This window comes from Sinohyriopsis cumingii, chromosome 17 (assembly GCF_028554795.1).
Source record: "Sinohyriopsis cumingii isolate HCF-2022 chromosome 17, ASM2855479v2, whole genome shotgun sequence".
Taxonomy (NCBI): domain Eukaryota; kingdom Metazoa; phylum Mollusca; class Bivalvia; order Unionida; family Unionidae; genus Sinohyriopsis; species Sinohyriopsis cumingii.
The window spans coordinates 34,323,224-34,395,312 of NC_142977.1; the positions used below are offsets into that span (position 1 = coordinate 34,323,224).

A 72,089-nucleotide genomic window follows, 5' to 3' on the forward strand; every position below is an offset into this window, starting at 1 on the left:
TTTGTAAGATCATAGCAGCAGAGGGGGCGATGACATCGACGCGGTCGTCGATGTGCTTACCGGACGCTGACGACGCTGGGGATCGGCGCGCAAAGGTGTTAATTAAACCAAATGACGACGCGACGATCCCCCAACGACGTCGTCGTTTTTTTTTTACCAGGCGCTGACGACACTAGATCGTTGAGTGCAGAAAGTAATAATTAAGCAAAATAACGATTGGACAAAATGTCCGATTCGCCCCCTCTGCTGCTACTTTCCGTACATAAAATAATTGTCTAACCTCTGCAAGATATATCAATATATTTGTATCCAGGATATGCCAAGAACATCTTCTCATATTGAATTAACGTTGTAAATTTAATTAAAATGGACATGCAATCAAATGATCTTATACAGTTCGAATCCCCATCATCAACTTGACTAAATGATTAATGCATTTTCTGAACTATCCATGCAAAACGATTCTTATAATATCAGAATAAACGATGGTTTCAATTGAATAAAGCAGTACTTTGTGAATAATAATAACGACCAATGGAGGATTGTGCTAGCATTATCTAAAACGGTGATATCAGTTACAAGAGAATAACGTGTGATTTATTTTATGGTTGAATGGACACATGACTTTTCAATACAATAGCTAGAGTAAAATATGACTTAAAGGATGCAAAGCATGCATCGTCCATTTAAGTAAAGCAATAATTCTTGAGGTAAAGTAGCAAGCAAGTCGTGTTTATTGATATCATTCTTCTACCCATTTATAAGTTTGTTCTGTTTAACACCGTTTTCCGATTCCCGAAAAAGTACTCTTTCCAGTGAAATGGTGAGAATTTTGGACAGCATACATTCAGAATGTCAGCGTTGTTTTCGTCCGCAAGCACTTTTCGAATGTATAATTTTGATAATTTCTCAAAACATTAACAAAGTGAGAAGTGAAAGATGTATAATTCGTACGTTCAAGTGTTTAAACTGATGTAATTCTCAGCGTTACGTAAAATTACGGAATTATTCCGAGTCACTAAAGACGACGAGCCTCTTCATTCCTGTAGTCTGAGAAAGATTCACCTACACAAATATTTGCCGCTGTGTTAGTAATGAAACCCCAGTTTGGTTTGATACGTAAACAAGATGACAGATTATGATACCTCCTCGAGACAATCAGGGTAGAAAATATAATGATTAAGTTTTGTCTCCAGTTTATTGATATCACTGAAGGTGTTCATTTTAAAATCAGAATTGGGAGATGGGTCTTACTTTATTAGACACGTTTCTATTTTGCATATTAAATTACGTATCCAATGATTTAATCATCGTATTCAAATAATTACAACGAAGAAAGTTTTAATTCTATGCCGAGATGATGTTTCACCCCTTCTGTATTTCTTACAAAAAATAGAATAATAATAGCTTCCCTTTACTGGCAAAGTGCAAACACACATTTCGCTCTCCAAGAAATTTCACAATATAGTCAGATTTTAGAACATTCATTTGAAGTCATGTCCCAATATCCATGTTTGGTGAGGAACTTTGTGCAAAAATCTGTAAGCAAAATGATATGATATTAAAGTTGTGTACATACATATATCTGTCATAAAATATGGATCCATGCAATAGTCATTACCGGTCTGGAACATTTTATGAACTTCAACATGTACAACAGAGACACGTTTTAATGAGAGGAAAGTCGCAAATGACATAAAGTGTTCCAAATGAGAAACGTTACTTTAAATGACGTTGACTTATTGGTGGCTTGGTTGGTTGCCAGTATAGCACCGCCTGTGTAAGTGATTACAAATAGTCTGATGGGGGATGGTCAGACGCTTGAAAACATCGGGATTAGTAGCTACATTTCTTGCACAAATCTCACCTGTGTGTTTCTTCTCTCCGTGAAGTGAGTCCTTACATCTGGGTGAAAGATGTGTTGCTTTATAATCAGAAAGCTTAATACAAGTTTGTTCAGTATCTTGGTTCCGAGAAGGGTTTCTGCCTTGCGATTCGTCGAAAATGTTCGTTTCTTCTAAATTGTTATCTTTTGTACAAGACAAACATGAAACACTTCTATCATTTCTTGCTGCTGTTTTCACAAACAGTCGCCGTGAAATCCCCGATAACGTGCTCAGTCGTTTCCTTACTTTAGCTAACAATATATCCTCTCTGTCATGGAAATCGGCCACCTTACCGACACGAAGTAAGGCCCGCATGCGTCTGTTTTCAACGTCTTTACTCTCAAGTTGATCAAAATTGACCAGTATGATTTGTTTCATCGAGTTAGATGTGAATTCCTTCCATAAAACCTCGAATTCGTAATCAAAATATGTATCAGCGTTGCTGTCCTCATCACCATCGATTGTTTGATTGATGGAAAGTATAACGATGAATGTGTTGCTGTCATTAATTGCTTGAATGGTGCATTTCTCTCGTGCTATACCTGGTGCTATACCTGGCTCAAAATCCATCCATGGAATGGTTGTTTTAAACCCTTCTGTCTTTAAATAAGGGTTCAAATCTCGCACAGTCCATTCGAAAACTTCTATGCTACATTCATGAAAACAAATAAAAATTGTATCCATATCCTCAGGACATTTTACAAATTTTCTCCTTCGTAAATAACATATACACCGTCTATATAATATGAATACTTCGTAGTAAAACATGTAGAGAGAAAAGGCGGCTGCGAGTAGTAGAACCAATAGCCCAATACAAATCCATGCTCCTGTTGGTATTTTTGAGAGCTCAGTTTCACATGTTGTTAGGACCGTACTCATGCTGTCAACAGGGATTCTTGAATTCTCATATAAACAAAATAATGTTCTGTTTTTGTTGAGTAACTTGTACTTTTGCCAGTTCTCTGCCCAAAGAAATTCACAAGAGCATTTCAGATAATCATCACCAATATGTAGATGGTTTGGGTTCAGCTGCCGAAATTCGTTAGGTAAAGATTCCATTGTGTTATCCGGAATGATGAGGCTGATGTCTGATTTCATAGAATTTAGAGCATTGCCATCTACGTACTTAATGATATTCCCAGTCATGTCAAGAAATGCTATGTGATTTAAATAACTTCTTTTTTCCAATGTACTAATAGAGTTGTAGCCCAATAGAAGATCAATTGCTGTATTTCCCCAGTAGCCAACGGGAAGCGAGTGGGGCATCTCAGTCATCGTCAAATTGGAGCAGTCCACAATAACCCTTTTCCTCATTTGCTGATCATGGCAGCGACATTTCGAAGGACAATATATGACAAGGTCACATATTAGTTTGTCAAATTGTTTCGACTCATAAATGTCCAGCAAGTATATGCCATTCAAGTCTTCTGGAGAAGAGCAAACGATTTTGTCCATATCTGAGATAAACATTCTCAATGCACCATCTGGTATTTGCACAAAATAAGGAATGAGAGCGCAGTCACATGTAATCTTATGTCTCCCAACAAAAAATCCTTGCAACGTAACTCCTTTAAAGAAATCAGAATAGTCTCCTAAACCGACAGCTGTCAGATTTGGTACAGATGTCAGCGAATTGTTTATCATCATTACATATCCAGGACCATGCATCTTATTTATATCAAAGGTAAACCCATTCTTGTTGACAATGTAATGGATGGGATTATTGTTAAGGTTTAGCTCGCACAAAGGGCCTTCTGGAAGAAGAATCGTGATATCTAGTTCAGTGATGAAATTGTTTGACACATCGAAGTTGAATATATTTAGTTCAGCTCTCAAAAGTGTATTTGCGTCAATGTCTTTTATCTTATTATTGGAAAGTTGTACAGTTCGAAGGTTGGACAGTCCCAGAAAGGTTTTATTTGAAATGTGTGTTATAAAATTAAAGTTTAAAATTAATTCGCTAATGTTTGATAAAAAGGATATGTTGCCTATTTCTGAAATACGATTTCTTGTGAAGTCCACATGCTTTAGGTTTTTGAAGTCCATGAGATTTTTCGGAAACGATGTCATGACTCCATTTACATGTCGAATCCTTGAATAGTCAGATGCATTAGTTTTGCGATCTTGTATGAGGATGCTTTGTCCGTCAGTGCCAATGTATTCTAGGTGTAGATCGCTGATAGTTTCGTGACACAATGGATGATCTAGTTCACTGCAACTGCGCGCCTCACAGCAACAACATTGCTCTGGTGAACGGTTTTTATCGGTTTCACATGACAAAGGACAAAACAGATTCATTGTTGTCCCATTCCGTGGAATCCAGGGCACATACACAGTGTTGTCACTCCATTGTACAATCACTAACAGAAAAGCAAGGAGAAATATGTGAAACTTCGTTGTTGATATTAAAAAGAGAGTTCTCATTTCGTCTGGCATTCTCGTGAGTATTATGAATCTCCTTGTGTTATTCGTCCTATGTTCTTGTTGTTACATGCAATTGATTTGAAAAGGATTGAATACTATTTGATCAGATCTTTTAAAAGTTGAAGCATGCAATAAAAGTTCATATATTCTTTTGCTTCCTGACGTTTTATTTCGAACGTCCGATTGATTAATCGCGTGCTTGCAGTGAGGCTTTTTTCGTTGCTCTAGTGAATTATATTGACCCTTCATAAATCTTAAATCTTAGGGAAAGCGGAACCTATGCAAGTATTCCTGTTTCAGTTTATTACATTTCATTATTGCTTTTTGTGCAAACACATCGAGTATGCATGTAAAATGCTCTTGACGTTATCACATGATCATTAATCATTGTGCATTTCGTTAACACGGTTCCAAATAATGACTGTCAGCTAGGATAACTAAACAGTGGTTGAAAGCGATTGGCTCCAATACTATCTAATCAAAGCAGCTGTTGAAAAGAAAGTGACTGGCTCAAAGATTTTCTTATCTTTAGACGGAATGTTTGGTCACGATTTAAAGTTATTTGTCTATCTCTTGAACTGTCACTTTGAAAATGTACCATTCAACAAGATTGACGAGTCACAAGAATAAGTATTGAGAACGATTGTTGCAGTATAACGCATATGAAGGCCATGTATGGATTTTGTACAAAAGCCATCTCTTCGTAAAGCTAAATGATTCCAGAGTTATCCTCTGCATACATGCTGTTTTTATCAAAAAGTCGTTAACTCAAAATTATAGTGCTGATCAAAGGAATATGTCAGTATGTAATCAGATACATTAGCCTTGGCAAAGGCTTGTATATAAGACTTAAAAGATAATTTATTGAACGCATGCGAGGCAATTTGCTTGTTCAAGCCATTATAGCACAACACAAGACGTAAGATTTTGAAAGTTCCACCAGTTGAAAAGGGTTTGTTTTGCAAGAATACATTGTTATTTATATATTTGTTTGTATATCCTGATTTTATCTAATTTGTTGTAATTTGTATTCATTGCTCTAAACTGTGGTGCTTATCTATAGCTGGATTTTGTACGTGTTTAGAGTCTATTCTAAGATATTAAGGATCGCAAAATTGTACAGGATCCATAAATAGATGATTACGCATGTGTTGACAGTTATTAATAATATAATGATTAGTAAATATGTTTACGAGATTCGGCATTTCCCCATTAGACGGAGCGGCGGGGTAGGTGGAGTAAATTAAAATATCAAGCTAACGTGTTCACCGTTTACTCTTGTGTTTATTGTTTGCCTTGCTTGTATCTTTTATAATTCACTTTTACAAGGACCGAAAGAGAGTAGAAAGCGCTTAGGCAAGTTAACAAAGATAGTTTTGCACAGCTGAGTGTGATTTATTATAAATATCATAATCAATCCCTGGCACATACGATAACTTGATGGATCCAGTGCACATACATGGATTTTTATTTTCTTTGTATCCTTAACGTTTAGCATTATGTAGACAGAGATTCTGAAAGCTTTATTTTTCTCAGAACGTTCGCTTGACATTTAAGCAATAAATGAAATGAAACTATTATAGACAGATTATATTGCAAATTGTTACAAATGCAACATAGAAATATATGTCTGCCACTGATCATCAATCGTTCTTTCTTAATACAAAATGAATTTTTGACCCAAAATAACACGTCATCCACCGTTTACAGAAACGAAATATCGTTGCGCAGAATTCCTGGACGCATATAATTGGCCGACACGGTGGTATGCGCGTGAGTGTGAGGGTTACTCCTTATTACCAGAATAGCTTCAGCCTAGTAAGAGTGATCAGATTATATGTTTTTCTTTGAATAACATCATACATTATGGAATTCATCTTCAAAAGAAAGACACTAAAAGAAGTCAACAGTCTTGGTAAGTGAGGTTTTAAATGTAACACTAAACAGGGAAAATATCTGAGTTGTTTGTTGAGCAGGAAGATTCCATACAAAGTACATAATGAGACTAATGCAAGGGTACAAAATCAAAAATTAATCTATCATTGATTAATAAATAAAGAAAATCTTCTAATACAAAATGTTAGAGCTATCTAGTTAGGAAATGAAAATTTGGACACGTGGAAGTGAAAGGGATTTGGATGATAACTATAGCATGTGACGTAATTTACTCGCTGTTACTTTATATATATATATATATATATATATATATATATATATATATATATATATATATTTTTTTTTTCAGACATACATATTGAGCAAAAGCTTATCCCTCTAACCCGAAGCATTTTAATAGGCCAGTTTCATAATAATTGCTGCCATGCACATGTAATCAATACGAGCGAGAGAGCGAGAGAGAGAGAGAGAGAGAGAGAGAGAGAGAGAGCAAATGGACACATATTGTAAAATTATATGAAGTGCTTTTCATCATTTTGTGACATATTAGCATTTTTATTAAATTTTAGTTGTGTACGAATATGTTGGCAAGATATATCACAGAACAATTAGATAAATTGCAATTTTTTGACATAGCCTTGACTTTATTCAGCCCGTATGTAGCTTCATACGACACTACTAAGTGATTAAAATAAAAATGCCCGTTGTAACATAAAAATGCGTTGCTTCATGTGTACAGGCGACTTTACACCAATAACTTTATTTTTTTTACATTTAATGCTTTCGAGTCTAGCTGGTATAGATCCTTTCATTTGCGGAAAAGAGAATTTAGCGTCTAGGTGGGTTAAGTAATTTTTTCATTATTTGGAAAATTTCTGTTTTCGAATCTAATTGATGTAGTAACATTTTAATTGTGATTTCCAATGTTTTCGATTATACTAGTTTATGGCTTTATACCTTCCAGTCTGACTAGTGTTAATTATCAATGCTTTTAATTCAAGGTTGGCTGTGCTAGTCATTTTTAATATTGAGTTTGATCGTTCTTGCGAGTTTATTCGCGGTGGTAATATAATTCTTTTTTTACCACCTCTCGTCTTACTTTTAATACCTCAAGTGTTTGAAATATTGATTTTTATTGCTCTCTTATGCGGTGTGTAAAACCGCATGAAGAACAAAATACATATTGATTTGTCATTTTATAGTATCCTTTTGAGAGATTTTAATAACACCTATGAGTGGCCTTGTCTTTTTCTTTTAACACATGTTCTTATTCTTGAGTAATATTTTCGAGTCCAACCTGTCTAGTGAGATTTTAATTTTGTTTGAAATGTTCTCGTACGAGGCAATTATAGAACAAGAATATCTTTGTAATTTGTTTGGTGGAAAATGTGCTTTGTGCTCATTTTAAGGAAGTAGGCGCTTTATATAGGCAATTATACAACGTTGTGTTTAAGGTAAATTTAAATGGTGTGTGTGTGTGTGTGCGTGTGTGTGTGCGTGCGTGTGTATGTGTGTGATAATCTGATTAAGTTAGGGATATTTTGAGGTGTAAATTACCAGTTTGGCTTGAGGAAGTGGGCTTCCTCATAGTGACGTAGGTACCATGCTATATATCACTAACAGGATGTTCCTGGTGTATAAATTCCTTATGTCACTCACGGAATGTGCATGGTGTAAACATTCCTTCTGTCACTCACACATTGTACATGGTGTATAAAGTCCTTCTGTCATTCACAGACTGTGCATGGTGTATAAATTCCATGTCACTCACAGGCTGTGCATGGTGTATAAATTCCTTATGTCACTCACGGACTGTGCATGGTTTATAAATTCCTTCTGTCACTCACAGGCTGCGCATGGTGTATAAATTCCATGTCACTCACAGGCTGTGCATGGTGTATAAATTCCTTATGTCACTCATGGAATGTGCATGGTGTATAAATTCCATGTCACTCACAGGCTGTGCACGGTGTAAACATTCCTTCTGTCACTCACACATTGTGCATGGTGTATAAATTCCTTCTGTCATTCACAGGCTGTGCATGGTTTATAAATTTATTCTGTCACTCACAGGCTGTGCATGGTTTATAAATTCCTTCTGTCACTCAAAGGCTGTGCATGGTGTATAAATTTCATGTCACTCACAGGCTGTGCATGGTGTATAAATTCCTTATGTCACTCACGGACTGTGCATGGTGTAAACATTCCTTCTGTCATTCACACATTGTGCATGGTGTATAAATTCCTTCTGTCATTCACGTAGTGTATATGGTGCATAAATTCCTTCCGTCGCTCACGGACTATGCATGGTGTAGAAATTCCTTCTGTTACTCAAGGGCTTTGCTGGATGGTATACTATTTAAGAAGTGGCATTATGTGTTTAAACAATTTCGTTCGAAAAACTGATCAGCTATACTTTACTCCTGGGCAATTCCGTACTCCGTACGCGTAGCTACACCTGTGAACATTTTGTTGAAAGTGGTTCAATCCAAAAATCTCTCCGTCAGTTTCAACTCTAATCATCTTTAGGACCACTTGTTTTTGTTATATATTTATATTAGGAATTACAGTACAGTATAACGGTTACTTTTAGAAAAGCTGTTCACTCAAACACAGTTGTTCATAGTATTGACACTTTGATGTGCGAAGAGACTGCACACATTGTTGATAATTTTGATAATAATTGGGTTAATCGCCACAAACGCTGCTTATCGATGTAACCGTTCTATTGGAAAGACATCTTTTGCTGTGAAAATTAAGTCTTCGAAGTAATAATGACAAATGTCTTTTGGGGTATGTCTCACTCAATGTCGGATGTTGTACCCCCACCCCCGCCATCACCACTTATCAAGTAAAAATAAAATTCTGAAAGATGCGCCTATGGAAAACAATGGATGAACTGCGCGTTACATCCCACTTAGCAGACGTGGAGCCTGAAGGCTTGTACAAACTTACGTCCCAAAAGATGAATAAGCAAAATGATTCGTCCAGCAGTTTTCAAAGGAAAACCGCCAAGAAAGCTGTCAAAATAATGAATAGCTTTTAATTAACCGCCATCCATATTATATTGCATTCAAGATCAGTTAGTACGCGCCCACTTTAGGGTGTTTTGCGGTGTGGATTTAGTTTGAGTTTGTTGGGCTAAGCCAGCTTTAGGGTGTTTTGCGCTGTGGATCTAGTTAGAGTTCGTCGGGCTAATCCCGATTTAGGGTGTTTTGCGCTGTGGATTTAGTTAGAGTTTGTTGGGCTAAGCCAGCTTTAAGGTGTTTTGCGCTGTGGATTTAGAGTTTGTTGGGCTAAGCCCGCTTTAGGGTGTTTTGCGCTGTGGATTTAGTTAGAGTTTGTTGGGCTAAGCCCGCTTTAGGGTGTTTTGCGCTGTGGATTTAGTTAGAGTCTGTTGGGCTAAGCCTGCTTTAAGTTTTTATTTCCACTCTGGGTTTAGTTAGAAGTTGTTAGGCTAAGCCTGCTTTAAGTTATTTTGCGCTGTGGATTAAATTAGCATTTGTTGAGCTAAGTCCACTTTAAGGTATTTTACACTCTGGGCTTAGTTAGTGTTGGCTGGGCAATGTGAGTAAAGTTTCTTGTCTAAGGACAAAATGTAAGAGCCAACCCTACCCGCTCTCTGAACCAAAACTGATCACGCTAGCGTTCCGACTTACTCTGAACATGCCCAGCACCACCAAAGGTCCTTGTTCAGGGACACACTGACCATGCCAAGCATCACCAAAGGACATTGTTCTAGGACACACTGAACATGCCCAGCACCACCAAAGAGCTTTGTGCGAGGACACACTGAACATGCCAAGCATCTCCCAATTTCATTGACACTAAATATCCCTTTCAGACCCACCAGAATACAACAAAAGTTTACAGTGGGCCATCAAGCCTCAAAGTATCAGAATTTCTGTTGAAGAGAAGACCTAGACCGCCGATGTGACCCTGCTGTGAACTCACGTGCTTCTGTGCCACAAACCAGTAAACCAAGCTAAACGTGTGTACTTTTCAATTAGGCAAATTAAACCAAAAGCAATTATGCAAAGTTTTTGAGGAAATAAATGCATCATATATCCATCTGTATTCGGCAATTCTGCATACGGTCTCCTGTCCCTCTCCTCACTCTCTTTTCTCTCAGTACTTTCAGGATTCCGTAAATTTTTCAGTTGATCTTTGCTGATAATCAGATCATGTTTTCTATATGCTACTTTCGTGCTGTTGAGACTATGTGCTCCACTCGTTTCGACCCAGACGTTAATTGCTCTCTTTTGTTATTTCTTCCCTCCTTCCCTTTGTTATTTTTACGGCTTTACATCTTTTTCCCGATCATGTATTAATTTAACATAATGAAATTCACTTTTAAATGCAATCTGGCTTAATGCGGTGTATTTTAAAGTGCCTGTCCACAACTAATTCTGTCTCTCACCATATATCTCCATGCTTTTAACTGAATATACGGTTTGCTTTTAGGAACATGTTGCAAAGATATACAGAATCTATCTTGGGGTATGGAAGCCTCGTGGGGAGACAAATAATGTAACCCCTTTACTGGGATTTTTTTGTCTCGGTCAAAACCCCAACGTAGATTATTTTTCTCACTCAATATGTTCAGTTAAAGTAAAAACAATTCTTCACTAGTGTAATATAGTTCACGTGCAAATGTTTACATGTGGCTCATTAATACAAATATGTTAATGAGGGTTGTGGTGTGACCATTGCATCCGAAGTACACAGTATATATGCGTGAGCAAAGAAATATAACAACATAAAACGTAACATAGTTATGAGGTATTATCACATGTAATATATGTATCATATATAAAATTGATAATAAATAATTAATATTTATTACAAGAAACTGTTTCATTTTCATCAGTTCCAATTTTGAAAAGTTATATTGTAAATAATGAAACGATACTGGATACTCAGCTGTACTGTAGTTATACTTAGTACAAGCTGTAACGAAGAGTATCATGTTGCTTTAGATTATTCAAGGGTAATTAGTGATCTGTGTCACTATCGTATATAATTCTCCTTTTCTTTGGATGGGCTTGAAACTGTGACATACTTGTGGTGTCCTTCATATTGATTGTAAATTACTCCCGTGTATGAAAGACCCTCCAAATACGGACTCTAGCGGATAACCATGTTCTGAACTTCAAGTTCACGGATTCTTTGAAAAATTATTTTTCTGTCTTGGAAACATGGCAAGTGCTACAGTGAAATTTGCTTATGGATTAATGTGTTCACGGATAAATGATTCATTCAAGCTGGTAAGTGCATTATTTGCCATTCAATAGTGTACGTATATTTTTGATTCAACTTGGGCACAATGGAGATGCTTAACAGAATTAGAATAAAGCATGTTTGACATAACATATGTCTGGCTGTTACTAAGTTTTCCGTAGTTGTTAAGAGAGCTGGGAGGCTTTGAAGTATATAGGTATATAGTCTATGTGCATAGATCAGTGTTTTCTGTCATAGTTCACTTCACACAGGGGCCCCCGAGTGGCGGAGTGGTCTAAAGCGCTCTCCGTTACGGATTACTGCCATCTCACCTCTGTCTGCGTGGGTTCGAGTCTAGGATTCGGCTAATGTGGGTATGTGAGAAAGCTTGCCAGTAGCTTCTCGGGGGTCGGTAATTCTTTCCGGGGCTTTCCCGGGTTCTTCCTCCACCATTAATACTGGCCGCCATGCATAGCCTATCATGTGCTGAAAAATGGCGTTAAACCCCACAACAACAACAACTCTTCACACAGCATTGAGAATTGTATCTTATCTGTAGCACAGAAAAATTTTCAGGTCAGCGGCATTAAATGTAGCTAACAGTATATAATTTGTTTCACACGAAGTATTTAAAACTAGTTAGGTAGCTTTACTACATTTAATGAGGCTGACATAAACATGTACTGAGCTAGGCCTGCATATAGGACAAAACTGACCATGCTGTGTGGAACAAACTAGCATGATACCAAAAAGCTCGACATCCTATTCGTGCGTGTCTTTGTCTCTCTTGAAATGTTTTTGTATGGTGTGTTCTCAAAGATGGATTGATGTAAAGTTACTATGTTTTTGTTATATATTTGTTATTGTTGATGATGTTTGATTTTAGAACAACTACGTCAGGCACAACAGAATACAACAACGGTTTCTTTTTTTAAAAAGCAGTTCTAAGCGCGTGGACACCTTGACTGAGACGACTGGTCTGAGATGACTAGACTGGGATAAGAAAAGTAAGGTTAGCAAAACAGCTAGATTTCTCTGTTGCATGGGTGAGAAATTAATATACATGCAGTTAAGAACATCTGTGACAACAATGGGATGCTAATGTCAATATGTCTTTCAGACATGCTTGCGACGAGAACGAAATCTGAATGTGATTGTTCAAAAACTAGTTCAATGTCTTTCCAAGAGTTAGTACAATATAGCACTGTCTCTCAACAACCAAATACAGATTTCAAAACTACTGTACTTTCTTTAATGCTGAAAGCAGAATGAATAAATTGTACTGAAAAACTTGCCATGCTGTGTAGAGGTGACTGGAGATCTCTTCGAAGCGTGGAGGATAAAAAACGGACAGTACTAACTGAGTTCCCATTAGTAAATCTATGCAAAGACCATCATATTAAAAATTAAAAAAAATTGAAATTTGTGAGTGCTCATGGTCAAACCTTTATTTATCAGCATTGATGCATCCTGGATGACAGCTTCTTTGCAGAGAAATAGATATGAGCCGCAGCATTTGCTGAACCTACATGTGTTTGAAACATGTGCTTTCAATTCCGCACCAAAGAGTCAGGGGCTAATTTCAGTAATGAGTGTTGCAAACTCAAGACTCTTAAGGGACTGAAATTCCATCAATAAAACAATGTCTCTATTTTGTCGGTTACAACTAGGATATGCTCTTAAAAGATTCTTTTTACTAAAATATAACTTTCTTTGTCAATTAATCCAGGCCAGTCAAACCAGTATATACTCTGTTTTATCTAGACCCATTTCCAGACTGGGTCCCATTTTTCCATAACATTAACATCGTGTGTCCTACATGTTACAAAGGTTTCTGCACAAATTCCCTTGTATGATTTCCTATTTTAGTTCTCATTCTGAAGATTCATGTTGATACCTGGTCAATAGAATAAGTTTTATACACACTTAGTAAATGTCAGTTATGCAAGTCTTGTCAACAAGCGATGCAATATCATGTAAGCCTCGCATTCCGTTTTTCTAAACTGTTTTGAGATGACCCCCTGTTTGTAATGCGTAAACTCTCTGCTTGATGTAACACTCCTGCCAATGTTACTAAATTGACCCATGCAGTAAGTGTACTTGTGCAGATTGGTATGTATATATTGATGTCTGCAGTGAAGTCAGGTTAATAAGTTTTAATTCTAGAGTATCACCTATTTTAGGATAATAAAACAATTAATTTTGAAAACTATCACAAAATTATATATTTTAAAAAATCATATGTTAATGATGGTCCGCAAACTTAAGAGTAAAATAAATCAAACTTATCAGCATTTGTATATTTAAAAAAAACCGCAAGACTAATCAATAGCTTAGAAACTGATATTTTATTATCACTCTGGTAAGTGGCAGCAAGATTGATCTTGTCACATAAATTTACGACCGCTCCGGTGGCCTAGTGGTTAGAGCGTCCGCCTCGGAAGCGGGAGGTCGTGGCTTCGAGACCCGGCCGAGTCATACCAGAGACTTACAAAAATGGTAGTAACAGCTGCCTCGAGTGGCGCTCAGCATTAAGAGATTAGCGTTAGGACTGGTAGGCCTTGTGTCAGGAGAATGTGAATAGGTGGGACATCATGCTACGTGCATGTGGCATTATGCCCCAGTGCTAAGCATCACTATAAACTGCCACACAGCAGACATCGTAGCGATGTGACTGAAAAATTGTTAAAGCTACGTTAAAAATTCTAATCACACACACACACACACACACACACACACATACACATGTACCCTCATTATGCATGAGGGTCAAAGGGAGAGTAAAGGTGCATGAACCTGAAAGAACATTGCTTACAGGTTCCACAGACTAACTACGATATATGTACAAGGATAACAATACAGAAAACTTGAATTAAAAACTTAGCTGAGGGATTGGGCGTTATGTACTTTTTCCAAGGACACGCATAAGCAGACGGCCCGGCATACCAAGGCTTTATCAAACCTATGATGCTTGAATTTCGAGTCCAATGACCTACCAAGCTTTCGTCAATCTCGTATAAATTACTTGTGTCCTCTAAGGTGGTAGGGTCCAGTTTTGTAAACTGGCCCCTGGCAAACTTCTTAACTTAAGGCTATGGTGTGACTTTTTCAGCTAGTATTGTTTACTATTTAAATATATGGATATATTTGTGTACTAGTTGTTTCGGACTTGTGTTGTTATTGCAATTGGTGTCATGCATGTACACGTTCCATAGTTACTCTGCAGTATGTTGATAGTGAAATACCAATAGGTGCCTAGGAAGAAGAGCTAGCCTCCCATAGTAGCTAACACATGGGTTTGGGACAAGTAGAATATCTAAAAAAACGGCTTGGATGACAACTATTTTCTGTTCCATCAGCATGTTTAGTACACATTGATTTGCAGAATTGTCATCTAGGAAAAGGGCTTGTGTTTGCACTGTGAGCATCACATGCTGTCAAAAATGACGTTCGGATATAAAAATTGCAGGTAGAAAGTTTGGATTCGGGTGCATAAACATCTTCTGCTTTGAACTGCCATTGACTTCTTTGGTCAAGTGGATAATATTCTTATGATTTGTTTTAATATAGGTATCTAAAAATATGGACCTTTTTGACCTCACTTGTGTATTTGATTTTATTAATGATTTTTTATAATATGTCACTGATTGCGGCATTAAATTCGGTCATAAAAACATTTTACATTATGGATAGGGATCATCTAAATGAAACTATTGAAAACTAACTTACTGATCGGCCTTATATCGAGGTTCGTGCACGACGCACTAGATTGTGTCGATTTCAAAACTGTATAATTGGTTAAATTTATTTTCAAAATTTTTGTTAATACAGGTAAAAAGGAATCAAAGCTGGATTCCATATGTCGGCCGACTTTGTAAAATAAAAAACGGCACACTTAAAAGATTCCAAACGAACCAAAGTTGGCTTCCTTATGTCGGCCGACTTCATAAAAAGAATTGGCACACTTAAAAGAACCCAAAGTCATTTTCAGGGGTTGGCTTGTTTTGTAAGAAAATAACCTTTGTGTTAGATATCCTGTCGGTAAGTTTAAGCAAGGAGTTTATAGCTCGCTGCCAGTTTTATTTATTCATCACCCGGGCTTCTATTTGTGTGTGTAGGTGTGTGTGTGTGTCATTTGGAATTTTAACGTATCTATAACATTTTTTCAGTCATATCGCTGCGATGTCTGCAGTGTAGCAGTTTATAGTGATGTCTAGCACTGGGGCATCATGCCGCCGACATGTAGCATGATGCCCCACCCTGTCACATTATTCTGACACCAGGCCGACCAGTTCTAACACTAACCTCTTAATGCTGAGCCACTAGTGAGGCAGCTGTTAGTACCATTTTTGTAAGTCTTTGGTATGACTCGGCAGGTGTTCGAACCCTCGATTAAACGCTTCCGAGACGGACGCCTTAACCACTAGGCTACCGGAGCGGTCGGCTTCTATTTGTTTGCCATATGTAGTCATAATTGATATTTGCAGGGTAAATAGTATACAGAGCAATAACTTGCTTTAATAATACGTATGTAACCCTTGCAAGCGAAAATATTATGATTTGCACTCTCAGTGAATGTATTTTAAAATAATGATAGATAAAGTCGTATAGTTAACATAGATACAATACAATCTTGGTCATTTTGCACCTTATAACTTATCATGCGTGAATGGCAGGTGCCTTAAAGCAATCGAGTGTTATTATCGTCTCTTTTGTAATTTTGTTATTTTATATAAGCGATGCACACTTAAGTAAGGATGCATACGCCAACCGGCATCCGCTACATATACGGAGTTCGTAGATAAATTTTTTGTTTAATACATTTCGCATGATGAAACAGAAGGAATAAATGATAACAATGCAAGGTGAGTTTCTTTCATTTTATGTTCAAATAAGTGTTTGTTTATCTATTGTATTGTACCGTGTAGGAGGTGGTGGTGGTGGCACAAATTCAACACAAAATTAGTTCCTTTCTTATTTGCATGAAATACTGGAGCAAATCTGATTGACGATATTGACTAGTAATGACAAGCTTTCAGTTTACGTGCGCACACATATTCAGACATCAACTTGAAAATAAAAACAAACAATAAAATTAACTGGCAAGAGCGTCATATTATAGCAAGTAAACACTGACAAAATTCTCATTATTATTCTCTCTCTCTCATGTGCAATCGAGTGTGTATTTTATGCAGCAGTGTTACAACCTGAAGCCTAAAATTATATATATTTGTTATAATATCTCATGTACGAAATACTCTTAGAAAAATGTAGACGTATTATGTAGAATATTATAAAGTATTCTTGTTTTATAAATCAACATTGGTAATTTGACCGGAAGACTTAAATTGAGAATGTCGTTGTGCAGATGCATATATTATTTTAGCATAAAAATAAATGTATATAAATATTTTTATTAGAAAGAGCAAAATATGTCTGTTTGTGTTTTCTCATATATATATGTACGTTTCTAAATATGATTATTTTCTTTTAAAGAATATCAAGATAGTTTAGTTTGTTTTAAATTTGTTCAATTTTTTCCCCTAAAACATATTAAATTCTTGAACCTTTAAAAATTATCAAAAACACTTTGTCCTACATAAATTGTATATATGTGTATGTAAGGGTGCAATTTCTGTCGATCTACGAAGGGCACATTAATTTGGGACAGAAGACAATTCATTAGATTTATGGGGACAAGTGCTTGTTAAATCGCTGTACTGGAATGATTTCTAATGTCTTTGTCAGAAGAGGAAGTGATTCTTAATTAAGGGACCGGATCTCTGGAAAGTCAACGGACACAATTCTGGTGGTAGAAGCGAACAAAGCTTGAAAGCACAAGGTATTTGCGTCAATCTCATGTAATTCGTTGATACCAATATAATGATTTGTTTGAATTTAATTGTCCATATTTGCATGAAATAATTTGTTTAAATCCGTAGGTCGATTCTCTTGATATAAGTGTAAATGTGTTGAGTTCATCTATCTGAATTCGTACAATGATCTTCTTTATAAAAGTTTGACGAGTTATTTGAAGTTTTCGTCGTGATTGCTATAGGAATCTAAGAAGTTCATGCATTACTTGAGTTACGAGAATCCGTTTGAATTCACCGATCTTAGATGATTTCACGTATGATAAAGATTTGAATGTTTGTATTCGCTGAAAATAACTTAGTTAAGCCATATAATGAATTGTATTCATACATCTGTGTAATTGAGACGAAAACGGAACTGTTATGTCTCGTGTAATATTATTGAGAATCAGGATGGAATAACCATTAGGAAGTACATTAATCTTATGACACTAGGTTTGTTTATGGTCTGCCATGTTTAGCTTGACCAGAGGTCTTTGGTATCTGTTTGAATTCCGATAGAACGATATCTGACATAACGAGAGGGGAGAAATGGTCTATTCTCAGTAGGACAACTGACAGAAGATTTAGGTTGCTTCTCTGATTATTTTGAAAGGCGGAAAAGCACCACTGAAGTATCCACTAATGTATCCACTGATGAATCCATAGAAGTATCCACTGACGTATCCACTGAAGTATCCACTGACGTATCCACTGAAATATCCACTGATGTATCCACTGAAGGATCTATTGACGTATCCAGTGAAGTATCCACTCAAATATCTACAGACGTATCCACGTACTTACTTATCCATACATCTACGTATTTACGTACTTACGTATCACACAAAGTTTGAGGGCCGAAAAGAGGCGAGACAGTAGGGAGGTCGGAGAGGGGGAAAAATCGAAAGGACCGAGAAGAACAGCGACAGTGAAGTTGGAGTGAACCGGGAATAAGCATTTAATGAAGTTGTATAAGGCAATGAGTTCGATTGTTCATTCGATTCTATGATGAACCAATTCTATCATTTAAAACAGATCGGCTATTTATATAAGTATATTTGTGTTTAAAATTCGGTGAATTATTTATTTTAAAGAGAAGTGTATCTTCCTAACGTAACGTATTATCACAGTTGTTTATTTTTTCCATGTAGAACGTTATTTAAAAGATAATTATATATATATATATATATATATATATATATATATATATATATATATATATATATATATATATATATATATATATATATCAACTTGTCAACTATTGTCAAGTAGGGCTGAATTGTCTGGTAAACAGGGTCTTCCGGAAAAAGGAAGATACCTTTTGTCCCATCATCCCTCTTTTGGTTACATCCATATGCAACACAGTGCACCATAATTGCTGTACAAAAGCACGATCGTAAGATATATCACATAGACATTCATGTGGAGAAATTAATCACTTGAATGGCTAGGTTGAATAGAAGGGATAAATGTACGTCAGATCCGTTTTTTTGGCACGCGGAGACTACCGATTGTTTACAGAGTTTGCCGAGTACATATTTCATGTTAAAAAGCGGAATTTTAAGTCTACTTTAACGTTTTTATGGTTTGCATACATATCAAATGCGTTTTTCTTTAAGACTATAATAATATCACAAGTTTGTACAATATAGGTGGCCAGTGACCTTTAGGTAAAGCTAAACTGTATATTCACTTACCCAAATTACATTCATTAATTATATACCAATATAAAAGGAAAACAAAGTCCTTTGAATAATATCTAAGCTATGCAATTTCTTTTTTTTAAAAATAACCAATTTAACCAGCGAAAATGACCAGAGAAATTCTTTTTGTCCCTACGCAAAATACGAAACTATAGAACGCCACATATGCCACCTGTTCCCACGATAATCAAGAAATATGAATGTAAGCCTACAATTTATAATTAGTATTTCAACAATGTTATTGCAGCCTGGTACATGTGAGATGGGCCAGTACCATACTTATACGTACGGAACTATGGAGTGAAGGTGGAAAGGCAAGGATGACTGAAGTGAGTCTTGCTTAATGTATAAGCAGTGCTGAGAAGCTTGTGACGACGAACAGTCAAGTGGTGTTGTAAGAACCGACCGTCTTTGGTTAATAACTCGATCGGCCATTTTCAGCGTCACCCTATTCTCTTAGAATCGAAGGTATTACTTAGTAATTAAAAATATATAATTCCAATTGTTATGAATTGACCGCGTTTTCTACAATTTAATTGGATGTAAACGGTCACGTGATACTCGAATGGATTTGTTTTTTTACACATCGATAAATTCTGCGGACTACTTTTGCTTGCTGTTTCCAGGTCATTTGATGTCAAGTTTTATATATATCAACGCTTTACATCCTAGTAACAAAACAAGTGCTACCCACCCAATCCTGTGATTTCCAATCAAAATTTACAAACTCCAGATTAAAATCGACCATTAGATATTAGTGGGTGCGCTCTACAGATTTTATGAACTTCTGAGAAAGTGGTGGGTGTAATTTGAAGTTGTTTACATTTGCAGCATGGACAACTGAGAGAATGTTGGCATACCTCTAGTTTACTTTCATGTACTCTGGCTGAAATTTCATTGGATATTGTACTTGTGGAAATTACAAATGATCTAAGCACACTTCTAACTAAAATGACTGCTCCCTTGTGCTACAAAAATCAGTCTGTATTAGTCTAATGTACACTATCCTTAGCAGATATAAAAAAAAGGAAAATGAATTTTGCCAGACTAGACAATACCAGCTTCTGAAAGTACAATGAATGAATCTCCAAATATATAAAATATAAATAAAGTTATTGGCTCTTTGTTTACAATTTACCTCTGAAGTCCAGGAAGTGAAAATGACCAAGCGGAGCTAGCAGTCTTATGAGAGGTGCACATTTGAAGTAAGGCCAAGCTGTAGATTCTATAACCCATATTACACTTACACGCACCAATCATATACCAAAATAAAAGGAATTAAAGGTTCTTTGAATAATATCTAAGATATACAAGGTCTTATTTAAATAGCCAGTATAAAGAGTGAGGACACCCGGAGATAATTGTTTTCATTAAAATTCTAACCCTCGATGCAAAATGCGAAAGTGGTGAGCGCCATTAAAACAATGTAATTGCACAGACTATCCTTCACTCCAACACTCACCCCTTTTGCCAAGGAAGGCATATGGCAGGCATTCCAAATCAGTTCTTGCATTTTCTCTTCGACAACATGTTTCTTCAGCAGTTATTAACGGTCAGTGTTATATGTCAAATAAGGAATCTCACTAAAAATGGACACAATTTAGCTTTTTAGAAGATCGAAATGCGCAGAAAGTAACAACACAAAATGCTAAAACAATACGTGCCATAAGCAAGCGTTATTTAAAGACAAAACAAAGGAATAGTCTGGTTTAAACAGCATCAACCATTTTAAAAATAATGGTCATAACAATACATCACTGGCATGACCAGCTGTGACACTCTACCCTATATAACTGTATAAAGAATCGACGACTCGTGGTTAGAAAAGATCGGGCTATGTATTCTGTCGGACTTAAGAGACTAATGAAAGAAAACTTCGATCTACATAGAAGTGAATGTTTTCTTTATGAAATTTGCTGATATGATGACATAATGTAAGTAAATTGAAATTGTAAGAATTAAATGTTCATGGTTGGGTATTTATCGATGTGTTGATTTTACATGATCACTCACAAAGTTAACATATAGTCCTTCCAACCACGATCATTTAATACAGTATTGACTCTTTATGTATTCATGTTATGTCTTTGTCTTTTGTCAATTCACAAGTAAACCTTAAGTCCCCACTTTGTGTGTAATAGCACTTACGTTTGTGTATTCAGTGCATGATCACTCCTGCCTCTTTCAGCTCGGATATTTGTTGTACGTTTGAGCACTTTTACTCCCATTTAAGCCAGACTCCAATTTAGACCAGCGCCCCACTTAATCCAGAGGCCCATTTATGCCAGAGTCCCATTTAGGACAAATATCCATTTGGGCCAGAGCCCCACTTAGGCCAGACCCCCATTTAGACCAGAGCCCCATTTATGACAGAGGCCAAAGTGCCATCTCAGTATTAAAATCACTTATGTCAGAAATCCATCTCAGTGTTAAATTATCACAGAGGCCAAACCTTCACACTAATGTTAAATCTACAGACCTTTTGAACATGGACCTCACGTGGAGGACAGATCACCATACTTTCAAGCCGACATCCATAATGTTAATTCCTGAATAAACGTTAGTGATAATCCAATATAAATCCAGCGCTGGAAGTGTTAATGTGTCTATTATGGCCCCTGTCATAGTAATGTGCCGACATTCTTTTTTGGATCGCAATAATACAATTCCAAGAATATATCCTTATTTAAATATTCGCTATAAATAAAAGTCTTTATTTCCAAGAATATAATTTTAGATGAGCATTTTGTATTTCTAGTGAATAAATAACTAGAAGAAATAAATTTGAATCCAGGTGAAATATTGGACACAACAATAATACGACAGATTCTGATAAGATCTTACATCACAAATAAATAATTTCTAGAAAAACTAGATTGTATTGTCTTCTCTTTGATCTTAACATCTTCTATAAATAAAAAATTATTACCTAATGGAACATTTCTTTCTGGAAGGTTTCAAATGTCTAAAAGATAAAATCGTAGTTATAATTGGAAAGTTAAATGATACAAATATAATAAAGAACATAATAAACAAGTCTATTACTAAAATTATAATAAAGAACATAGAAAACATAATGTTTTTCACTTAGACAAATATAATAATCCAAATTGTTAACCTATACTATTTCCTATGTATTAGTTGTGTACGGTACACAAATCATGGATTCATATCAGGTATAAAATGAACTTGATTTTGGACAAGGTCAGATCCAAAATATAATTATCCATAGCAGATAATGGATACAAAATTAATCAATAATGTAAATATACATAACACTTCCACTCATAAACAAAAAGAAAGATTTGAACATAAAGCATACTTCAACTATTTGTGTGTGTGTGTGTGTGATTTAGATTTTTAACGTAGCTTTAACAATTTTTCAGTCATATCGCTACGATATATGCAGTGTGACAGTTTATAGTGATATCTAGCACTGGGGCATAATGCCGCAGACATGTAGCATGATGTCCCACCCAGTCACATTATCTTGATACCAGGCCGACCAGTTCTAACACTAACCTCTTAATGCTGATCGCCACGCGAGGCAGCTGTTAGTATAATTTTTGTAAGTCTTTGGTCAAGTATTTGTCACATACAAATGTAAAACAAATTGTCATAAAATGAAATCTTCTGAATGGGAGAAAGTATACATGAAACAATATAATCTTTCGATACACGCGAAAGTGCATCTGCTATTAGACTGTCTTTTCCCTTGACGTGCCTGATGTCAATATTGCATTCCTATAAACACTTCAAGGTGCTGCAAAGCCAATATCAAAGTCAAGCATTCCTTCTTGGGTGTAGAGTAATGCCTCTGGTATTTGCTTAAATTCTTGGAAAAATAGTTCACTCGGTAATCTATGCCATTTTTGGCTCCTTGAATAAAGAAATTTAGCAAATAAGTACTTCCCTAAAATAGAAAGTAAAAGTATAAGAAAGGAATTAAATCCGAAACAATCATAGAATTACTAACGCAAGCCGTAATGATTTAAAGTCTGAATTAAGGTGATAATACAAAATAAATGCGATTCACTATAAATAAAAGTATCTATTTCCAAGAATATAATTTTAGGTGATGTATTCCCAGTGAATAAATATGTTGAATAAATATATTTGAGCCCAAATGAAATACTGGACACAACAATAATACAACTGATTCTGCTCAGATCTAACAACACGAATAAATAATTTCTCGGAAAACAAGATTATCTAGTCCTCTATTTCACATAAGGTCACAATTAACATTTCCTTAAAAAGTTATTTCCTAATGGAAATTTCATTCCGGAACGTTCCAAAGGTTTACAAGATAAAATCTTAGTTATAATTAGAAAGTCTATTACTAAAAGTATAATAAAGAACATAGTAAACACAATGTCCGTGACTCAGGCAAAAGTAATAATCCTAATTTGTAAACCATACTCATAGAGAAAATATAAGATATATAATATTTCTACAGAATAACAAAAAATTCAATAATTCAGGTCAGGTAGAAAATGGAATTGATTTTGGACAATGTCAATCCAAAATAGAATTCTTTATAGCAAGTAATGAATAAACAGCAATGCAAATTAAATATGCATAGCAATATACAATAACAATATACACAACAGTAGACAACAATATTACTTATTTGACATTGTACACTTGCAATCATGCCATGAATACAGAATGCATATAATGGATTTGTTGTTCCGGTTCCGATTTTACTATCATTCTCACAATTTCACCTAAAATTAAGATTTTATATACTGTCGCCTTAATTACGCTTGAGATAATATCAACATTTATGTCAGAGGCAGAGACGGTTAAAATGATGCAATATCGCATTTTGTTTTAAATCAAATAAGCATTATTTAAAGACATGTAAATTTGAAATGACGTAAATCATAGAAAGGTATTTCAAATTAATTTCAACGTATGGAAACCTTGTTAACCTTTTTGAAACAGAGTTGAAATATTCCTCAAATTTGAGGAAATATTAAACGTTTCGACTGAGATAAGACAAGATAATTTCGAGGACTTTTTAATATTTTACTACCGTATTTTAAAGTGTAATGTATGCCAAATGTTCTAAAAACACACAAACAAAATTTAAGAAAAGGTTTTTATGAATGTTAATTTGATGACGAATCTTGAAATGTTTAGTGACAATGAGACATTAGTTCGGTTATCATTCTGGAGGGAAACAAAGTTACATGCAATAAACCCATGTATTTATGCCATTAATTTCATGTGATATAGTCAATGTATGTTTAATTAACCGATGGTCATTCCATTTACCACACTTGTTTTCTGTACCAATGCTAGTCTGTTTAATCCTATATTTGTCATAAAAATGCAAAACATATAAACATGGATTTTGTACAGCATCTTGTATAACTTATGCGAATGAATTTATGGCAAACATTATTTTCCAACTACATGGCACGATGGACAAAAATCCAATGTAAGTATATTTCGTCTTATCTATACTTGATTCATTATACATTTCAGGCATAGTTACACATCTTTGTCTTCTCAAATGAATTGAAGCGTCAAAAATATTTCGGCTCAAGTATATGTAAATTTTCTTAAATATCAATATTAAGCCAGGTGTTGTAACTCGATCTTAAAGATAGCAAAGCTTCCGGAGTTATTCCCCGTGGACTAATTTACCCGTTTATTTATGTACTTTTTAATTTCTTGTATTAATGTGTCTACCCGTTTAGCTTATCATATCATACCCCTATATACCGCTCGCTATTCCCAACAAAGAGAGAGAGAGAGAGAGAGAGCTGTTAAAGTTGAAACTGTAAACCAGATAACATCGTATAACAAGGTAGAACTACACTGGCGACCCATTTGTATCGATCGCTGGATATGACGTGTAAGGGACACGGAATGTGTATTATTTTGCAGACGTGTACTTGGCCTTCTGTCTTCCGAACACAACACGATCCTAAGTCATCCAGCACGATAGAAACTAAAGTGTGTGCAGAATAAATGCGATCGGGGCCAGCGTGCAGTGCGACGATATTCAGAATAATTTTGATAGTGTCCAGCATGCAGTACGAGAATAATTCAGAACAATAGCGATAGGGCCCAGTTTGAACAGAACGACTCTCAAAATCAGTTTATGTTGTTAGGAGCAGAATCGAACAAAATAAATGCATTTTCTTTTTATGGACACTCTGATGGAATGTAATCGTCGTTTACGAGGCATCATTAAGAATGAGGACGTTAATGCATTAATGTATTCTCGTCTCACATGATGGGGCCTAGATGAAAGAAAGTGTTTTCAACACCTCACGTATCAATCACTTTATTCCGCGGCACTAGCATGAGGATCGATTTAGTAATTTTGACAGTGGCTTCGTTTGTTAGCTTTTTGTAAATCACAACTACGTAATCACCTTACCAAGACCACTGAACGCTACAGCTGTTACATTGTATGAAATATATATTTTCTCAATGGATGTAAATTTATAACACTCAGAATTATATATTCACTCAATGTTTGCTTTAACTTTTTAGGTATATATGTCTGATGCAATTTCTTGACAAGGAATCCTCGGTATCTAAAGCTCCCAGGATAGTCTCTAACCACTGATGCATTGCCACCATGATATGTAATTACAGGTCACCCCTTGCGTGACTTATTAGGCAAGTGCATTGCATTATATACTCCAGTAAATGTTCCGACTATTGGGTACACCTAATAAGTTTGTTGCTATGTGATATTATGCAACAGAAGGTTTAGCATGACTTTAAAGTACGTACAATCACCAAACTGGGTCTTAGATGACGTCACAAACGACGGCACTGCCTTGAAGAACCTTGATAACCGAGGGTTACACTTCCTTTAAGTTACTGCCGTTGAAACTTACAATGAAAATAATGATTATATGCAACGGGGAAATGATGAAGATAATCCTTTCTTTTATGCAGATGATAAAAGAGAAAAATAAGCAATAAAATAATCAAGCGCCCCAAAAACAGAAATGACAGAAAATAAAAGAATATAAAACAGATTAAGTGTATTATAATTTATGATTATACTGACGTATAGAATTGTAAGAAATTTAATGATAAAACATGATCTATCTTGTTTTGTGACTCTGCTTAACGCCCAGCATACTTTAACATTAGACAAATAATTAATAAAATCGAAATTTATGTTATAAACAGAATGAATTTTTCCCACATCAAGGCCGTCAGTGATGTATCGTTGATTAGGAGTTGATACTGGTAACTCTATGAATATACACAAAGCACGGTGTAGTATGACATTCTTGTAGACTCGTTTTCAATGAACAAAATAAATTCCAACATGTGGCCTTTAGCAGACTCCTTTCCGTTGAACAACAGGTGGCATTTAGCAGACTTAGTTCAATTGAACAACAGGTGGCCTTTAGCTAACTCGTTTTAATTGAACAACGGGTGGCATTTAGCAGACTTATTTCAACTGAACCACAAGTAGGCTTTAGCTGATTCATTTTAATTGAACATCATGTAGCATTTAGCAAGCTCGTTTTAACTGAACAACGGGTGGCATTTAGCAGACTCATTTGATTGAACAGCAGGTGGTATCTGTCAGACTCATTTTAATTCAACAATAGGTGGCCTTTAGCTGAGTCATTTTGATTGAACAACAGACGGCATTTAGCAAACCCATTTTAACTGAACAACAGGTGGCCTTTAGTAGACTCCTTTCAAATGGACAACAGGTCATTTTTTAATTGAACAACAGGTGACATTTAACAGACTCATTTTAATTGAACAACATGTGGCCTTTAGCAGAATCCTTTTAATTGAAAAACAGAAGGTATTTAGCAGACTCCTTTCAATTGAACAACAGGTGGAATTTATCACACTCCTTTCAAATGAACAACAGGTGACATTTAGCAGACTCATTTTAACGAACAATGGGTTACATTTAGAAAACTCATTTTAATTGAACAGCATGTGGCATTTATTAGATTATTGTACCAGAGTTAGTAAAAACAATATACAATTTTCACATCAACTTTTAAATACAAAAACGGTTGTCTGGATGTTAAGTGCTATCTCCTGATGGACAAGAATTTCAATGGAAAAACAATATTAATGAAAACGTATTTAACATAATCTGCACAGACTTTATGTTTGTTCAAGTCATGACAGCAAATACATTAATGGACACAAATAAGTGCTGATTGGTAAGGAAGGCAAAGGAAGAACATTACCTCAGTTTTATAGGAATACAAATGTCATAATTTAGTAGAAATGTGGAATACCGGAACAAAGTATCATCTGACTAAATTAAGTCAGTCTTAATAAGTAATAAACATTGGTTAAGCTCATTATTTGTCTGCAAGATAAAAATGGTGTGACAACAGTCTATGGAAACTTAAATAAAACTCTGCTCAAGTGATCGGCCCATACATTTACCGACCCTCGATTTTTCTCCATCCTGAAATAATATGGCCGTCAAGTTGATGCCAAAAGCATCAATGTATTGTTCGCGACTATCACTTTGCTCAAATTCGCGAGTGGCTAGTGTTCAAGGACAGTTTCCCTTCCGAAAAGGTACGTGTGATATTTTACTATTCTCCACAGCAGTGCCAAACAATCGTTTCCCACCACGGGGGTTGTTCTGTTTCCGCGGCAGCATTTTTCCGCCAGCACAAGCAATGGGTAAACTTTACCCTCAACTGCTCCTGTATCGGATGCATCAGTTCTCATTACTGACCAACATTCCCTTACGAGCATTAAAAATCCTTTCCAGGTATGAACCGCAAAAAACTTGAATGTGCTTCTTTTTTCTATTCAAATCAGACTATCTGTAACTGCTAAATGTGCAACGAATTTCCCGTTATTAACCTAAGAAACTAAAGAAGCTGTATCTTAGTTTTTGGTCTAGATGCGTCTCTGTGCCTCAGTTTTGTCAGGGTGCAATTTCATCTCCCCTGACCAGCTTGCTAACGGCCAAAGCGTTCTACATTAGAATATGCTATACTACACTTGGCAGGTCTCGCCCTGAGATTTGCTTTGCGAAAGATGTCGAGCAGCTTCATTAATACCATAATATGATCTTTCCAGATATTAGTGTATATAAGAATATCGTCAAAGAATCTACGTTTTCCGTGCCATTCATCAATTCAACCAGACGAACGCACGCCACACAGGCGTTAACTAGACCGAAATGTAAACCTTTAAATTGGTACTGACTTTTATGGGTCGCGAATATTGCCGGGAAATAATCAGCGATGGACAGCTAAAAATATCCTTTCGTGACGTAAATATTTGAAATATAACGCTATATATCTGGCATCGGCTCCACATAAAAACGGTGACTGCATTTAAGTGACGAAAGTTTATATATAAAAAAACGATTTGTTCGATCTTTCTTTCTGACCAAAACCAATGTGGAAGAATACATGGAGTTTGAACGTTCAATTAGTCACTTATATCTACTTATAATCTACTTTGCTTTGTCCACACTTCTATACAATTGAGATGAAGGAGAAAACATAAATCAAAACACTTATATATAAGCCATACATAAATGCAAATTAGATAACCTTTCCAAGTATTGGCCTGCTCAGCCTTGAAGCGTATGTTCTCCGTCGCCATAATCTGCCACTTCTCCATTACAAATTAATACTCGTAGACGTCTATCATGCCAAATCTCACGTATGGGGTATTTACTTGGAGATATGCATATTGTCCTATCCAAGTACTGAAGAATGTGTGTGTGTGCAACTAGGGGTGAGAGAGAGAGAGAGAGAGAGAGAGAGAGAGAGAGATAGTGCCGACCATCAAAAATCAATTCCTGTCAAATAAACACACTTAGTTACCCAAAACACCAAGCAAGAGGAAGGAAGAGGGAGCACATTGATTAATCAATGTTTGGAACTTTAAAACAAACATCCCAATACAATAGTCAAAGATAAATTACAAGTTTTCATGTTATCTATGTAGGACACAGCGGGGTATTTCATTTAAGTAAACTTAGTGAAATAGCTTGGTCGCCATTTTAAAAGTACTGAATCAATTGCGTGAAACTGAGTTGGCTATAACTTATTTTTGTTCTGATCCCGATAATTAAATATTGGAATAAAAAACCCAAAACTCTTTAAATATATAGATGGTTGTCGGTACAAATAAAAGGAACTTCAATACCAATCATGTACATGACAATTTCAAAGTATTTCTGCTTGTTGAAAATAAAGAGGGAGGTGGACTAAAAACCATATAAAGCGAAAACTTTTCAAAATAATGTGAACATTTTTATATTAAAATAATGTTATATCGTTTATATTTGATTATCTTTCCAGAATTTATCCAGATAAATGTTAAAAAATATGATGACATTCGTGGTGATGTTCCAAAGTTGAAAGAAGAAGAAGATACTACTACTACTACTACTACTAATAATAACGATAAATTGTTCATCTGAAAAGAAAAACTAGTTAGGCAGACATTTTATAAAATAATAGCTGAAAATGTAGAAGCATATTTATTCTATCTGACCAATAAACAGGCTGATGAATTGTAACAGAGACATTATTGTTCTAAGTTCGTCAACTTTTAATTAGCAAAGCGTAAAAGAAATTGAATAAATCGATGGTTGTCAGCATGTTTCAACAATAAGCAGTTCACCCTAATAAACAATCTATGATGGATGTCGCTATTTCGTCAAAACTGATTAGAGTGGGGTGAGGTGGTGACATTAATAAAAACATAAAAACCTTCTGAATTGTGTAATCGAAATTAATGCAAGCATGTTATAGTTGTTAACTGTTTTCTGAATTGGTCAACAAGTTTTTAAATAGGACGACATTCATTTTGATGTTCTAAACTTTCACGAAATCCTGGATAATAATAATAATAATAATAATAATAATAATATAATTAATTAAAATGACTTAATTATTGATCAAAAAGGACCCCTATTTTTTAAAATAAATATTTGATAAAATAATATCAGAAAATCAAGAATGTATATTTCTCGAATTTGGTTAAGAAAGTAAGCAGACAATTGTAAGTATAATTTGAGAACCCCCAGTCATATAATGAGGTAAGTTTTCATTTTCAAAGATTGACTTTGATATTTCTATTGCCTCAAACGTAGCAATCTCCCTGTCGGTAGTAAGAATGGCTGTTTCTCAATTAACTTGTGGAACAAATGTAATATAGCCAGTTATTTTGGACTTATATCTCACAATTTTTTAGAAAGGTTTTCTTGAAATAACATTGAGGAAGTGGAAGAATTGCAAATTAAGACAAGCATTCTAATTAAAATATAAGCTTTGGTTTTATCTCTGTAGAAAAGATAGGGATGATTTCCTAAAGACGATTTTATAGGGACTAAAATAGCTAAATTTTATGAAACTAAATTTTCTAGACGAATTGTTGTTTAACGAACACTCGTTCAAGCCAGCAACTTTATATATTTGAATAGAATAAACGAAACCGTCTAAAAAAATCGGTGGTCATCGGTAAATATAAGCAAACACAGGCCGTTGTTATTCAGACAATCGTATCTGTTCTTCGCACTAAAGTTAAGCGTCTGTCTGTCAGTTTGTACTGGGTATGGATATTTTTCAATTATATTTGTGGAATGAAGGTAACATATATCATTACTTTGGACTTCTTGTGTATTTACTATCCAAAAGTTTCCTTACTTTGACCGGAAGCTTATATTCTCTGTCCCAGTGATCAGCCACTTCTCCAACACGAACTATTGCACGCAGACATCTATCACTCACATTTGAGCTATTTACTTGGTCAAAATTTACCACAATGACATGCTTGTTTAGGTCTGAAACAAATTCTTTCCAAATGCAATTAAATTCATATTCAGCCCACAACACTGGAACACCGTTTCTATCATTTTCGTCACTCTCGCGTGATGCTACAATAACAATATATATCACGTGACAGTGAATTGCTTTGATAGTTTCTGTCTCAAGGTAGGTGCCAGGATCAAAATCTTTCCATGGAACGGTGGTCCTATAACCGCCATCTCTCAGAAAGGGTTCTAAATCGTGCAAAACCCATTGAACAGATTCAGAGTTTAACTCATTCACTGAAATAAATGCATCAAGGTCTAAATAATGTTTGTCTCTTATATATTTGCGAAAACGCCGGTATAAAATAAATATTTCGTATCTAAAATAAAAAATCATCAAGAAAGCTAAGAATACCGTGAGAGGAACGATCACGATAATTGGTGGAGAAACTGGAATGGTGTCAGTCTTCTGTTCGCATTCAGATAAAACCCCACTCATGAGATCTACGTTGATTTTGTCGCCATTATGAAGACATTGCATAGTGTTATTTCTTTTTCCCCGTTTGTACCTATGCCAATTCTCTGCCCATAGAAAATCACAGGAACACAGTAAGAAAGCATAGCCGATCTCAAGGTTATCCGGATTCAGATTCTCAAAGTCTCTGGGTAATGTTTGCAATGAGTTGTTTGGAATTAGTATGTGTATATCGGAATTCATCATTTTCACTGCTGTCTCATCATGTGATGCAATATTATTGCCACTCAGATCAAGTGACACAATCCGCTGGATGTAGTTCCTTTCATCCAATTTTGTGATTGAGTTGTTACTCAAAAGGAGTTCCACTTTGCTTCCCCACATGCCTTCAGGCAAAGAATCCGGCATAGCTATCAGTCCTAAACTTGTACAGTTTATTACCAGTTTCTTTCTACTTTGCTGGTCATAACACCTGCATTTTGGGGGACATTCAACTGTAATATCACATACAAGATCATCCCTATTTGCATTGTAAAATAGGTCCTTTATAGACATATTCTCAAATTTCTTTGGCGTTTTGCAAATAAGCTCGTTCCAATATCCAAAGAAATCTATTAAAGCTTTTGATCCTACCCTTGTCAAGTAAGGAACAAGTGAGCAGTCACAATTCAAATTTTGTATTACACCAAAACTTAATCCAATTTTGACTACCTTCTCGATATCAGCGTAGTCTTCGATGCCAAACTCCGTCAGATTTGGCATATATTGTATAGCATTACTAGCTAAGGACACAAGTCCAGATGCGTATATTTTGTTTTTATCCAACCTAAAATGTTGCTGGTTTACGATACGTTCGATAATGTTGTTGTTGTAGTTCATTTCACAAAAATAGTTATCAAGGAACATATTTGTGGCATCTATGTTTGTTAATTCATTATGCGAAGCATCAAAATAATAGATGTTAAGTTCAGGATGAGAAAACGTATTAGTGTCAATTGTTTTTATGTGATTTCTTGAAACTGTGACTCTGCGCAGGTTCGTTAGTCCGCTGAATGTCGTATTTGATATATGTTTTATAAGATTATTATCTAGTATAAGCTCATTCAAGTCTTTTAAGAAGGAGATGTTAGAGATATCCCAAATCCGATTCCTACTATAGTCTAAACTAATAATGTTTGGATACTCCATTAAATTGAGAGAAGTGACGTCATCACGCCATCGACATTCTGACTTTTCAGAAAACTAGATGAAATGTTTGTGTCGTTTAGGAGAATGCTCCTTCCATCTGCACCAATGTATTCCAAATGGAGGTAAGTTATGACGACATCACACGTTGGCGGAACAAGTTCATAGCAAGTTCGTGCATGACAGCAGCACCATTTCTGGTCGTATGTCTTCACATTGTTCGGCTCTAGGATTTGGGAGGTACGAGACTTGCCCGAGGAAGCATTACAGGTTTTGGGGCAGAATAGATCCTTTCTTTGAATGTCACTGAAATTCCAGGGTGTATAGTGTGATGAATTGACATTTGTGTCGGGCGACAATATCATTGCTATGATGTTTGCAACGTAAACCGACGAAAGTAAAAAAGAGAAAAAATATGTACCCATTTCGAACGTATAACTGAATATGTTTCTTTAAAAACAGTATACTGAAAGATATTCAATCCCTAAATTTTGATAACTTGTTCCGATTCTTTATACATAAACCCGTGCATATATCTTTCTTTCCATGAGTATGTTTTCGTCTTCCTTGATATGTTTTCCCGAAGACGAAATAACTATAGTTGATATACAGGAGAAACAGTTACTTTTCTCTGCAAACAAGGTAATCTTGGTTTGTTTATAATTGAAACTAGCATCAATTATTTCCAATACAGACGAGGTATATCCTTGCTAATGCTTCGCACAGTAGATATGACAAAGCGTATCACGAGCTTTTAATTTACACTGAAAAGACGTAAGTTCTCTTTGATATATTCCAAAAGAAGTCACCTATACAGTTTAACTTTCGCCCTTCTTTTGAGCACAGAATTTTCTCCATTGGCTTATGAAATTTGTCTTTGAAAGTAACACATGAAAATAGTTCCTACCACTCTCGTTATCTTGTATACTTCAGAGCTTTACCGTGCGTTTGTTTGCTTTGATAATATTTTGGATACGAGACTTCCAATATAGGTGTCCCGCCACTACTTATGAAAAGATTAATTTTCTTTTAAACGACGTCCGTCATTCCGTCTGATATGCATACAGTTAACATAAATTATGTGTAATCCTCTTATCTTCGGGAGAAACGACGTGACACATATGATTCACGGTGTCATGATTGTTGACATTGACCACTCTGTCAGATGATTACCCGCCACCCTACCACCCGCGCACTAGAAAGAGTGTATTGTGAATCACAGCCTAAATCAGTAAATCCGATGATGAATGTTTTGAAGAAGGTGACTGTAGTGTGTGTTTATTTCTGCAAGCGCGCGAATACAATTATTATTAACAAAATGTTCATGATAACCATCTTTATTTTAACAATTTGATGCAATTCTTTCATTTCAACATGTAATTAATACGGCATGTATCCTTACAGTTTCAACAGAAAAGCATAGATGATCATTATATGTAAATATATGGATGTGTCCTTTCAGTTTCAACAGAATATCATTGCTGACCATTCCATGTAATTAATATGGCATATATCCTTACAGTTTAAATAGAACAGCATTGATTAGCAATGCATGTAATTAATATGGCATGTATCCTTACAGTTTCAACAGTATCTCATTGATGACCATTGCATGTAATTAAATGCCATGTATCCCTACATTTTCAAGACAATAGCATTAGTAACCATTGCATGTTAATAAGATCGCACGTATCCTTACAGTTTAAACATACTAGCACTGATGACCATTGTATTTAAATAATAGGGCACGTATCCTTACAGTTTCAACAGAAGAGAACTGATGACCATTGTATGCAATTGATATTATATTTATCCTTATAGTTTCAATATAATAGCATTAATTATCATCGCATGTAATTAATATGGCATGTATCCTTACAGTTTCAATAGAATATCATTGATTATCATCTCATGTAATTAATATAGCATATATCATTAAAGTTTTAACAGAATAGCGTTAATGACCATCGTATGTTATTAATATAGCATGTATCTTAACAGTTTCAATATAATAGCATTGATTATCATCGCATGTAATTATTATGGAATGTATCCTTACAGTTGCAACATAATAACATTAATGGCCATGATGTAAGTGGTAGTGAATAGAAGAAGATGAATAAGTCATTATTGATATAGTGACATATTCTTTGCATTTTCAGGCGCATTTGGCATTGATTCATTACTTTTATCTCCCACAATAGTTCTGCTCATCACAATTGAGTAAAACAAATATTACAGCGTTACCAACTAAAATAGGCCTTTATTATTGTTGTTGATGATGATGATGCTAATGATGATGATGATAATGGTAATAATTAGTATACAACAGAATGAAATAGTCATGTACATACTGATGCATCCAGAATATCAAAATGATATACTGTAGGAGATTTTCATGAAATTCGGTATGACATAATATCATTTGCATCTTGGTGCAATAATGAATACTATGTAAACTGGGTCTTCATTTCACTTTTACTGTAAATGAATAAGTGTTCCTTGGCTTCACTTACTGTTACGTGTATCGCCTCTTACAAATCGTAGCAAGAAGAACGTGAAGACAAAAAGCTTTATAAAATTAAAAGAATAAGTTCTTTCCCTAGACAAATAAGCGAAAACTGAGAAAAAGAACTTAAGGTTTTAAGAATCCTATAAAAATGATTTTTTTGAAAATAAAATATAGAAGTCTTAGAAACAAAATGTTCTAATGAAAAAGAGTTCTAATCCCGATAAAGTCAAAAATGGAATGCGATGACGTATGTTGTGGTCAGCGTCGTAGAGATGTGACAACAGTTCTTTGTTTAATCACATACAATAATATTCCAATTTGAATTCTGAATAAATCTTGATAAATGTCCTTGTTCACGAATTAATTTAGAGCATTGTAATTCCAGGGAAAATAATCACTTTTCTTTAAAATAAAATAAAATAATCAGCCCCAAAACTGGCCACAATATAAAACACCTGAAGGTCTCCAGTGTTAAGGCAAGTATGACTATTATTTCTCTAAACATCAGCAAGAAATATAGCTACAACGCAAAACAGATGCCCGGATGTGGATCAATCCTCTTGAAAACCTAATTGACATATGTTATTTAATGCGCAGTCCAAGTATGTTCTTGAATCTAATTTATCAATGTTACTCTGACAAAAACAAATAAAAAAAGTAAAACAAAAATAAATCAATTATGAATTAAAGAAAATATTATAACACTTCCCTCCATAAACAAAAAGAAAGATTTATATAATAAAGATTTCTTTTTACCATGGATTAATTATAGACGAGGTTTAAAAAAACAACAAAAGAAGAACTCTTATGAATTATGCAAAGTATACATTGTTGTTATTACTAAACACAATAATCGAAGAAGGAGATGAACTAATGTAAGCTTCAAAATATTGTAATGCCAATATCAAAGCCAAACATTCCTCTCGATTGTTGAATAATGTCCTTGGTTCTTATTTAATTCCTTAGAAAAATAGCACACTCGACGATCAAAACCGTGTTCGTCCTTTTGAATCAATACTGCTCCAACACCAACATCACTTGCATAGTTTAAATGATTGGCTGAAATTTGGAAATGGAAGAACTTACCAAAAACCTCCTGATAATTTTCATTCCAAAGAAACTAGGTTTTTTTTGCTGAATAAATTTGTCACGGGTTTAGCAATTATGGAAAAATTGGAGCAAAATTTCCGATAGTATCCAGCCATATCTAAATATCGCATCAGCTGGATTTTACTAACTAACACAGGGAATTCAGAGATAGCCTTGACCTGAGCATATATAAGTTTAACTTGTCCATGTTCCACGATATGTCCTAGAAATGTTACACTAGCATGGTAGAACTCACTTTTGGATTAATAATTGTCAAACTTGCATCAGTGAGTCTCTCAAAGGATTTCCGGCTTGTTGCTAAATGTTCTTTGCCGGTAACGTTGTAGATGATATCATCGATGTATGCATCACAATTATCCAGACCAGAGGTAATCATATTCATTAGACGTCAAAAAGTAATTGGCAAACCTTTCATCCCAAATTGCATCACTTTAAATTGATAAAGTCCATCTGGAGTCACGAATGCCGAAATTGCCTTTACTCTTTCCGTCTGTGGAATTTGTGAAAATCCTTTCAGAAGGTCAAATTTGGTGACACACTTGGTATTGCCAAATGTATCAATGCAGCCACCAATTCTTGGTAATGGAACTGTGTTTGTTTTAACCACACTGTTCACCTTCCTATAATCAGTGCACATACTGAAAGTTTTATCTGGTTACGGAACAAGTATACATGGTGAACTCCAGTCACTTTTACTGGACTCTATGAATTCATTCTCCAGAAAATACTGAATTTCTTTTTTTCAAGTATTCATGTTTGAGAGTGTTCATCCTGTATGGATGTTGTTTCACAGGTGTGGAATTTACGATTTCAAAGTCATGGAAAATTTTGGTTTCTTCTTGTATGAACATCTGGAAATAAGTGCCCATATTTAAATAATAACTGTTTAAGTTCATTCCTTTCTTAATATTGCAAATGTGAAAGTTTCTGGTCCATATCATTTGTAATGTCTGAATTCCGAAGCTTTGTCGCTCCAAAATCAAAAGAATCCGATGGTATTCCTTCACTTAAGTCTTCACTGAGTGGGACAGGTACAACTAAATTAATTGTATGATTAACCTCGCTATCTTCAACATACTGGTACTGCATTAACGTATTTACATCTCAGGAGTACTATTACAAGAATTAAACTTATTCATTTTCTTCTTAATTTTGTAAGGGCCGCAATATATAATATGAAGAAGTCAGACTCAAACGTTCTCTCCAGACTCTTTTACCAGACTTAACCGTTCTCTCCATTGTATTTCTGTCGGCCAGTAATTTCACTTTTGATTTGATTTGCTGGATGCCAAATTCAAGCATAATCAGCTGGAAAATTACAGACATAAAATTTGACCGTAAATGATTAAGTTGTCCTTTGGCCTGACTTTTACCGTATATGCATAATTCGCCCCATTGACTCACTTTTACCAGATATGAATAACTTGTCCCTTCGCCTCAATTTTACCATATTTGAATAGGTTGTCCCTCTGACTCACCTTTACCGTATATGAATAGGTTGTCCCTTGGCCTCACTTTTACCGTATTACACAAAGTTGTTGTGATTGTGGGGTTTAACGCCATTGTTTTATCACACGATAGGCTATGCGTGGCGGCCAGTATTAATGGTGGAGGAAGAACCCTGGAAGACCCCGGGAAGAACCACCGACCCACGAGAAGCTACTGGCAAGCTTTCTCACATACCTATATTGGCCGAATCCTATATTCCAACCCACATGATTAAGTTTTCCCTTGGCCTCGCCTTTACCGTATATGAACAATTTGTCCCTTGTCCTCACATTTACCGTGTATGACTAAGTAGCCCCTTGGCCTCACTTTTACCTTATATAAAAAAGTTGTCTCTTTTACTGATTTTTACCATATATGAATATGTTGTCAATGGACGTCACTCCTACCATATATTAATAAGCTGCAGATTGTGTGAAATTTGCAAAAACAATAATGCATTAAATAGTTATTTTTATATTACCTCTTAAGGATACCAAACCAAGGAAACTGGATGTAATAGTCTTTCGGTACAAAATATATGTTTGGGTATGCAGCTATTCATACACCTATTTATGCACCGGGAAATCTTGAAGATATATATATATATATATATATATATATATATATATATATATATATATATATATATATATATATATATATATGTATGTCTGTGTGTGTGTGTGTGTGTGTGTGTGTAGCTGTTTAATAATAAAAAAGTACTGCCTAATAATAAATTGTTGTGCATCTATTTAATTTTTGTTAATATATATATAAGATTTCAAGGTGCATAAATAGGTATATGAATAGCTGCATACCCAAACATACAGTGCAAGGAAAAGAATCAGCAGGAATATTTGCATCGTAACATTCTTTCTGTTTAATTTCTCACAAATTAATAAACGCCTTTTGTAATCGTTCTTCCTGATAATATTTTGAACCGAAAGACTATAACATCCAGTTTCCTTGGTTTGGTATAAAAATGATTAATTAATCCATTATTGATTTTGCATATATATATATATATATATATATATATATATATATATATATATATATATATATATATATATATATATATATATATATATATATATATATATATATATATATATATATATATATATATATATATATATATATATATTAGATTCTGATGGTATAAATACTAAATCTCAACTATATCGCAGTATTTCAAGCACAATTTTACATTGTACTGAACCTTCGAATATAAAAATTTCACAGCGGCTGAGAATTGTATCTGACACCAGTTCTGCGCCCATATAAATCCATGTCTTTGGAAAATGAAGTTGACATATTGTGCGTTAGCAGTTCAGTGTGCTTCTTTGACTGTACGTAAGGAATTCAACGTGTTTGTTGGACTGTTTGATAGGAGTTGACTGTTTTGTTTGACTGTACGTAAGGAATTCAGTGTACATGTACTTGTTTGAATGTGCATGATAAGATCAATGAACGCATGACTGATCAATTATTATCCCGAATGCTGGGTATATGCTAACCACAACAGTACTTATAGGTTACTGCTTTTACACTGGAAACTAGAAACAAGTTTGTTTTATTTCGGATTAATACTACATGACCTTTGGGAGAGAGTATTAATCCGAATAAGCCATTTCATATTTTCCAATACAAATGCAGTAACCTTTTTATTAAATACTTATTTTCTTATTCTACCTCAGGCTTAAGTATGCAAGATACAGTATAAGAAACAAAGCAATTGAATTTATGCTGTGTTTCACAATAAATAAATTCACCAGTACACAATAACAATACTTATGCGCAGATGGCACCACCGAGCGACCTCTGAACTTTGTCGTGCATTCGACATTAGTTGAAATAAAGAAATGTCGTTTAAATCGACCTAAGTTTTAACGTTAGTGTCATAGTGTGAATGAATGTGCATTGCAACAACTTTCCAGTTGGTCTGGAATGGATGGATATTGCATTTTCGTTGATTCTACGCAATTCTGCTGGATATGGACCAGAATTATTAGTTGTGTCAATTCCACACGATGTACCCATGGCCAGCGAGGGATACGTCTTGACTCAGCAGCATGCATGTTTCTGTTCTGCCATTGAGTGTTTGACATCATAATATGTGAAAAATATGAACTCTGTGAACTGAACTTAGAAATAAGACGTTGTGGAAGATCACGTTCATGTTATTTAGAGTGCAATACAGAGAATATTATTGCAGTTGGAAATGTAGTCAAAATTACAGTACAATTTAAGAACCTATGACTTAGCTCATGTAATTATAGTTTACTACATTGGTATGGGAACATATGAACGAGTCGTGCAGTATATCCATCCAACAAAACGAGTTCATATTTTCCCATACAGATGCAGTAACCTTTTTATTATATGCTCATTTTCTTATTCTACCTAAGGCTTAATTATATAAACAAAATGCACTACAAGAAACAACGTAAATGAATGTATGCCGTATTCCAAACTAAATACACAAGCGCAGATTCATCATTACACAACAACATTATTAATGCGCACATAACACCGCCCAGATAAATTTGAACTTGTCGTGCGTTAGACATAAGTTTTGAAAGAAAATAGCGTTTTCATCTACTCAAAATTGAAATTTGGAGTCATATTGTTTATGAATGCGCATTGCAGCAAGTTTTCCATTTGATCTCGAATGAATAGATTTTGGTATTTGTGACGATTCTACGAAATTTCGTGATTTTGGACTGGATTCATCTGTGCAAATTGTACATGAAATACGTTAGACTGAAGCAGCGGAGGAGAAGCGTGTTTACATCTGCAAGTGTGTTTGTTCTGTCACTATTTTAAATTATAATGTGGGAAAAATATGAAGTGTTTCAATTGCAATTATCAAAAAAGACGCTATTGAATTTAATGTTTTTTATATTTGAGTGCAGTAAGGAGGATGTAATTGCACTTGAAATATAGTCGAAATTACAGTACAATTTCAAAATGTGAAATCAAGCTTGAGAACTCATGACATGGCTCATGTAATTCGGATTTGCAGAACTAAGAAAGTACATTCTGAGGAAATTCAGAATATAAAACTGTAAGTATATTTTTCGCCATTCTTATTACCAGCTAAAAGAGACAGTTTATGCCTTTATAATTTGTACGTTATTTGTAGGTACAAAGCAGTTTTATGAAATCTGGCATCTATCACCAAAATCCGAAACATTGTATCAAAAAAGAAATAACGCAGAATGTAGCAAAGCAGTGGGATGTGGCAGTCCACGAAACATCTGCTTTAGTTCGTTTAGAAACAAATTTAAAATTTAATAACCAAAACGTAAAGCGTCTGCTAGACGAGAGTACATGATTTGTTGACAAAGTAGTTCCTAATACACTACTGGGCACACGTGTCCTGTGCGTGGGTGCAATATGAAGGTGTGGAATATCGTAAAATCCTGAACGATTCTGATAATGTAAGTTTAACGGAAAACAAAATGAGCATATAATAAGTCGGATTTACTGCACTAATTAAGAAATTGCATTTTGAGGAAATTAAAGAAATTAAAAATCTTATTACCAGCTAAAGAAGATATGTTTCTACCTTGTCAATTGCATGCTTTTTGTAGGGCCGCCAGCTAAGTCATGACCTGTTTGGCGTCTATCGCTAGCCTAACTACAAAACATTCTATAAAACGTTAACGCGGAAGATTGCAAAGCAGCCGGTGTGTGACAGTCCATTCAGCCAGTGGATATAAGAATTCTTCGTCGTCTTGGCTTACTATGAGGCCCTTATTTTTCTACCAAAACCTTCAATTGCGTGTTTCTCGAATTTAATATTTTGACTAATACAGTGGCACCAATATGCTGTTCTATGCTTTCTTTATATACCCAGAGAGCACTGGCTATAGTCTGAACCATTCCATTTGCGAAAACTTACAAAAAGTTATCCTAAATAACCGTTTAAATGATTAGAATGGTATATTCTAAGCTGCGTCCTCACGTTTGTTGTGGCCATTGCTAATGACACGTTGATTTGTTTGCTTCTTTGAAAATTTTATTTGTGACCCAGTAAACTCGTCCGCTTTGTTCACTTTGTCATCTCTACTTTGAAATAGACGAAACAGCTTCTTTACTTCATCTAGAAACAAATCAAAGAAACTAAAACCTAAACTTACTCTATATGAGTGTACATGTTTTGGTAAAAATATTTCTAACACAAATATATTACTTTTAGACGCATGTGTCGTGCAGTATTAAGGTGTACAGTATCGCAAAGTACTGGACGATTGTTAGTATGTAAAGTTAACGGAGAAAACAAATGAGTATATAATAAATATACTTATAATGCGCTTCAAGCCTTGCTATATATACCATTTAATTTTTAAATATATTTATAGTATGTTTATTTATTTTAAATAAAAACATCCAATAGATAACATAATTTATAGCATAGTCAAAATTGTTATGAATAATGATTGTTGATGATTTGTCCCTCGTAAGGCTCATTAATAAATACAATTAGAAAGTAGTTTCCAGTTTTAGTTGGTAAATCTGCAATGATCCAACAAATAAATGCATCAGATAATGTATATTTTGCTAAAGTAATGCTACTAAATTCCATCCGTTCACTAAGCCATTCATTTCTAGGGATTTTAACTGATCATTGTTTAACTATTATTTAATAATTTATGTTTTTGTGAAATTACATCTTATGTATGTTAATAGAAGTAATCCAATGCTGACGAAAGAAATGTTTAGCTGTTTGCCAGCCGCCATCTCATTCTAAATTATATCTCTTGATCTATCCATTTGCTTATATTGTCGTATCTCCTTTATCTGTTTTTCAAAGAGCGACTTGAGCATCTGCCATAATATTTTTAAAAAAATATAAGTTGATAGAGAAGAATTGTTTTTATTAAAGGATTTGCTGTGTACATTTGGCTTCTTGAAACCATTATTAGCAATCGGCAATGACACGCCTTGGTCACCATATCACGATCCCATGCTGTAGTAAATTTTGTTTACTATTCTTAACATAAGAAATCACCTTCCACATGTTAAATTGTATCACATACCTTTTCTTCTAGATTATATTTTATGCGCATGATAAGATGATGTTGTTGTCTGGTTCAACGCCATTTTTCAGCACACAATAGGCTATACATGGCGGCGAGTATTAATGGTGGAGGAAGAACCCGGGAAAACCCCAAAAAGAACCACCGACCCACGAGAAGATACTTGCAAATTTTCTCACATACTCACATTGGCTGAATCCGAGACTCGAACCAACGCAGACAGAGGTGAGATGGCAGTGATCCGTAGCGGACAATGCTTTAGACCACTCGGCCACTCGGGGCCCCCATGATAAGATGAATAGTCGTGTCGACTTGATACTGGTGAATTGCATGGAGTACGGTTGACTGTGAATTTTTGTTCACTTTCCGTACATAAAATAATTGTCTAACCTCTGCAAGATATATCAATATATTTGTATCCAGGATATGCCAAGAACATCTTCTCATATTGATTTAACTTTGTAAATTTAATTAAAATGGACATGCAATAAAATGATCTTATACAGTTCGAATCCCCATCATCAACTTGACTAAATGATTAATACATTTTCTGAACTATCCATGCAAAACGATTCTTATAATATCAGAATAAACGATGATTTCAATTGAATAAAGCAGTACTTTGTGAATAATAATAACGACCAATGGAGGATTGTGCTTGCATTATCTAAAACGGTGATATCAGTTACAAGAGAATAACGTGTGATTTATTTTATGGTTGAATGGACACATGACTTTTCAATACAATAGCTAGGGTAAAATATGACTTAAAGGATGCAAAGCATGCATCGTCCATTTAAGTAAAGCAATAATTCTTGAGGTAAAGTAGCAAGCAAGTCGTGTTTATTGATATCATTCTTCTACCCATTTATAAGTTTGTTCTGTTTAACACCGTTTTCAGATTCCCGAAAAAGTACTCTTTCCAGTGAAATGGTGAGAATTTTGGACAGCATACATTCAGAATGTCAGCGTTGTTTTCGTCCGCAAGCACTTTTCGAATGTATAATTTTGATAATTTCTCAAAACATTAACAAAGTGAGAAGTGAAAGACGTATAATTTGTCCGTTCAAGTGTTTAAACTGATGTAATTCTCAGCGTTACGTAAAATTACGGAATTATTCCGAGTCACTAAAGACGACGAGCCTCTTCATTCCTGTAGTCTGAGAAAGATAGATTCACCTACACCAATCTTTGCCGCTGTGTTAGTAATGAAACTCCCGTTTGGTTTGATACGTAAACAAGATGGCAGATTCTGATACCTCCTCGAAACAATCAGGGTAGAAAATATAATGATTAAGTTTTGTCTCCAGTTTATTGATATCCCTGAAGGTGTTCATTTTGAAATCAGAATTGGGAGATGGGTCTTACTTTGTTAGACACGTTTCTATTTTGCATATTAAATTACGTATCCAATGATTTAATCATCGTATTCAAATAATTACAACGAAGAAAGTTTTAATTCTATGCCGAGATGATGTTTCACCCCTTCTGTATTTCTTACAAAAAATAGAATAATAATAGCTTCCCTTTACCGGCAAAGTGCAAACACACATTTCGCTCTCCAAGAAATTTCACAATATAGTCAGATTTTAGAACATTCATTTGAAGTCATGTCCCAATATCCATGTTTGGTGAGGAACTTTGTGCAAAAATCTGTAACCAAAATGATATGATATTATAGTTGTGTACATACATATATCTGTCATAAAATATGGATCCATCCAATAGTCATTACCGGTCTGGAACATTTTATGAACTTCAACATGTAGAACAGAGACACGTTTTAATGAGAGGAATGTCGCAAATGACAATAAAGTGTTCCAAATGAGAAACGTTCTTTAAATGACGTTGACTTATTCGTGGCTTGGTTGGTTGCCAGTATAGCACCGCCTGTGTAAGTGATTACAAATAGTCTGATGGGGGATGGTCAGACGCTTGAAAACATCGGGATTAGTAGCTACATTTCTTGCACAAATCTCAGCTGTGTGTTTCTTCTCTCCGTGAAGTGAGTCCTTACATCTGGGTGAAAGATGTGTTGCTTTATAATCAGAAAGCTTAATACAAGTTTGTTCAGTATCTTGGTTCCGAGAAGGGTTTCTGCCTTGCGATTCGTCGAAAATATTCGTTTCTTCTAAATTGTTATCTTTTGTACAAGACAAAGATGAAACACTTCTATCATTTCTTGTTGCTGTTTTCACAAACAGTCGCCGTGAAATCCCCGATAACGTGCTCAGTCGTTTCCTTACTTTAGCTAACAATATATCCTCTCTGTCATGGAAATCGGCCACCTTACCGACACGAAGTAAGGCCCGCATGCATCTGTTTTCAACGTCTTTACTCTCAAGTTGATCAAAATTGACCAGTATGATTTGTTTCATCGAGTTAGATGTGAATTCCTTCCATAAAACCTCGAATTCGTAATCAAAATATGTATCAGCGTTGCTCTCCTCATCACCATCGATTGTTTGATTGATGGAAAGTATAACGATGAATGTGTTGCTGTCATTAATTGCTTGAATGGTGCATTTCTCTCGTGCTATACCTGGCTCAAAATCCATCCATGGAATGGTTGTTTTAAACCCTTCTGTCTTTAAATAAGGGTTCAAATCTCGCACAGTCCATTCGAAAACTTCTATGTTACATTCATGAAAACAAATAAAAATTGTATCCATATCCTCAGGACATTTTACAAATTTTCTCCTTCGTAAATAACATATACACCGTCTATATAATATGAATACTTCGTAGTAAAACATGTAGAGAGAAAAGGCGGCTCCGAGTAGTAGAACCAATAGCCCAATACAAATCCATGCTCCTGTTGGTATTTTTGAGAACTCAGTTTCACATGTTGTTAGGACCGTACTCATGCTGTCAACAGGGATTCTTGAATTCTTATATAAACAAAATAATGTTCTGTTTTTGTTGAGTAACTTGTATTTTTGCCAGTTCTCTGCCCAAAGAAATTCACAAGAGCATTTCAGATAATCATCACCAATATGTAGATGGTTTGGGTTCAGCTGCCGAAATTCGTTAGGTAAAGATTCCATTGTGTTATCCGGAATGATGAGGCTGATGTCTGATTTCATAGAATTTAGAGCATTGCCATCTACGTACTTAATGATATTCCCAGTCATGTCAAGAAATGCTATGTGATTTAAATAACTTCTTTTTTCTAATGTACTAATAGAGTTGTAGCCCAATAGAAGATCGATTGCTGTATTTCCCCAGTAGCCAACGGGAAGCGAGTGGGGCATCTCAGTCATCGTCAGATTGGAGCAGTCCACAATAACCCTTTTCCTCATTTGCTGATCATGGCAGCGACATTTCGAAGGACAATATATGACAAGGTCACATATTAGTTTGTCAAATTGTTTCGACTCATAAATGTCCAGCAAGTATATGCCATTCAATTCTTGTGGAGAGGAGCAAACGATTTTGTCCATATCTGAGATAAACATTCTCAATGCACCATCTGGTATTTGCACAAAATAAGGAATGAGAGCGCAGTCACATCTAATCTTATGTCTCCCAACAAAAAATCCTTGCAACGTAACTCCTTTAAAGAAATCAGAGTAGTCTCCTAAACCGACAGCTGTCAGATTTGGTACAGATGTCAGCGAATTGTTTATCATCATTACGTATCCAGGACCATGCATCTTATTTATATCAAAGGTAAACCCATTCTTGTTGACAATGTCATGGATGGGATTATTGTTAAGGTTTAGCTCGCACAAAGGGCCTTCTGGAAGAAGAATCGTGATATCTAGTTCAGTGATGAAATTGTTTGACACATCGAAGTTGAATATATTTAGTTCAGCTCCCAAAAGTGTATTTGGGTCAATGTCTTTTATCTTATTATTGGAAAGTTGTACAGTTCGAAGGTTGGACAGTCCCAGAAAGGTTTTATTTGAAATGTGTGTTATAAAATTAAAGTTTAAAATTAATTCGCTAATGTTTGATAAAAAGGATATGTTGCCTATTTCTGAAATACGATTTCTTGTGAAGTCCACATGCTTTAGGTTTTTGAAGTGCATGAGATTTTTCGGAAACGATGTCATGACTCCATTTACATGTCGAATCCTTGAATAGTCAGATGCATTAGTTTTGCGATCTTGTATGATGATGCTTTGTCCGTCAGTGCCAATGTATTCTAGGTGTAGATCGCTGATAGTTTCGTGACACAATGGATGATCTAGTTCACTGCAACTGCGCGCCTCACAGCAACAACATTGCTCTGGTGAACGGTTTTTATCGGTTTCACACGACAAAGGACAAAACAGATTCATTGCTGTCCCATTCCGTGGAATCCAGGGCACATACACAGTGTTGTCACTCCATTGTACAATCACTAACAGAAAAGCAAGGAGAAATATGTGAAACTTCGTTGTTGATATTAAAAAGAGAGTTCTCATTTCGTCTGGCATTCTCGTGAGTATTATGAATCTCCTTGTGTTATTCGTCCTATGTTCTTGTTGTTACATGCAATTGATTTGCCAAGGATTGAATACTATTTGATCAGATCTTTTAAAAGTTGAAGCATACAATAAAAGTTCATATATTCTTTTGCTTCCTGACGTTTTATTTCCAACGTCCGATTGATTAATCGCGTGTTTGCAGTGAGGCTTTTTTCGTTGCTCTAGTGAATTATATTGACCCTTCATAAATCTTAAATCTTAGGGAAAGCGGAACCTATACAAGTATTCCTGTTTCAGTTTATAACATTTCATTATTGCTTTTTGTGCAAACACATCGAGTATGCATGTAAAATGCTCTTGACGTTATCACATGATCATTAATCATTGTGTATTTAGTTAACACGGTTCCAAATAATGACTGTCAGCTAGGATAACTAAACAGTGGTTGAAAGCGATTGGCTCCAATGCTATCTAATCAAAGCAGCTGTTGAAAAGAAAGTGACTGTCTCAAAGATTATCTTATCTTTAGACGGAATGTTTGGTCACGATTTAAAGTTATTTGTCAATCTCTTGAACTGTCACTTTGAAAATGTACCATTCAACAAGATTGACGAGTCACAAGAATAAGTATTGAGAACGATTGTTGCAGTATAACGCATATGAAGGCCTTGTATGGATTTTGTACAAAAGCCATCTCTTCGTAAAGCTAAATGATTCCAGAGTTATCCTCCGCATACATTCTGTTTTTATCAAAGAGTCGTTAACTCAGCATTATAGTGCTGATCAAAGGAATATGTCAGTATGTAATCAGATAAATTAGCCTTGGCAAAGGCTTGCATATAAGACTTAAAAGATAATTTATTGAACCCATGCGAGGCAATTTGCTTGTTGAAGCCATTATAGCACAACACAAGACGTAACATTTTGAAAGTTCCACTAGTTGAAAAGGGTTTGTTTTGCAAGAATACATTGTTATTTATATATTTGTTTGTATATCCTGATCTTATCTAAGTTGTTGTAATTTTTATTCATTGCTCTAATCTGTGGTGCTTATCTATAGCTGGATTTTGTACGTGTTTAGAGTCTATTCTAAGATATTAAGGATCGCAAAATTGTACAGGATCCATAAATAGATGATTACGCATGTGTTGACAGTTATTAATAATATAATTATTAGTAAATATGTTTACGACATTCGGCATTTCCCCATTAGACGGATCGATTGGGTGGTATATTAGAAGAATTAAGTTAATTCATGGGCTAGGTCACATGATTAGGTATTTTGAAATATTGTATCGAGTAGTAAGATCTGTCACTTGGAGTATATTTCGATATATAAGGAGAGAACTTATAAACCAGATGCATTCCTATTTTGGAATCATTCTTACTTCTTGAGTTCCTGCTGAAACATCAAGTCTTTAAACGTGTTTTATGTTGTACTTAGATATTATTTGAATTTATTTGGACTATTCAGTTGAAACGGAAAGTACTTATTGCAATATAATATTATTTTGGATTTACTGAGACATATTCAGACACCACAGTCTTGACAACGTCCTGATTCTTGGCGTCCCAGTATATTTCCAGTTCTGAAGTTTAAATGGAACCTTTAATTCTTTTGAACTTAATATAACTCTTTTAGGATTACTCTGGACTTATTCATAATATTGTAAGTTCCTCTCACATTGTCATCTATAACTTTGATACTTAAATTAACAAGCGGCGGGGTAGGTGGAATAAATTAAAATATCAAGCTAACGTGTTCACTGTTTACTCTTGTGTTTATTGTTTGCCTTGCTTGTATCTTTTATAATTCACTTTTACAAGGACTTAAAGAGAGTAGAAAGCGCTTAGGCAAGTTAACAAAGATAGTTTTGCACACCTGAGTGTGATTTATTACAAATATCATAATCAATCCCTGGCACATACGATAACTTGATGGATCCAGTGCACATGCATGGATTTTTTTTTTCTTTGTATCCTTAACGTTTAGCATTATGTAGACAGAGATTCTGAAAGCTTTATTTTTCTCAGAACGTTCGCTTGACATTTAAGCAATAAATGAAATGAAACTATTATAGACAGATTATGTTGCAAATTGTTACAAATGCAACATAGAAATATATGTCTGCCACTGATCATCCATCGTTCTTTCTTAATACAAAATGAATTTTTGACCCAAAATAACACGTCATCCACCGTTTACAGAAACGAAATATCGTTGCGCGGAATTACTGGACGCATATAATTGGCCGACACGGTGGTATGCGCGTGAGTGTGAGGGTTACTCCCTATTACCAGAATAGCTTCAGCCTAGTAAGAGTGATCAGATTATATGTTTTTCTTTGAATAACATCATACATTATGGAATTCATCTTCAAAAGAAAGACACTAAAACAAGTCAACAGTCTTGGTAAGTGAGGTTTTAAATGTAAGACTAAACAGGGAAAATATCTGAGTTGTTTGTTGAGCAGGAAGATTCCATACAAAGTACATAATGAGACTAATGCAAGGGTACAAAATCAAAAATCAATCTATCATTGATTAGGAAAGAAAAAAAATCTTCTAATACAAAATGTTAGAACTATCTAGTTAGGAAATGAAAATTTGGACACGTGGAAGTGAAAGGGATTTGGATGATAACTATAGCATGTGATGTAATTTACTCGCTGTTACTTTATATATATATATATATATATATATATATATATATATATATATATTATTTTTTTCAGACATACATAACGAGCAAAAGCTTATCCCTCTAACCCGAAGCATTTTAATAGGCCAGTTCATAATAATTGCTGCCATGCACATGTAATCAATACGAGAGAGAGAGAGAGAGAGAGAGAGAGAGAGAGAGAGAGAGAGCAAATGGACACATATTGTAAAATTATATGAAGTGCTTTTCATCATTTTGTGACATATTAGCATTTTTATTAAATTTTAGTTTTGTACGAATATGTTGGCAAGATATATCACATAACAATTAGATAAATTGCAATTTTTTGACATAGCCTTGACTTTATTCAGCCCGTATGTAGTTTCATACGACACGACTAATTGATTAAAATAAAAATGCCCCTTGTGACATAAAAATGCGTTGCTTCCTGTGTACAGGCGACTTTACACCAATAACTTTATTTTTTTTACATTTAATGCTTTCGAGTCTAGCTGGTATAGATCCTTTCATTTGCGGAAAAGAGAATTTAGCGTCTGGGTGGGTTAAGTAATTTTTTCATTATTTGGAAAATTTCTGTTTTCGAATCTAATTGATGTAGTAACATTTTAATTGTGATTTGCAATGTTTTCGATTATACTAATCTTTAGTTTATGGCTTTATACCTTCCAGTCATGTCTAGTGTTAATTATCAATGCTTTTAATTCAAGGTTGGCTGTGCTAGTCATTTTTAATATTGAATTTTATCGTTCTTGCGAGTTTATTCGCGGTGGTAATATATTTCTTTTTTACAACCTCTCGTCTTACTTTTAATACCTCAAGTGTTTGAAATATTGATTTTTATTGCTCTCTTATGCGGTGTGGAAAACCGCATGAAGAACAAAATACATATTGATTTGTCATTTTATAGCATCCTTTGGAGAGAATTTAATAACACCTATGAGTGGCCTTGTCTTTTTCTTTTAAAACATATTCTTATTCTTGAGTAATATTTTCAAGTCCATCCTGTCTAGTGAGATTTTAATTTTGTTTGAAATGTTCTCGTACGAGGCAATTATAGAACAAGAATATCTTTGTAATTTGTTTGGTGGAAAATGTGTTTTGTGCTCATTTTAGGGAAGTAGGCGCTTTATATAGGCAATTATACAACGTTGTGTTTAAGGTAAATTTAAATGGTGTGTGTGTGTGTGTGTGTGTGCGTGTGTGTGTGCGTGCGTGTGTGTGTGTGATAATCTGATTAAGTTAGGATATTTTGAGGTGTAAATTACCAGTTTGGCTTGAGGAAGTGGGCTTCCTCATAGTGACGTAGGTACCATGCCATATATCACTAACAGGATGTTCCTGGTGTATAAATTCCTTATGTCACTCACGGAATGTGCATGGTGTAAACATTCCTTCTGTCACTCACACATTGTACATGGTGTATAAAGTCCTTCTGTCATTCACAGACTGTGCATGGTGTATAAATTCCATGTCACTCACAGGCTGTGCATGGTGTATAAATTCCTTATGTCACTCACGGACTGTGCATGGTTTATAAATTCCTTCTGCCACTCACAGGCTGCGCATGATGTATAAATTCCATGTCACTCACAGGCTGTGCATGGTGTATAAATTCCTTATGTCACTCATGGACTGTGCATGGTGTATAAATTCCATGTCACTCACAGGCTGTGCACGGTGTAAACATTCCTTCTGTCACTCACACATTGTGCATGGTGTATAAATTCCTTCTGTCATTCACAATCTGTGCATGGTTTATAAATTTATTCTGTCACTCACAGGCTGTGCATGGTGTATAAATTCCTTCTGTCATTCACGTAGTGTATATGGTGTATAAATTCCTTCCGTCGCTCACGGACTATGCATGGTGTAGAAATTCCTTCTGTTACTCAAGGGCTTTGCTGGATGGTATACTATTTAAGAAGTAGCATTATCTATTTAAACGATTTCGTTCAAAAAACTGATCAGCTATACTTTACTCCTGGGCAATTCCGTACTCCGTACGCGTAGCTACACCTGTGAACATTTTGTTGAAAGTGGTTGAATCCAAAAATCTCTCCGTCAGTTTCAACTCTAATCATCTTTAGGACCACTTGTTTTTGTTATATATTTATATTAGGAATTACAGTACAGTATAACGGTTACTTTTAGAAAAGCTGTTCACTCAAACACAGTTGTTCATAGTATTGACACTTTGATGTGCGAAGAGACTGCACACATTGTTGATAATTTTGATAATAACACTGGTCAACAGTGAAATCATTACTGACTTGAAAAGGCCCTAATCTGTAGTATTTTGGTGTGCCGAACACGAATATAACCGTGAAAAATTTGTATTGGCTCTCGTTTTGAAGATATTCATATACCTCATTTTCTATGTTTCACTGTGTAAATTTCTCCAGTAGGACTGCAGCAACATCCGGAATAATGATGTAACACTGCATAATACCATCATGCTCACATCATCCACAGTTGATTGCATCATTTTCTGATGCAATGCAATACTAATGCCATGCGGCTGCTGAAGTAAGTTGACGTCAGCAGTGTACTATACATGTGTAGGCCTATTATACTAATGCCAGGCGGCTGCTGAAGCTGACGTAAGCAGTGTACTATATAAAGCCCAATCAGATAGGTTCAGCATTTAAAATATTTTAGACGTTGTGCGAGACAGTTCAAGCTACTGTTACATAAAACTTATTATTTTATCCATTTACGTACAATAAAGAACAGTAATGCCTCGAAAGTGTGTTAATATCGCGGACAATTTTTGCTATATTTGTGGGGAAGTGACATTTGCCAACCAGAAGAAAAGTATCAATTCTCAAGTGAAGAAGGCATATCATCTTTACTTCGGATGCAAGGTTGGTGACCAAGACAAGCCTTGGGCTCCGCATATATGCTGTGCTACATGTACAACACAGCTTTCACAGTGGTTGAATTGCAAAAGGTCATCAATGCCGTTTGCAGTCCCAATGGTGTGGAGAGAGCCAAGCAACCACCTAAATGACTGTTACTTCTGCTTGGTTCCTCCTCTTTCCGGCGGAATAACGAAGCGAAAGAAGTCGAGAATAGTCTACCCAAACATTCCGTCTGCATTGAGACCAGTTCCACATGGTGAGGGACTTCCTATTCCAGAACCTCCAGCAGAATATTCTCTTGATTCATCTGACGAAGACAAAGGTGAGTCGACCTGTTCTTCTCCTGGTCCATCAGCATGCAGTGATCCAGATTTTCACTGTGGTGCATCATCAACCCCACACAGAATAACACAGGAAGAACTAAATGACCTGATTCGTGATTTGGACTTATCAAAGAACAAGGCAGAATTGCTAGGATCAAGACTCCAACAATGGAATCTTCTAGAAGAAGATGTCACAATTACTGCATATCGAAAGCGCCACCAGCAATTGGAGCCTTTCTTCAGAAAGGAAAGTAATCTGATATTCTGTTCCGATATTGAGGGCCTCATGAATGCTTTAAAAATCACTCATGACCCACAAGAATGGAGACTATTTGTGGACTCTTCGAAACTGAGTCTCAAGGCTGTGCTTTTGCACAATGGAAACATTCTTCCATCTATTCCAGTAGCGTATGCTGTCCACATGAAAGAGACATACGATAACTTAAGGCAGCTACTGAATTCCATTGAGTATAACAAGGACAGCTGGCACCTCTGTGGTGATTTGAAGGTAGTTGCCCTTTTAATGGGACTGCAGCAAGGATATACAAAATACATGTGTTTCTTATGCGAGTGGGATAGCCGAGCAAGGGAAATGCACTACATGAGGAAGGAATGGACTCACAGGCAGAATGTAGCCATTGGAGAGAAGAATATCCAACACCCAGCTCTGGTTGAGGCTCAGAAAATCTTGCTACCACCCCTTCACATCAAACTAGGTTTGATGAAGAACTTCGTGAAAGCCATTGACCGGACTTTGCCAGCATTCCGATACCTGCATGAAAAATTCCCTCGACTCAGCGAAGCAAAGATTAAAGAGGGAGTTTTTGTGGGTCCTCAGATTAGAGAGCTTTTCAAAGATGACCGGTTCAACAACTTGCTGGAAGGTGACGCGAAACAAGCATGGAATGCTTTTCGCCTAGTTTCTACAAACTTCCTCGGAAATGTTAGGGCAGAAAACTATAAGGAACTAGTAGAAGACATGTTGATGAAGTATAAGAAACTTGGCTGCAATATGTCTCTAAAGATTCACTTCCTTCATTCCCATTTGGATTTCTTTCCTAGCAACTGTGGTATTGTTAGTGATGAACACGGCGAACGTTTTCATCAAGATATCGCAACAATGGAACAAAGATACCAGGGAAAATGGTCCACTACAATGCTGGCTGACTACTGCTGGACACTCCTCAGAGATGCTCCCGAACAGCTGTACAAGAGACAGGCGAAGAAATCTAAGATGTAGTCAATGACTTGATTTTTTATAGGTAGGCTATTACAGTTGACCTTTTACTATTGGAATGCATTTCGTTATGTAAACATTAATTTCTTGCAGATTACAAAAAAACTAGAGCCAATTTTGCAATTTGACTGTCATATTCGTGTTCAGCACATAAAAATTGATAAGAATTGACTAATTTTATTTCAGTAACATGACTTTTGTAAAAATTTGTTGTCCAGTGTAATTGGGTTAATCGCCACAAACGCTGCTTATCGATGTAACCGTTCTATTGGAAATACATCTTTTGCTGTGAAAATTAAGTCTTCGAAGTAATAATGACAAATGTCTTTTGGGGTATGTCTCACTCAATGTCGGATGTTGTACCCCCACCCCCGCCATCACCACTTATCAAGTAAAAATAAAATTCTGAAAGATGCGCCTATGGAAAACAATGGATGAACTGCGCGTTACATCTCACTTAGGAGACGTGGAGCCTGAAGGCTTGTACAAACTTACGTCCCAAAAGATGAATAAGCAAAATGATTCGTCTAGCAGTTTTCAAAGGAAAACCCCCAAGAAAGCTGTCAAAATAATTAATAGCTTTTAATTAACCGCCATCCATATTATATTGCATTCAAGATCAGTTAGTACGCGCCCGCTTTAGGGTGTTTTGCGGTGTGGATTTAGTTTGTGTTTGTTGGGCTAAGCCAGCTTTAGGGTGTTTTGCGCTGTGGATGTAGTTAGAGTTCGTCGGGCTAATCCCGATTTAGGGTGTTTTGCGCTGTGGATTTAGTTAGAGTTTGTTGGGCTAAGCCAGCTTTAAGGTGTTTTGCGCTGTGGATTTAGAGTTTGTTGGGCTAAGCCCGCTTCAGGGTGTTTTGCGCTGTGGATTTAGTTAGAGTTTGTTGGGCTAAGCCCACTTTAGGGTGTTTTGCGCTGTGGATTTAGTTAGAGTCTGTTGGGCTAAGCCTGCTCTCTGGGTTTAGTTAGAAGTTGTTAGGCTAAGCCTGCTTTAAGTTATTTTGCGCTGTGGATTAAATTAGCATTTGTTGAGCTAAGTCCACTTTAAGGTATTTTACACTCTGGGCTTAGTTAGTGTTGGCTCGGCAATGTGAGTAAAGTTTCTTGTCTAAGGACAAAATGTAAGAGGCAACCCTACCCGCTCTCTGAACCAAAACTGATCATGCTAGTGTTCCGACTTACTCTGAACATGCCCAGCACCACCAATGGTCCTTGTTCAGGGACACACTGACCATGCCAAGCATCACCAAAGGACATTGTTCTAGGACACACTGAACATGCCCAGCACCACCAAAGAGCTTTGTGCGAGGACACACTGAACATGCCAAGCATCTCCCAACGGCCTTGACACTAAATATCCCTTTCAGACCCACCAGAATACAACAAAAGTTTACAGTGGGCCATCAAGCCTCAAAGTATCAGAATTTCTGTTGAAGAGAAGACCTAGACCGCCGATCTGACCCTGCTGTGAACTCACGTGCTTCTGTGCCACAAACCAGTAAACCAAGCTAAACGTGTGTACTTTTCAATTAGGCAAATTAAACCAAAAGCAATTATGCAAAGTTTTTGAGAAAATAAATGCATCATATATCCATCTGTATTCGGCAATTCTGCATACGGTCTCCTGTCCCTCTCCTCACTCTCTTTTCTCTCAGTACTTTCAGGATTCCGTAAATTTTTCAGTTGATCTTTGCTGATAATCAGATCATGTTTTCTATATACTACTTTCGTGCTGTTGAGACTATGTGCTCCACTCGTTTCGACCCAGACGTTAATTGCTCTCTTTTGTTATTTCTTCCCTCCTTCCCTTTGTTATTTTTACGGCTTTACATCTTTTTCCCGATCATGTATTAATTTAACATAATGAAATTCACTTTTAAATGCAATCTGGCTTAATGCGGTGTATTTTAAAGTGCCTGTCCACAACTAATTCTGTCTCTCACCATATATCTCCATGCTTTTAACTGACTATACGGTTTGCTTTTAGGAACATGTTGCAAAGATATACAGAATCTATGTTGGGGTATGGAAGCCTCGTGGGGAGACAAATAATGTAACCCCTTTACTGGGATTTTTTTGTCTCGGTCAAAACCCCAACGTAGATTATTTTTCTCACTCAATATGTTCAGTTAAAGTAAAAACAATTCTTCACTAGTGTAATATAGTTCACGTGCAAATGTTTACATGTGGCTCATTAATACAAATATGTTAATGAGGGTTGTGGTGTGACCATTGCATCCGAAGTGCACAGTATATATGCGTGAGCAAAGAAAAATAACAACATAAAACGTAACATAGTTATGAGGTATTATCACATGTAATATATGTATGATATATGAAACTGATAATAAATAATTAATATTTATTACAAGAAACTGTTTCATTTTCATCAGTTCCAATTTTGAAAAGTTATATTGTAAATAATGAAACGATACTGGATACTCAGCTCTACTGTAGTTATACTTAGTACAAGCTGTAACGAAGAGCATCATGTTGCTTTAGATTATTCAAGGGTAATTAGTGATCTGTGTCACTATCGTATATAATTCTCCTTTTCTTTGGATGGGCTTGAAACTGTGACATACTTGTGGTGTCCTTCATATTGATTGTAAATTACTCCCGTGTATGAAAGACCCTCCAAATACGGACTCTAGCGGATAACCATGTTCTGAACTTCAAGTTCACGGATTCTTTGAAAAATTATTTTTCTGTCTTGGAAACATGGCAAGTGCTACAGTGAAATTTGCTTATGGATTAATGTGTTCACGGATAAATGGTTCATTCAGGCTGGTAAGTGCATTATTTGCCATTCAATAGTGTAGGTATATTTTTGATTCAACTTGGGCACAATGGAGATGCTTAACAAAATTAGAATAAAGCATGTTTGACATAACATATGTCTGGCTTTTACTAAGTTTTCCGTAGTTGTTAAGAGAGCTGGGAGGCTATGAAGTATATATGTATATAGTCTATGTGCATGGATCAGTGTTTTCTGTCATAGTTCACTTCACACAGGGGCCCCCGAGTGGCGGAGTGGTCTAAAGCGCTCTCCGTTACGGATTACTGCCATCTCACCTCTGTCTGCGTGGGTTCGAGTCTAGGATTCGGCTAATGTGGGTATGTGAGAAAGCTTGCCAGTAGCTTCTCGTGGGTCGGTAATTCTTTCCGGGGCTTTCCCGGGTTCTTCCTCCACCATTAATACTGGCCGCCATGCATAGCCTATCATGTGCTGAAAAATGGCGTTAAACCCCACAACAACAACAACTCTTCACACAGCATTGAGAATTGTATCTTATCTGTAGCACAGTAAATTTTCAGGTCATCGTCATTAAATGTAGCTAACAGTATATAATTTGTTTCACACGAAGTATTTAAAACTGGTTAGGTAGCTTTACTACATTTAATGAGGCTGACATGAACATATACTGAGCTAGGCCTGCATATAGGACAAAACTGACCATGCTGTGTGGAACAAACTAGCATGATACCAAAAAGCTCGACATCCTATTCGTGCGTGTCTTTGTCTCTCTTGAAATGTTTTTGTATGATGTGTTCTCAAAGATGGATTGACGTAAAGTTACTATGTTTTTGTTATATATTTGTTATTGTTGATGATGTTTGATTTTAGAACAACTACGTCAGGCACAGCAGAATACAACAAGGGTTTCTTTTTTTAAAAAGTGGTTCTAAGCGCGTGGACACCTTGACTGAGACGACTGGTCTGAGATGACTAGACTGGGATAAGAAAAGTAAGGTTAGCAAAACAGCTAGATTTCTCTGTTGCATGGGTGAGAAATTAATATACATGCAGTTAAGAACATCTGTGACAACAATGGGATGTTAATGTCAATATGTCTTTCAGACATGCTTGCGAAGAGAACGAAATCTGAATGTGATTGTTCAAAAACTAGTTCAATGTCTTTCCAAGAGTTAGTACAATATAGCACTGTCTCTCAACAACCAAATACAGATTTCAAAACTACTGTACTTTCTTTAATGCTGAAAGTAGAATGAATAAATTGTACTGAAAAACTTGCCATGCTGTGTAGAGGTGACTGGAGATCTCTCCGAAGCGTGGAGGATAAAAAACGGACGGTACTAACTGAGTTCCCATTAGTAAATCTATGCAAAGACCATCATATTAAAAATTAAAAAAACTTGAAATTTGTGAGTGCTCATGGTCAAACCTTTATTTATCAGCATTGATGCATCCTGGATGACAGCTTCTTTGCAGATAAATAGATATGAGCCGCAGCATTTGCTGAACCTACATGTGTTTGAAACATGTGCTTTCAATTCCGCACCAAAGAGTCAGGGGCTAATTTCAGTAATGAGTGTTGCAAACTCAAGACTCTTAAGGGACTGAAATTCCATCAATAAAACAATGTCTCTATTTTGTCAGTTACAACTAGGATATGCTCTTAAAAGATTCTTTTTACTAAAATATAACTTTCTTTGTCAATTAATCCAGGCCAGTCAAACCAGTATATACTCTGTTTTATCTAGACCCATTTCCAGACTGGGTCCCATTTTTCCATAACATTAACATCGTGTGTCCTACATGTTACAAAGGTTTCTGCACAAATTCCCTTGTTAGATTTCCTATTTTAGTTCTCATTCTGAAGATTCATGTTGATACCTGGTCAATAGAATAAGTTTTATACACACTTAGTAAATGTCAGTTATGCAAGTCTTGTCTACAAGCGATGCAATATCATGTAAGCCTCGCATTCCGTTTTTCTAAACTGTTTTGAGATGACCCCCTGTCTGTAATGCGTAAACTCTCTGCTTGATGTAACACTCCTGCCAATGTTACTAAATTGACCCATGCAGTAAGTGTACTTGTGCAGACTGGTATGTATATATTGATGTCTGCAGTGAAGTCAGGTTAATAAGTTTTAATTCTAGAGTATCACCTATTTTAGGATAATAAAACAATTAATTTTGAAAACTATCACAAAATTATATATATAAAAAAATCATATGTTAATGATGGTCCGCAAACTTAAGAGTAAAATAAATCAAACTTATCAGCATTTGTATATTTAAAAAAAATCGCAAGACTAATCAATAGCTTAGAAACTGATATTTTATTATCACTCTGGTAAGTGGCAGCAAGATTGATCTTGTTACATAAATTTACGACCGCTCCGGTGGCCTAGTGGTTAGAGCGTCCTCCTCGGAAGCGGGAGGTCGTGGCTTCGAGACCCGGCCAAGTCATACCAGAGACTTACAAAAATGGTAGTAACAGCTGCCTCGAGTGGCGCTCAGCATTAAGAGATTAGCGTTAGGACTGGTAGGCCTGGTGTCAGGAGAATGTGACTAGGTGGGACATCATGCTACGTGCATGTGGCATTATGCCCCAGTGCTAAGCATCACTATAAACTGCCACACAGCAGACATCGTAGCGATGTGACTGAAAAATTGTTAAAGCTACGTTAAAAATTCTAATCACACACACACACACATACACATGTACCCTCATTATGCATGAGGGTCAAAGGGAGAGTAAAGGTGCATGAACCTGAAAGAACATTGCTTACAGGTTCCACAGACTAACTACGATATATGTACAAGGATAACAATACAGAAAACTTGAATTAAAAACTTAGCTGAGAGATTGGGCGTTATGTACTTTTTCCAAGGACACGCATAAGCAGACGGCCCGGCATACCAAGGCTTTATCAAACCTATGATGCTTGAATTTCGAGTCCAGTGACCTACCAAGCTTTCGTCAATCTCGTATAAATTACTTGTGTCCTCTAAGGTGGTAGGGTCCAGTTTTGTAAACTGGCCCCTGGCAAACTTCTTAACTTAAGGCTATGGTGTGACTTTTTCAGCTAGTATTGTTTACTATTTAAATATATGGATATATTTGTGTACTAGTTGTTTCGGACTTGTGTTGTTATTGCAATTGGTGTCATGCATGTACACCTTCCATAGTTACTCTGCAGTATGTTGATAGTGAAATACCAATACGTGCCTAGGAAGAAGAGCTAGCCTCCCATAGTAGCTAACACATGGGTTTGGGGCAAGTAGAATATCTAAAAAAACGGTTTGGATGACAACTATTTTCTGTTCCATCAGCATGTTTAGTACACATTGATTTGCAGAATTGTCATCTAGGAAAAGGGCTTGTGTTTGCACTGTGAGCATCACATGCTGTCAAAAATTACCTTCGAACATAAAAATTGCAGGTAGAAAGTTTGGGTTGGGGTGCATAAACATCTTCTGCTTTGAACTGCCATTGACTTCTTTGGTCAAGTGGATAATATTCTTATGCTTTGTTTAATATAGGTATCTAAAAATATGGACCTTTTTGACCTTACTTGTGTATTTGATTTTATTAATGATTGTTTATACTATGTCACTGATTGCGGCATTAAATTCGGTCATAAAAACATTTTACACTATGGATAGGGATCATCTAAATGAAACTATTGAAAACTAACTTACTGATCAGCCTTATATCGAGGTTCGTGCACGACGCACTAGATTGTGTCGATTTCAAAACTGTATAATTGGTTAAATTTATTTTCAAAATTTTCGTTAATACAGGTAAAAAGGAATCAAAGCTGGATTCCCTATGTCGGCCGACTTTGTAAAATAAAAAACGGCACACTTAAAAGATTCCAAACGAACCAAAGTTGGCTTCCTTATGTCGGCCGACTTCATAAAAAGAATTGGCACACTTAAAAGAACCCAAAGTCATTTTCCGGGGTTGGCTTGTTTTGTAAGAAAATAACCTTTATATTAGATATCCTGTCGGTAAATTTAAGCAAGGAGTTTATAGCTCGCTGCCAGTTTTATTTATTCATCACCCGCGTTTCAATTTTTGTGTGTGTGTGTGTGTGTGTGTGTGTGTCATTTGAATTTTTAACGTAGCTATAACATTTTTTCAGTCATATCGCTACGATGTCTGCAGTGTAGCAGTTTATAGTGATGTCTAGCACTGGGGCATCATGCCGCCGACATGTAGCATGATGCCCCACCCTGTCACATTATTCTGACACCAGGCCGACCAGTTCTAACACTAACCTCTTAATGCTGAGCCACTAGTGAGGCAGCTGTTAGTACCATTTTTGTAAGTCTTTGGTATGACTCGGCAGGTGTTCGAACCCACGATTAAACGCTTCCGAGACGGACGCCTTAACCACTAGGCTACCGGAGCGGTCGGCTTCTATTTGTTTGCCATATGTAGTCATAATTGATATTTGCAGGGTAAATAGTATACAGAGCAATAACTTGCTTTGATAATACGTATGTAACCCTTGCAAGCGAAAATATTATGATTTGCACTCTCAGTGAATGTATTTTAAAATAATGATAGATAAAGTCGTATAGTTAACATAGATGCAATACAATCTTGGTCATTTTGCACCATATAACTTATCATGCGTGAATGGCAGGTGCCTTAAAGCAATCGAGTGTTATTATCGTCTCTTTTGCAATTTTGTTATTTTATATAAGCGATGCACACTTAAGTAAGGATGCATACGCCAACCGGCATCCGCTACATATACGGAGTTCGTAGATAAATTTTTTGTTTAATACATTTCGCATGATGAAACAGAAGGAATAAATGATAACAATGCAAGGTGAGTTTCTTTCATTTTATGTTCAAATAAGTGTTTGTTTATCTATTGTATTGTACCGTGCAGGAGGTGGTGGTGGTGGCACAAATTCAACACAAAATTAGTTCCTTTCTTATTTGCATGAAATACTGGAGCAAATCTGATTGACGATATTGACTAGCAATGACAAGCTTTCAGTTTACGTGCGCACACATATTCAGACATCAACTTGAAAATAAAAACAAACAATAAAATTAACTGGCAAGAGCGTCATATTATAGCAAGTAAACACTGACAAAATTCTCATTATTATTCTCTCTCTCTCATGTGTAATCGAGTGTGTATTTTATGCAGCAGTGTTACAACCTGTGGCCTAAAATTATATATATTTGTTATAATATCTCATGTACGAAATACTCTTAGAAAAATGTAGACGTATTATGTAGAATATTATAAAGTATTATTGTTTTATAAATCAATATTGGTAATTTGACCGGAAGACTTAAATTGAGAATGTCGTTGTGCAGATGCATATATTATTTTAGCATAAAAATAAATGTATATAAATATTTTTATTAGAAAGAGCAAAATATGTCTGTTTGTGTTTTCTCATATATATATGTACGTTTCTAAATATGATTATTTTCTTTTAAAGAATATCAAGATAGTTTAGTTTGTTTTAAATTTGTTCAATTTTTTCCCCTAAAACATATTAAATTCTTGAACCTTTAAAAATTATCAAAAACACTTTGTCCTACATAAATTGTATATATGTGTATGTAAGGGTGCAATTTCTGTCGATCTACGAAGGGCACATTAATTTGGGTCAGAAGACAATTCATTAGATTTATGGGGACAGGTGCTTGTTAAATCGCTATACTGCAATGATTTCTAATGTCTTTGTCAGAAGAGGAAGTGATTCTTAATTAAGGGACCGGATCTCTGGAAAGTCAACGGACACAATTCTGGTGGTAGAAGCGAACAAAGCTTGAAATCACAAGGTATTTGCGTCAATCTCATGTAATTCGTTGATACCAATATAATGATTTGTTTGAATTTAATTGTCTATATTTGCATGAAATAATTTGTTTAAATCCGTAGGTCGATTCTCTTGATATAAGTGTAACTGTGTTGAGTTCATCTATCTGAATTCGTACAATGATCTTCTTTATAAAAGTTTGACGAGTTATTTGAAGTTTTCGTCGTGATTGCTATAGGAATCTACGAAGTTCATGCATTACTTGAGTTACGAGAATCCGTTTGAATTCACCGATCTTAGATGATTTCACGTATGATAAAGATTTGAATGTTTGTATTCGCTGAAAATAACTTAGTTAAGCCATATAATGAATTGTATTCATACATCTGTGTAATTGAGACGAAAACGGAACTGTTATGTCTCGTGTAATATTATTGAGAATCAGGATGGAATAACCATTAGGAAGTACATTAATCTTATGACACTAGGTTTGTTTATGGTCTGCCATGTTTAGCTTGACCAGAGGTCTTTGGTATCTGTTTGAATTCCGATAGAACGATATCTGACATAACGAGAGGGGAGAAATGGTCTATTCTCAGTAGGACAACTGACAGAAGATTTAGGTTGCTTCTCTGATTATTTTGAAAGGCGGAAAAGCACCACTGAAGTATCCACTAATGTATCCACTGATGAATCCATAGAAGTATCCACTGAGGTATCCACTGAAGTATCCACTGAAGTATCCACTGACGTATCCACTGAAATATCCACTGATGTATCCACTGAAGGATCTATTGACGTATCCAGTGAAGTATCCACTGAAATATCTACAGACGTATCCACGTGCTTACTTATCCATACATCTACGTATTTACGTACTTACGTATCACACAAAGTTTGAGGGCCGAAAAGAGGCGAGACAGTAGGGAGGTCGGAGAGGGGGAAAAATCGAAAGGACCGAGAAGAACAGCGACAGTGAAGTTGGAGTGAACCGGGAATAAGCATTTAATGAAGTTGTATAAGGCAATGACTTCGATTGTTCATTCGATTCTATGATGAACCAATTCTATCATTTAAAACAGATCGGCAATTTATATAAGTATATTTGTGTTTAAAATTCGGTGAATTATTTATTTTAAAGAGAAGTGTATCTTCCTAATGTAACGTATTATCACAGTTGTTTATTTTTATCCATTAGAACGTTTTTTTAAAAGATAATTATATATATATATATATATATATATATATATATATATATATATATATATATATATATCAACTTGTCAACTATTGTCAAGTAGGGCTGAATTGTCTGGTAAACAGGGTCTTCCGGAAAAAGGAAGATACCTTTTGTCCCATCATCCCTCTTTTCGTTACATCCATATGCAACACAGTGCACCATAATTGCTGTACAAAAGCACGATCGTAAGATATATCACATAGACATTCATGTGGAGAAATTAATCACTTGAATGGCTAGGTTGAATAGAAGGGATAAATGTACGTCAGATCCGTTTTTTTGGCACGCGGAGACTACCGATTGTTTACAGAGTTTGCCGAGTACATATTTCATGTTAAAAAGCGGAATTTTAAGTCTAATTTAACGTTTTCATGGTTTGCATACATATCAAATGCGTTTTTGTTTAAGACTATAATAATATCACAAGTTTGTACAATATAGGTGGCCAGTGACCTTTAAGTAAAGCTAAACTGTATATTCACTTGCCCAAATTACATCCATTAATTATATACCAATATAAAAGGAAAACAAAGTCCTTTGAATAATATCTAAGCTATGCAATTTCTTTTTTTAAAAATAACCGATTTAACCAGCGAAAATGACTAGAGAAATTCTTTTTGTCCCTACGCAAAATACGAAACTATAGAACGCCACATATGTCACCTGTTCCCACGATAATCAAGAAATATGAATGTAAGCCTACATTTTTTAATTAGTATTTCAACAATGTTATTGCAGCCTGGTACATGTGACATGGGCCAGTACCATACTTATACGTACGGAACTATGGAGTGAAGGTGGAAAGGCAAGGATGACTGAAGTGAGTCTTGCTTAATGTATAAGCAGTGCTGAGAAGCTTGTGACGACGAACAGTCAAGTGGTGTTGTAAGAACCGACCGTCTTTGGTTAATAACTCGATCGGTCATTTTCAGCGTCACCCTATTCTCTTAGAATCGAAGGTATTACTTAGTAATTAAAAATATATAATTCCAATTGTTATGAATTGACCGCGTTTTCTACAATTTAATTGGATGTAAACGGTCACGTGATACTCGAATGGATTTGTTTTTTTACACATCGATAAATTCTGCGGACTACTTTTGCTTGCTGTTTCCAGGTCATTTGATGTCAAGTTTTATATATATCAACGCTTTACATCCTAGTAACAAAACAAGTGCTACCCACCCAATCCTGTGATTTCCAATCAAAATTTACAAACTCCAGATTAAAATCGACCATTAGATATTAGTGGGTGCGCTCTACAGATTTTATGAACTTCTGAGAAAGTGGTGGGTGTAATTTGAAGTTGTTTACATTTGCAGCATGGACAACTGAGAGAATGTTGGCATACCTCTAGTTTACTTTCATGTACTCTGGCTGAAATTTCATTGGATATTGTACTTGTGGAAATTACAAATGATCTAAACACACTTCTAACTAAAATGACTGCTCCCTTGTGCTACAAAAATCAGTCTGTATTAGTCTAATGTACACTATCCTTAGCAGATATAAAAAAAGGAAAATGAATTTTGCCAGACTAGACAATGCCAGCTTCTGAAAGTACAATGAATGAATCTCCAAATATATAAAATGTAAATAAAGTTATTCGCTCTTTGTTTACAATTTACCTCTGAAGTCCAGGAAGTGAAAATGACCAAGCGGAGCTAGCAGTCTTATGAGAGGTGCACATTTGAAGTAAGGCCAAGCTGTAGATCCTATAACCCATATTACACTTACACGCACCAATCATATACCAAAATAAAAGGAATTAAAGGTTCTTTGAATAATATCTAAGATATACAAGGTCTTATTTAAATAGCCAGTATAAAGAGTGAGGACACCCGGAGATAATTGTTTTCATTAAAATTCTAACCCTCGATGCAAAATGCGAAAGTGGTGAGCGCCATTAAAACAATGTAATTGCACAGACTATCCTTCACTCCAACACTCACCCCTTTTGCCAAAGAAGGCATATGGCAGGCATTCCAAATCAGTTCTTGCATTTTCTCTTCGACAACATGTTTCTTCAGCAGTTATTAACGATCAGTGTTATATGTCAAATAAGGAATCTCACTAAAAATGGACACAATTTAGCTTTTTAGAAGATCGAAATGCGCAGAAAGTAACAACACAAAATGCTAAAACAATACGTGCCATAAGCAAGCGTTATTTAAAGACAAAAAACAAAACAAAGGAATAGTCTGGTTTAAACAGCATCAACCATTTTAAAAATAATGGTCATAACAATACATCACTGGCATGACCAGCTGTGACACTCTACCCTATATAACTGTATAAAGAATCGACGACTCGTGGTTAGAAAAGATCGGGCTATGTATTCTGTCGGACTTAAGAGACTAATGAAAGAAAACTTCGATCTACATAGAAGTGAATGTTTTCTTTATGAAATTTGCTGATATGATGACATAATGTAAGTAAATTGAAATTGTAAGAATTAAATGTTCATGGTTGGGTATTTATCGATGTGTTGATTTTACATGATCACTCACAAAGTTAACATATAGTCCTTCCAACCACGATCATTTAATACAGTATTGACTCTTTATGTATTCATGTTATGTCTTTGTCTTTTGTCAATTCACAAGTAAACCTTAAGTCCCCACTTTGTGTGTAATAGCACTTACGTTTGTGTATTCAGTGCATGATCACTCCTGCCTCTTTCAGCTCGGATATTTGTTGTATGTTTGAGCACTTTTACTCTTGTTTCTGACAGTATATAAATATATTTGTGTATAGTGTATATTCCTACACTTTCTCTCCTAGGGTTATATGATTTATAAGAGTGATTGGGTGTGGCTGTTCACGTTATATAGGCCTTGCATTTAAATATATGGGGAGAGGAGTTGTAGGGGAAATTTAATTTTCTTTATAAGGAGTTTAATTTCTACTTCATACCACTTATTTTAATCCTATACTTTGGGTGACAGTATTTAAAACTTTTATTTGGTTAGTAAGTGTGGGTGTTGGTTACTTAAATTGTGCATTGCTTATTACGTTTGGATGTTATTTAGTAGATGACTTGGCTTTGCTCAGTCCGAACGGCCTATTGGTTAATAGAGGTAAGTTTAACATTTTCCTTTCCTTTCCCGTTAGAGGTTATATTACCATAACTCTGTCAGAAGCACTCTAATATTCCATTTAGGCCAGAGCCCCACTTAGACCTGATCCACATTTAGGCGTGAACCCCACTAAGGCCAGAGTCCCATTTAGGCCAGAGCCCCACTTAGGCCAGAGCCCCATTTAGGCTAAAACCCCATTTAAGCCAGACTCCAATTTAGACCAGCGCCCCACTTAATCCAGAGGCCCATTTATGCCAGAGTCCCATTTAGGACAAATATCCATTTGGGCCAGAGCCCCACTTAGGCCAGACCCCCATTTAGGCCAGAGCCCCATTTATGACAGAGGCCAAAGTGCCATCTCAGTATTAAAATCACTTATGTCAGAAATCCATCTCAGTGTTAAATTATCACAGAGGCCAAACCTTCACACTAATGTTAAATCTACAGACCTTTTGAACATGGACCTCACGTGGAGGACAGATCACCATACTTTGAAGCCGACATCCATAATGTTAATTCCTGAATAAACGTTAGTGATAATCCAATATAAATCCAGCGCTGGAAGTGTTAATGTGTCTATTATGGCCCCTGTCATAGTAATGTGCCGACATTCTTTTTTGGATCGCAATAATACAATTCCAAGAATATATCCTTATTTGAATATTCGCTATAAATAAAAGTCTTTATTTCCAAGAATATAATTTTAGATGAGCATTTTGTATTTCTAGTGAATAAATAACTAGAAGAAATAAATTTGAATCCAAGTGAAATATTGGACACAACAATAATACGACAGATTCTGATAAGATCTTACATCACAAATAAATAATTTCTAGAAAAACTAGATTGTATTGTCTTCTCTTTGATCTTAACATCTTCTATAAATAAAAAATTATTACCTAATGGAACATTTCTTTCTGGAAGGTTTCAAATGTCTAAAAGATAAAATCGTAGTTATAATTGGAAAGTTAAATGATACAAATATAATAAAGAACATAATAAACAAGTCTATTACTAAAATTATAATAAAGAACATAGAAAACATAATGTTTTTCACTTAGACAAATATAATAATCCAAATTGTTAACCTATACTATTTCCTATGTATTAGTTGTGTACGGTACACAAATCATGGATTCATATCAGGTATAAAATGAACTTGATTTTGGGGAAGGTCAGATCCAAAATATAATTATCCATAGCAGATAAGGGATACAAAATTAATCAATAATGTAAATATACATAACACTTCCACTCATAAACAACAAGAAAGATTTGAACATAAAGCATACTTCAACTATTTGTGTGTGTGTGTGTGTGTGATTTAGATTTTTAACGTAGCTTTAACAATTTTTCAGTCATATCGCTACGATATATGCAGTGTGACAGTTTATAGTGATATCTAGCACTGGGGCATAATGCCGCAGACATGTAGCATGATGTCCCACCAGTCACATTATCTTGATACCAGGCCGACCAGTTCTAACACTAACCTCTTAATGCTGATCGCCACGCGAGGCAGCTGTTAGTATAATTTTTGTAAGTCTTTGGTCAAGTATTTGTCACATACAAATGTAAAACAAATTGTCATAAAATGAAATCTTCTGAATGGGAGAAAGTATACATGAAACAATATAATCTTTCGATACACGCGAAAGTGCATCTGCTATTAGACTGTCTTTTCCCTTGACGTGCCTGATGTCAATATTGCATTCCTATATACACTTCAAGGTGCTGCAAAGCCAATATCAAAGTCAAGCATTCCTTCTTGGGTGTAGAGTAATGCCTCTGGTATTTGCTTAAATTCTTGGAAAAATAGTTCACTCGGTAATCTATGCCATTTTTGGCTCCTTGAATAAAGAAATTTAGCAAATAAGTACTTCCCTAAAATAGAAAGTAAAAGTATAAGAAAGGAATTAAATCCGAAATAATTATAGAATTACTAACGCAAGCCGTAATGATTTAAAGTCTGAATTAAGGTGATAATACAAAATAAATGCGATTCACTATAAATAAAAGTCTCTATTTCCAAGAATATAATTTTAGGTGATGTATTCCCAGTGAATAAATATGTTGAATAAATATATTTGAGCCCAAATGAAATACTGGACACAACAATAATACAACTGATTCTGCTCAGATCTAACAACACGAATAAATAATTTCCCGGAAAACAAGATTATCTAGTCCTCTATTTCACATAAGGTCACAATTAACATTTTCTTAAAAAGTTATTTCCAAATGGAAATTTCATTCCGGAACGTTCCAAAGGTTTACAAGATAAAATCTTAGTTATAATTAGAAAGTCTATTACTAAAAGTATAATAAAGAACATAGTAAACACAATGTCCGTGACTCAGGCAAAAGTAATAATCCTAATTTGTAAACCATACTCATAGAGAAAATATAAGATATATAATATTTCTACAGAATAACAAAAAATTCAATAATTCAGGTCAGGTAGAAAATGGACTTGATTTTGGACAATGTCAATCAAAATATAATTCTTTATAGCAAGTAATGAATAAACAGCAATGCAAATTAAATATGCATAGCAATATACAATAACAATATACACAACAATATACAGCAATATTACTTATTTGACATTTTTTATTTAATCAAACATTGTACACTTGCAATCATGCCATGAATACAGAATGCATATAATGGATTTGTTGTTCCGGTTCCGATTTTACTATCATTCTCACAATTTCACCTAAAATTAAGATTTTATATACTGTCGCCTTAATTACGCTTGAGATAATATCAACATTTATGTCAGAGGCAGAGACGGTTAAAATGATGCAATATCGCATTTTGTTTTAAACCAAATAAGCATTATTGAAAGACATGTAAATTTGAAATGACGTAAATCATAGAAAAGGTATTTCAAATTAATTTCAACGTATGGAAACCTTGTTAATCTTTTTGAAACAGAGTTGAAATACTCCTCAAATCTCAGGAAATACTAAACGTTTCGTCTGAGATAAGACAAGATAATTTCAAGAATTTTTTTTATATTTTAGTACCGTATTTTAAAGTGTAGTGTATGCCAAATGTTCTAAAAACACACAAACGAAATTTAAGAAAAGGTTTTTATGAATGTTAATTTGATGACGAATCTGGAAATGTTTAGTGACAATGAGACATTAGTTCGGGTATCATTCTGGAAGGAAACAAAGTAACATGCAATAAACCCATGTATTTATGCCATTAATTTCATGTGATATAGTCAATGTATGTTTAATTAACCGATGGTCATTCCATTTACCACACTTGTTTTCTGTACCAATGCTAGTCTGTTTAATCCTATATTTGGCATAAAAATGCAAAACATTTAAACGTGGATTTTGTATTATTTATGCGAATGAATTTATGGCAAACATTATTTTTAAACTACATGGCACGAGGGACAAAAATCAAATGTAAGTATATTTCGTCTTATCTATACTTGATTCATTATACATTTCAGGCATAGTCACAAAACTTTTTCTTCTCAAATGAATTGAAGCGTCAAAAATATTTCGGCTCAAGTATATGTAAATTTTCTTAAATACCAGTATTAAGCCAAGTGTTGTAACTCGATCTTAAAGATAGCAAAGCTTCCGGAGTTATTCCCCGTGGACTAATTTACCCGTTTATTTATGTACTTTTTAATTTCTTGTGTTAATGTGTCTACCCGTTTAGCTTATCATATCATACCCCTATATACCGCTCGCTATTCCCAACAAAGAGAGAGAGAGAGAGAGAGAGAGAGAGAGAGCTGTTAAAGTTGAAACTGTAAACCAGATAACATCGTAAAACAAGGTAGAACTACACTGGCGACCCATTTGTATCGATCGCTGGATATGACGTGTAAGGGACACGGATTGTGTATTATTTTGCAGACGTGTACTTGGCCTTCTGTCTTCCGAACACAACACGATCCTAAGTCATCCAGCACGATAGAAACTAAAGTGTGTGCAGAATAAATGCGATCGGGGCCAGCGTGCAGTGCGACGATATTCAGAATAATTTTGATAGTGTCCATCATGCAGTACGAGAATAATTCAGAACAATAGCGATAGGGCCCAGTTTGAACAGAACGACTCTCAAAATCAGTTTATGTTGTTAGGAGCAGAATCGAACAAAATAAATGCATTTTCTTTTTATGGACACTCTGATGGAATGTAATCGTCGTTTACGAGGCATCATTAAGAATCAGGACGTTAATGCATTAATGTATTCTCGTCTCACATGATGGGGCCTAGATGAAAGAAAGTGTTTTCAACACCTCACGTATCAGTCACTTTATTCCGCGGCACTAGCATGAGGATTGATTTAGTAATTTTGACAGTGGCTTCATTTGTTAGCTTTTTGTAAATCACAACTACGTAATCACCTTACCAAGACCACTAAACGCTACAGCTGTTACATTGTATGAAATATATATTTTCTCAATGGATGTAAATTTATAACACTCAGAATTATATATTCACTCAATGTTTGCTTTAACTTTTTAGGTATATATGTCTGATGCAATTTCTTGACAAGGAATCCTCGGTATCTAAAGCTCCCAGGATAGTCTCTAACCATTGATGCATTGCCACCATGATATGTAATTATAGGTCACCTCTTGCGTGACTTATTATTCAAGTGCATTGCATTATATACTCCAGTAAATGTTCCGACTATTGGGTACACCTAATAAGTTTGTTGCTATGTGATATTATGCAACAGAAGGTTTAGCATGACTTTAGAGTACGTACAATCACCAAACTGGGTCTTAGATGACGTCACAAACGACGGCACTGCCTTGAAGAACCTTGATAACCGAGGGTTACACTTCCTTTAAGTTACTGCCGTTGAAACTTACAATGAAAATAATGATTATATGCAACGGAGAAATGATGAAGGTAATCCTTTCTTTTATGCAGATGATAAAAGAGAAAAATAAGCAATAAAACAATCAAGCGCCCCAAAAACAGAAATGACAGAAAATAAAAGAATATACAACAGATTAAGTGTATTATAATTTATGATTATACTGACGTATAGAATTTTAAGAAAATTTAATGATAAAACATGATCTATCTTGTTTTGTGACTCTGCTTAACGCCCAGCATACTTTAACATTAGACAAATAATTAAT

At 35.4% G+C, this 72,089-nt stretch overlaps 3 protein-coding genes across 3 annotated transcripts; all 3 read right to left on the minus strand.

Annotated features, from left to right (window-relative positions):
• Positions 1-711: 711 nt before the first annotated feature.
• Positions 712-3,473, minus strand: LOC149778403 (uncharacterized). Its single transcript, XM_089938474.1, has one exon. It carries the CDS (start codon positions 3,354-3,356, stop codon positions 1,740-1,742), a length of 1,617 nt encoding a protein of 538 aa, XP_089794600.1. The 5' UTR covers positions 3,357-3,473; the 3' UTR covers positions 712-1,739.
• Positions 3,474-30,593: 27,120 nt separating this feature from the next.
• On the minus strand, positions 30,594-32,099 carry LOC149778404 (protein toll-like). The gene has a single exon (XM_089938335.1). It carries the CDS (start codon positions 32,097-32,099, stop codon positions 30,594-30,596), a length of 1,506 nt encoding a protein of 501 aa, XP_089794461.1.
• Positions 32,100-44,416: 12,317 nt separating this feature from the next.
• On the minus strand, positions 44,417-47,125 carry LOC149778405 (uncharacterized). The gene has a single exon (XM_089938336.1). It carries the CDS (start codon positions 46,985-46,987, stop codon positions 44,417-44,419), a length of 2,571 nt encoding a protein of 856 aa, XP_089794462.1. The 5' UTR covers positions 46,988-47,125.
• Positions 47,126-72,089: the final 24,964 nt, after the last annotated feature.

Bases quoted from the DNA above. Each gene is read 5' to 3' on its own strand.
- LOC149778403 (XM_089938474.1), bottom strand. From the start codon at position 3,356: ATGTTTATCTCAGATATGGACAAAATCGTTTGCTCTTCTCCAGAAGAC.
- LOC149778404 (XM_089938335.1), bottom strand. From the start codon at position 32,099: ATGAACTACAACAACAACATTATCGAACGTATCGTAAACCAGCAACAT.
- LOC149778405 (XM_089938336.1), bottom strand. From the start codon at position 46,987: ATGCCAGACGAAATGAGAACTCTCTTTTTAATATCAACAACGAAGTTT.